Raw genomic sequence first — 72089 nt, forward strand, 5'->3', positions numbered from 1 at the left:
TTGGAATAAGACACTCTGGCAGCAACACTAAGTTATGATCCCTACTTCATGTGAATATGCTGTTGTAGCGTTTGGCAGAGCAAAAATCTCAAACCTGCAACCTTTGGCTCCACAGCCAGACACGGTGGAGGACCACCCTTAATGTGCATCCAGACACGGTGGAGGACCACCCTTAATGTGCATCCAGACACGGTGGAGGACCTCCCTTAATGTGCATCCAGACACGGTGGAGGACCACCCTTAATGTGCATCCAGACAAGGTGCAGGACCTCCCTTAATGTGCATCCAGACACGGTGGAGGACCTCCCTTAATGTGCATCCAGACACGGTGGAGGACCTCCCTTAATGTGCATCCAGACACGGTGGAGGACCACCCTTAATGTGCATCCAGACACGGTGGAGGACCTCCCTTAATGTGCATCCAGAAACGGTGGAGGACCTCCCTTAATGTGCATCCAGACACGGTGCAGGACCTCCCTTAATGTGCATCCAGACACGGTGCAGGACCTCCCTTAATGTGCATCCAGACACGGTGCAGGGCCTCCCTTAATGTGCATCCAGACACGGTGCAGGACCTCCCTTAATGTGCATCCAGACACGGTGCAGGACCTCCCTTAATGTGCATCCAGACAAGGTGCAGGGCCTCCCTTAATGTGCATCCAGACACGGTGGAGGACCTCCCTTAATGTGCATCCAGACACGGTGCAGGACCTCCCTTAATGTGCATCCAGACACGGTGGAGGACCTCCCTTAATGTGCATCCAGACAAGGTGCAGGACCTCCCTTAATGTGCATCCAGACACGGTGGAGGACCTCCCTTAATGTGCATCCAGACAAGGTGCAGGACCTCCCTTAATGTGCATCCAGACACGGTGGAGGACCTCCCTTAATGTGCATCCAGACAAGGTGCAGGGCCTCCCTTAATGTGCATCCAGACAAGGTGCAGGACCTCCCTTAATGTGCATCCAGACACGGTGCAGGACCTCCCTTAATGTGCATCCAGACACGGTGCAGGACCTCAGTTAATGTGCATCCAGACACGGTGCAGGACCTCCCTTAATGTGCATCCAGACACGGTGGAGGACCTCCCTTAATGTGCATCCAGACACGGTGCAGGACCTCAGTTAATGTGCATCCAGACACGGTGCAGGACCTCCCTTAATGTGCATCCAGACACGGTGGAGGACCTCCCTTAATGTGCATCCAGACACGGTGCATGACCTCCCTTAATGTGCATCCAGACAAGGTGCAGGACCTCCCTTAATGTGCATCCAGACACGGTGCAGGGCCTCCCTTAATGTGCATCCAGACACGGTGCAGGGCCTCCCTTAATGTGCATCCAGACACGGTGCAGGACCTCCCTTAATGTGCATCCAGACAAGGTGCAGGACCTCCCTTAATGTGCATCCAGACACAGTGCAGGACCTCCCTTAATGTGCATCCAGACACGGTGCAGGGCCTCCCTTAATGTGCATCCAGACACGGTGCAGGGCCTCCCTTAATGTGCATCCAGACACGGTGCAGGACCTCCCTTAATGTGCATCCAGACAAGGTGCAGGGCCTCCCTTAATGTGCATCCAGACACGGTGGAGGACCTCCCTTAATGTGCATCCAGACACGGTGCAGGACCTCCCTTAATGTGCATCCAGACACGGTGGAGGACCTCCCTTAATGTGCATCCAGACAAGGTGCAGGACCTCCCTTAATGTGCATCCAGACACGGTGGAGGACCTCCCTTAATGTGCATCCAGACAAGGTGCAGGACCTCCCTTAATGTGCATCCAGACACGGTGCAGGACCTCCCTTAATGTGCATCCAGACAAGGTGCAGGACCTCCCTTAATGTGCATCCAGACAAGGTGCAGGACCTCCCTTAATGTGCATCCAGACACGGTGCAGGACCTCCCTTAATGTGCATCCAGACACGGTGCAGGACCTCAGTTAATGTGCATCCAGACACGGTGCAGGACCTCCCTTAATGTGCATCCAGACACGGTGGAGGACCTCCCTTAATGTGCATCCAGACACGGTGCAGGACCTCAGTTAATGTGCATCCAGACACGGTGCAGGACCTCCCTTAATGTGCATCCAGACACGGTGGAGGACCTCCCTTAATGTGCATCCAGACACGGTGCATGACCTCCCTTAATGTGCATCCAGACAAGGTGCAGGACCTCCCTTAATGTGCATCCAGACACGGTGCAGGGCCTCCCTTAATGTGCATCCAGACACGGTGCAGGGCCTCCCTTAATGTGCATCCAGACACGGTGCAGGACCTCCCTTAATGTGCATCCAGACAAGGTGCAGGACCTCCCTTAATGTGCATCCAGACACAGTGCAGGACCTCCCTTAATGTGCATCCAGACACGGTGCAGGGCCTCCCTTAATGTGCATCCAGACAAGGTGCAGGGCCTCCCTTAATGTGCATCCAGACACGGTGGTTTGTTTTTTCAAAATGCTTGCTATAGTTTTATTTCGGGACATGAAACACCAGAGGTGGGGGAATCTAGTCACCATTTTCAGGACTTGTGACTTGCTTGATTAAAGTATGAAAATGACTTGACTTGACTTTGACTTGAGAACAAGTTACTTGAGACTTGACTTGAAGTGGAAGACTCGACAATGACTTGAACTTATAATAAACAAACTTTATTTTATATGTTGTGACATCAGCACCACTAATCAGCGTATGTGCCTTTAACGCTGCACAATTCAAACCGCGCCAAACATGGCAGACAGTAACGTTAGTCGAGCTCCACAAATAGTATCGTTTGGATACAAGGACTTAGACCTGGACCGTGTGAATAAAAAAGATTTGCCAGATGCAAAATATGCAACAACGTCAAATTTAATTCGTTATTTTAAGAACCACAAGGAAAGGTAAGAAAGTAATCTCTTTATATTCAGTTTCACTAAGATCTATAACGATTAAGTTACTAATGTTTTTTTTTCTTGTTAGAAATGTGACCATTATCATTACCGAATACGTCTGGTAAATAGATGTAAGGGAATTTGACTATAACAGTGGCATAGCCTGAACTGTAATGTTAATGGGCATCTTAAAATTAGCGGGCATGTATATTATTACACGTAGGCTGTAATGTCTGTATTAAATGTGGGCATTTTCAAGTGTTTGTGGACTGCGTGTGGAAACTAAAAAGCATTGTGCTTACACCATAACAGTTAACTTTACTGCATGAAAGGCTAACATGGAGGCGCCGATGTGATTACTAGCACCTAAACATTTCGAAGAGGTTTATTTTTTTACTCATACAGACAAGAATAATTACAGCGTAATTACATATTAGGCAGTTTTTCAGTCAGAATAATTAGTTTATAAGGTTGTTATTATTAGCCCTTATTACATGGATTGGCTGAATTCCAGTGCAGAATGCGTGTTATTTCTTGATAACAGACCGTTGCCATTAAAAACAGCGCGTTGCAATGGACGCAGCAGGATTCTAACCAGAGACGGAACGGACTATTTTCTTTAGAGGAAGCAATACAATCGTTTTGAAATCAATAAATTCCTTTTGAAATCAATATTTTGTGTCAAATTATAGATTTATTTTGTAGGTAGCCATGTAATAAGCGGGATAAGGTATAGCGAGGCGGTTGTTATAGCGAATACAACCCCTTTAGGCTGATTCAAGATCCCTCCGCTTCGTTCCCCCCAAAAAATTGTACCGCGGAGGAGAAAAATATTTGATTTTGAAATCGAGCTTCGCACCGAGCGCACGTCAGAAACCGAGGACAGTGTGTGTGTGTTCATCTCTTTAGTACTGTGACTTGACTTGACTTGAAACTTATAAGGACTTGACTTGACTTGCTTAGGGTGAACCCTTGACTTGACTTGACTTGCTTGATTTATCTGAACTGTGACTTAAGACTTGACTCGAGACTTGATGGTTTAGAATTGAGACTTGCTTGGACTTGACCATGTGTGACTTGTCCCCATCTCTGTGAAACACTGACCTCAGGTTCGGATAGGCACATATCATGGTGGCAGAAAATCCAATTAAAAAAAGACTTAAGTTAATATTATTTGTAACTAAGCACTTATTGGGTTCATACTGTTTACGTGTACAGTGTTGTTTGAAGCGTAAATTGCAGTGCCCTCCGTGGGACCCCAGGGCAAATCCTAACACTACTCTCACAATGATGCAGCGAACTGCAAGGCAGTTAAGGTATTAAGGTATTAAGGTTAGGGTTAGGTAAGGTTAAGGTATTAATGTTAGGGTTAGGTAAGGTTAAGGTATTAAGGTTAGGGTTAAGTAAGGTTAAGGTATTAAGGTTAGGGTTAAGTAAGGTTAAGGTTAGGGTTAGGTAAGGTTAAGGTATTAAGGTTAGGGTTAGGTAATGTTAAGGTATTAAGGTTAGGGTTAGGTAAGGTTAAGGTATTAAGGTTAGGGTTTGGTAAGGTTAAGGTATTTAAGGTTAGGGTTAGGTAAGGTTAAGGTATTAAGGTTAGGGTTAGGTAAGGTTAAGGTATTAAGGTTAGGGTTAGGTAATGTTAAGGTATTAAGGTTAGGGTTAGGTAAGGTTAAGGTATTAAGGTTAGGGTTTGGTAAGGTTAAGGTATTTAAGGTTAGGGTTAGGTAAGGTTAAGGTATTAAGGTTAGGGTTTGGTAAGGTATTAAGGTTAGGGTTAAGTAAGGTTAAGGTATTAAGGATAGGGTTAGGGATTCATTGTGAACGCTTAAGTTGGTTCTATGCCAGCATAGCTCTTGCAACTAAATTTTCTGAGTACTTCTGTTCTTAAAGCTGAAGGACGTAACTTTCAAAACAGCAAGTATTTCCGCCTCATTTTCACAGAAATCTCGGCTGTCTGGTGTGACATCAGTTCACTCTTAAAGCCTGACATGTTATCTGTGCACTTTATTCAGCTAATCAAAAAAGAATTATCCATTGACCTTGTGAGTTGACATACAATTATTTTAATTATACACTAACATTCATTAAACTAAATGTATCTGATGTAACATACATAGGAAACGTGAAAATAGCCATCTACTAGTCTAAACAAATAGCATGTACAGACGACAGCTCGCCTCTTTATCCACAGAAAGTTAGCAAGTTAATCAAATTTGCCAATCGTTTTTGCCTGGTAATTACTTGTAGCAAGGTTACCAACAACAGTATGAGGTTATTCTAGGCAGCTAACATTGTCCTTGCTGCAAGCTGACGTTAGTAGAAGCTGGTAGTAGTAGCAAAATGTGCGAACAATGTCTGCTGGATAGATGTAGTCTGTTACTATAGGCATGTCTGCTCTGTCTGTATAGCTAGCCACATTAACAACAATATATAGGGCAATTACTAACAACAGTGTGAGGAGATGGCTAGCATTTTAGTTAACTTCACTTACTTATTTAACAGAAAAATGCCACTTCAGCGTCAAAACGTAATGCATTTTGCTCCATGTGTTCCATTCATGTGGACAGGCAGCTGCACCAATGTTCACCCCAAACACCGTCTAGCTGACTCTCTTTTACCAGATTTGCTTTCTTTTGATCCAACCCGTATTTTCTTAGGTACCGTTACATTCTGAGCTTCTTCCATTTTTTAAATAAAATTGTCTAGTGTCTCTTGCCGCTACATACACAAAATAAGGGTAGCCACTTCCCTATTTTGTCCAGCTTCAGCTCTTTGTTTGATACGTCAAACACATCACTTCCTGTGCGCAGGATAATGTTTCCTGCCACTGGGAGAGCCGACCACTTTCTTCCATAGGAGCAGTACACTGTATACAGAGGTTTTTCAGATGTGGGACTTGGACCATCTGATATGGTAGGAATTCATCCACGATCCAGATTAATAGAAAAGCGATGTGCTAATGCAAAAAACTGTCACGGTCGTGGGATGAAGAGGACACAGGCGCAGAGTAGAGGTAGGTAAGGTAATCCATTTAATACAAAATAAAGAATGCAGGACTCCAACAAAACAAAAAGCAGCAACCAGTGACGTGGGTATTCCTTACACAGGATAAACAAAACCAAAATGAACCACGCCTTGGGGCCTACAAACTAAACTTAAATAGGGTCCCCAATTGGAGGCAATGACTAACACCTGCCTCCAATTGGGGAAACCAAAAAAAGGAGTAGAGGTGGCTAAAGGCCACCTCCTGTCCTGTCCTGGCTATGCCCCGAGCCCAGCGCAGAGATGGCTAGGGGCACAGCCAGGACGTGACAGTACCCCCCCCCAAAGGCGCGGGACGACCACACCCGGACCGGCGGAGGCTCAGCGCCCAGAGCCGCCGGCACAGGCCGGGGAGGCGGAGCCGCAGGGACAGGCCAGGGAGGCAGAGGGTCAGGAGACGGGAGAGCCGGCGGAGGGACAGGAACCGGCAGGAGAGCCGGCGGCGGGTCGACAGCCGGCGGAGGAGCAGGAGCCGGGGGAACCGGCGGAGGGTCGACAGCCGGCGGAGGAGCAGGAGCCGGGGGAGCCGGTGGAGGAATAGGAGACGGGGAAACCGGCGGAGGGTCAGGAGCCGGCGGAAGAGCCGGCGGAGGAGCAGGAGACGGGGGAGCCGGCGGGGGAATAGGAGCCGGCGGAGGAGCAGGAGCCGGGGGAGGCGGCGGAGCTCCCAAGCAGCGGGGGGCGCTGGCTGCGGCTCCCAGGCAGCGGGGGACGCTGGCTGCAGCTCCCAAGCAGCGGGGGGCGCTGGCTGCGGCTCCCAAGCAGCAGGGGTTGCTGGCGGCGCTGGCTGCGGCTCCCAGGGAGCGGGGAGCGCTGGCTGCGGCTCCCGGGCAGCAGGGGGCGCTGGCTGCTGCTCCCAGGCAGCGGGGGGCGCTGGCTGCGGCTCCCAGGCAGCGGGGGGCGCAGGCTGCGGCTTCCGGGCAGCGGGGGGCGCAGGCTGCGGCTTCCGGGCAGCGGGGGGCGCAGGCTGCGGCTTCCGGGCAGCGGGGGGGCGCAGGCTGCGGCTTCCGGGCAGCGGGGGGCGCAGGCTGCGGCTTCCGGGCAGCGGAAGCCGCTGCCATTTAATACATTTAATACAAAATAAAGAATGCAGGACTCCAACAAAACAAAAAGCAGCAACCAGTGACGTGGGTATTCCTTACACAGGATAAACAAAACCAAAATGAACCACGCCTTGGGGCCTACAAACTAAACTTAAATAGGGTCCCCAATTGGAGGCAATGACTAACACCTGCCTCCAATTGGGGAAACCAAAAAAAGGAGTAGAGGTGGCTAAAGGCCACCTCCTGTCCTGTCCTGGCTATGCCCCGAGCCCATCGCAGAGATGGCTAGGGGCACAGCCAGGACGTGACAAAAACATACGTACTTCAGCTTTAAGAGTAGAAACATTTAGTGAATATATCACTTTGGGGTTTACTTTCGACACCACATCTCAGTTTAGGTAAATTACTGTTATGGTCTAATGACAAGATCATAGTGTTTTGAGACTTTCCATTTTTACAGTGTTTATAAATTGTAAGCTAATGTGAGTGGTTGTGTGGTCTCACTGAGGAGTCGGGCAGTAAGCAGATCAAGCAAACAAGGTGGATTAGCAAGGCGTTGACAAAGCAAAACCACATGACACAGAAACAAGGATTGACAAGGATCACCCCAAGCAGGCAGAAGTGGGGAGAGAACGGTGAATAGAGAGAGAACTGGGCTGGTGGGGAACACAAAAAATGTGATGTTATTCTCATGCCCTTCTCTTACTGTCAAATTCAGTATGAAAGTATTTGACCAAAACAATGTGAGAGAGACTATTTGTGGGCCAGAGGATTGAGATCAGGGTGTTAAGGGAAAAAGAGATTGAGAACATCTGAAGAGCACAGCTAACGAGGGGAAGAGGAAGTAGAGAGATAAGTGAGTGGGAAGGAGAGCCGGGAGAGGGCAAGAAGTTGAGATGAGGTCAAACTCCAGGCTAGTGTTGGACTGTATTGCTCTGTATTCAGATGATGTTACAAATCTTGCCAGCAACGCTGTAATAGTGTCTAACTTAAAAAAAACGTTTCAAAATGTCAGTATTTTCACGTATGTACTGACAATGATTACATTTTAGAATCTTTGTAGTAGTGGACTGGGAGTTTAATAATTTAGTCTGATTGATTAAGGGTTCTTATCCAATTGTGTAGGTTTTCAGAAGATTAAACATGCGTCAAAACTAGTAATCCAGCTCAGTGATCCAGAAACTGCAGCAAAACCCACTCTGAATACAAAAAAAGGTCAGGGTGGGTGTGACTCCCAGATGCTTGAAAAATTCTTTGTACAATAAAGAAACTCCAACGTGTTCCAAAAATAGTGAATGAAAGGTGGTAAAAAAAATTGCATTAAAAAATTATAAATGTGACTCTGCCTACTGGTATCCTGTTAACAAAATTAGCTAAATGTTTTACACATCAGGGTTTTGTTCCACAGCAGTACAGTACATTACAATAATTGTTTTGATCATGGCTTATCAAATAGATAGTCATTAATGAATCTGCATGTCATTTTCATTCCCATACACATCCATGCCACTGTTGTCTTTAGGCTCCTCAGCTTTGCATACATTTTTTTTATTCATTTTGACCGAGTATTCTTGGCAGATTTACTCCAGGTCAGGTTGGTTGGACTATGGTTGTGGACCACAACTTTAAAATAGTGCCATAAATTCTCAGTAGGATTGAAATAAGGACTTTGACTTGGCCCCTGTAGGACACTGACGTTCGTGTTCTTGAGCTGCTGCCAAGTTGCTTAGGCCTTGTGCTTTTGATCATTGTCCTGCTAAAAGGAGAATTTCCTCCCAATTTTCAGGTTACAATTTTTTTTATCTTGCAGTATTTCCTTATTATTTCAACACAACTTTTTGCTCCATTCATTCTTCTGTTTTAACAAGAAACCCATTCCCTGCTAATGAGAAGCATGCCCACAACATGATGCTTTTGAGCAACAGCTTCTTTACTGCCACCCTTCCATACAGGCCAGTGTCATGCAGAGCTCTTGATAGGGTTAACGGGTGCACCGTGACTCCACTCCCAGCCATTGAACTCCACTCTCAGCCATTGAACTCCACTCTCAGCCATTGAACTCCACTCTCAGCCATTGAACTCCACTCTCAGCCATTGAACTCCACTCCCAGCCATTGAACTCCACTCCCAGCCATTGAACTCCACTCCCAGCCATTGAACTCCACTCCCAGCCCACTAGTACTTACTAGTGATTGTGGACCTATGTGGCTTCCCACATAGGTGTCTTGGCGGCGCCTGGGTGGAGTTGTGCTGCTTCTGCTCCCATACCAAACTGATCATTGATCCAACTGTGCTCATTGGGATATCCAAACACACAGGGATTATCCCCGGGGATAATCCAGCATAAGGCTCAAAGAGCCAGCGACACCACCACGTCCAACAATACCACACAAAGACATTAGATAAGCAGAGGGAATATACAGGTGCTGGTCATGAAATTAGAATATCATCAAAAAGTTGATTTATTTCAGTAATTCCATTCAAAAGGTGAAACTTGTATGATGTATACATTCATCCCACACAGACGGATATATTTCAAGTGTTTATTTCTTTTAATTTTGATGATTATAACTGACAACTAATGAAAATTCAGTATCTCAGTAAATTTGAATATTGTGAAAAGGTTCAATATTGAAGACACCTGGTGCCAAACTCTAATCAGCTAATTAACTCAAAACACCTGCAAAGGCCTTTAAATGGTCTCTGAGTCTAGTTCTGTAGGCAACACCATCATGGGGAAGACTGCTGATTTGACAGCTGTCCAAAAGACGACCATTGACACCTTGCACAAGGAGGGCAAGACACAGAAGGTCATAGCTAAAGAGGCTGGCTATTCACAGAGCTTTGTGTCCAAGCACATTAATAGAGAGGCGAAGGAAAGGAAACTATATGGTAGAAAAAAGTGTACAAGCAATAGGGATAACTGCACCCTGGAGAGGATTGTGAAACAAAACCCATTAAAAAATGTGGGGGAGATTCACAAAGAGTGAACTGCAGCTGGAGTCAGTGCTTCAAGAACCACCACGCACAGAAGTATGCAAGACATGGGTTTCAGCTGTCGCATTCCTTGTGTCAAGCCACTCTTGAACAAGTCACAGCGTCAGAAGCGTCTCGCCTGGGCTAAAGACAAAAAGGACTGCTGCTGAGTGGTCCAAAGTTATGTTCTCTGATGAAAGTACATTTTGCATTTCCTTTGGAAATCAAGGTCCCAAAGTCTGGTGTACGCGAGGAGAGGCACAGAATCCACGTTGCTTGTAAAGTTTCCACAGTCATCTGCTGGTGTTGGTCCACTGTGTTTTCTGAGGTCCAAGGTCAACGCAGCCGTCTACCAGGAAGTTTTAGAGCACTTCATGCTTCCTGCTGCTGACCAACTTTATGGAGATGCAGATTTTCCAACAGGACTTGGCACCTGCACACAGTGCCAAAGCTACCAGTACCTGGTTTAAGGACCAGCCAGCAAACTTGCCTGACCTTAACCCTATAGAAAATCTATGGGGTATTGTGAAGAGGAAGATGAGATACGCCAGACCCAACAATGCAGAAGAGCTGAAGGCCACTATCAGAGCAACCTGGGCTCTCATAACACCTGAGCAGTGCCATAGACTGATCGACTCCATGCCACGCCGCATTGCTGCAGTAATTCAGGCAAAAGGAGCCCCAACTAAGTATTGAGTGCTGTACATGCTCAAACTTTTCATGTTAATACTTTTCAGTTGGCCAACATTTCTAAAAAAAATAATTTTGTATTGGTCTTAAGTAATAGCACCTGTATACACAGAGACTAATGAGGGGATAAGAACCAGGTGTGTGTGATAACAAGACAAGACGAATGGAATGATGAGCGAAGAGACGATTGCAGCTAGGCCAGTGACGACAAACACCGAAGCCCATCCGAACAAGCAGAGGAGGCAGCTTCGGAGGGCTCTACACTGGTCAGAAAATGAGCTGAAATCTTATTCATGCACCTATACGATCTGCTCAATAAAAATATATTAAACCAAAAAATAGACTTGTTCTGAAATGCGCCAATCTAGGAACATCTGGCAGTAAGAATATCAGCCACTGCCTTGCAACTCTCAGCTGACCATTACATTTCTCTGCCCAGGTTTGCCTAATAACATTTTTTTTGACAGGAAATTCTTGCTCCCAGATAAAAGAATAGATAAGTTAAATATACCTCCCTGAAAACAATTTTCAGCAACATGGACTTTCAAAGATAGTGCCACGCATTTACATTATTTCCAGAAGTCATTATTTCTGACAGTCTGTATTTACTTTCATAAATACCAATTTTTTTTTAAAGAACCCAGTTAATTTAGTTTTCATAAACAAAATAAATAATCAAGAAATGTAAGCTGATTTCACTTGCAAAATGCAATATAATTTTTTAAATCACAAGGAAAACATGCACTTTTGTAATACTTTTAGCACAAAGAAAACAGGTATGAATTAATCTCTCATATAACAGGAGTTCTGAAATATTTTCTTCAATGCAGGGGGGTCTTGGAGGAGAAACGGCTGAGAACAGTATGCTGCAGTAAAATGTTTAACAGTATTTTATTGTTGGTGATCTCTAAATTCCACATGTAAATTGGCTTCATAAAACCCCTTAGGGCTGATTTCACAGAAAATCTCAATTTAGATAGATTTTACAGACCAGGTTTTAATCTCGGTACATGAAAATTCAAGTTACAGTACAAAACAAAATATAAATATTGTTAAACAAAAATCCTAACTTTTAATCCAATATATTTGAGTGGTGAGGACTATCACTCTTTCATCTAAACAAAATTATCTAATAACGCCACACAAACACACGCACAAACTGTAAAATAGTCTATGGCAGGGAATTATACAAACCTTATTAGCTACTTAAACAATCAGTCAACTGTTAGAGAAGTTATAAAGAGCACTGGGAGCCTACTGGCCGACAGGACACAGAATTTAGTGTTATTTTCTTTATCCATTACAGCTAATTCACCATGGAGACATTGTCAACGATGTCCATTCTAAAGGATTGACTTCACTTATCTCGAGGTTTAGGTACTTCATGGTATATGTATAATGAACTTTTTTTGTAAACAGAATTTCAATGAATGACTCATCTTTTTATTAATAGATATTTTAAGCTTACATATTCTACTTGATAGCAACTGATAAAATATAAGTATACTTTCACAGAGTTTCTAATCACATGCCAAGTTAAACATCCTTGTTGAGCAAGCTGTGTACTAAAAAGCAGAATGTCTTTGTGAGATGTGCATCATATGACATAAATTCCTGCCACTCCTGAGAAGGTACGAAATCATAACATTTGGAGGGGAGAATAAATAACAGGTTAAAAAATTACTAATAATTACATTTTATATAGGTTAAAACACTGAGGTCATTATGTTATCTAGGAGACATTGGATTCAGCTTTGAAAATAGGTTGTACGGAGCCATTTTAGATGCAAACCAAAAACATTGACAGGGAGCTTAATATAAAAAGGACAACAGTACTGGAAGATAATATTTTTAGAAGTGTATTTCTTACTATTCTAATGCTGTAACATGTTGGTAGACCATTACTCCGCAGATGAGGCTTGGTGCTCGTAGACCTTTCATCTACTCACATCTCATATCTCATATCTGATGGATAGGCCTTCTTCTCCTCCATTTTTAAGGAACCTCAAGACAGATTAAAATGAGGAAGTCAGTCATTTTGTTCTCTTAAGCATCCTTGAAGAAAATCGACATAGTGTCTGTATAAGCCATTTCTTCAACCATAACTCGAAGCAGCTTGTGACTTCCATGACAAATGTTTCTAGTAGAGTGCAGTGCAGACAAAAGCAAATCTAACATATTCCTAACTCACTCGTCTCTGTCTGCCTGCTCACGGGCGCTGCGTTTCCTCTGCCACTGTAGATGCAGCTGTAATAGTTTAGCTTTGGGGACATGTTATTCATATCCTCATCATCATCTTTCATCGTGGATTTATAGGCCAGGAGGACCTCTCTGCCCTCTCTAAAGTGGGCTTTTCTTAGTGCCTCAAAGCTGGGCATCACTGTGGGAATGAGTGAATTAATGTATTTAATAACTGCAACGGGAGTGCTTGCTAGCCTTGAGTCAAATCAGAATGTATTGGTTGCATGCATGTACAGATGAAAAATGGAAAGTTGGTTTGGTGTCTCTAACTTGGTTAAATAGTTATTGTTGTGTATTTTTTAGAAGGCAACAGGTAAGTATGGAAATAAACAGTGATCAAAGCATTCAAAATGTGTTACGTAACAAGAGATTGTTTTGCTGTGAGAGTATTTATTTGCTATGACAAGACAATTTATTGCAATTCTGGATTTCAGATCTTTCAAGCCAAAGCAGAGATGAGTAGAACTCTTCCCCTGTATTTTGCTCTTGACATATGTATAGACAGCTGTTTTTAATTAATATGCGCTGTGGAGAAAGTGTACTTCCTGTGCTTTTTTATTCACTCACCAAAGTAATCTACGTCGGCACTCTTTTCTGCAGCAATAGCGTTGGTCCCTATTGCCTGCTCTGGTATGCCCATCAACCCGTGTTGGGAATTATCCATAGACGGATCCAGTTTGTACTCATTAGCAATCTGATATGAGGCTGATAAGCTAAAGACAAATATTTATTCAATTGAAGCGTACCTAATCAGTGTGAAAGACAATGGTAAAGGTTTCCCCTATTAACATCAGGTCTTGCTATTCATTAACTACAATTTATCTACGTGTCTGAGGTCAGTTGCTCTCACTTATTCCCTAATTTCAGCTGGGAGCAGGGAGGCTGGCTGTAAGAGGTGCTTGTACTGCTGTGGCCTGGTCCAGTATCATCCCTGAGGGACAGGTACTGCCTAGACGAGTGGGTGGAGACAAGCAGGACAGGTAGGGTGAGGGACACATGCTAATGATAACCAGTGTCTTGTATTAGCAACCTAGTAAGCAGGACAATTACCAAGCTATAGAGGCTGTGAATCCATCATCTGTCTTCGTCCAAGGGTCAACTGGGTATGGAGGCTGAGTGGCTATTATACTGTTCTCATCCCAACTCTGGGTCTTCTTCCTGAGCAAGAATATAAGTTCACGTAAGGAATTATAACCCATTAAACCATGTGGACATGATGTGTTACTTAATTTGTGGACAACATTTTATTTACAATCCTTCTAGAATTATCTCTAGTCATCGTACTATCCCAGTGAATCTAACAAATTGACTCCAAAATGACATAGTACCTTCATTTACAATTAATCTCTTTCTGTTCAATAAAATATATTTTAAAAAGTGATGAAATTCCTGTTCTGTAGATTCCAAAATATCTTTGAAACAAATACAGTACTTGTGGACCATTACTTGAAATCCGGAGGGAAACACCATCTCCGATGATGCATTCTGTGCAATGCTCTTTAAGTCATCTTACCTCTTAGTCATGCAGAAACATGTTGCATGTTCTCCTGATGTACTGGTGCTTGCACCCTCATCCTGCATGGTGATACTGCACCTGGTGATGAGAAGGAGAAAGCAGACAGGAAGTAGTGGGAAGATACTTCGTTACCTGTTGTCGGCAGGGAAGGATGCTCACCAGTGACGATGCGTTCAGATTCAAGGACATCATTTAGAATGAACCACATCACATCAGACCTTCTAAGTTCTGCTGGAAGTGTCCAAATATGACCTCATCCACATTGAAGCACTGGGATGTAGGCTTATATGTTTGTGATTCTGTGTGAATGTGTCTTTTCATTGGATTCCCTGAATAGGTCTGATCATAGGTGCAATGGTGGTGTGTCCACTACAGATGTCAATGTCCCCCTATACCGCCTCTATTTTTTACTCTACTCACAAGTGAGCCCAGGGTTTGACCTTCATACTCCCTGACACAGGCAACAGCCAGGAGTGACAGCTAGTAGCAAGGATGTTGTCCTCATCCCATCTTGGTCTCTTCCTGAAACAAAGGCAAGGACCACAGAGTAATTATCTAATTATAAGGACCACAGAGTAATTATCGGATTGAACTCAACACCCGCAGGTGGCAGGATGTTGAGCAGGAAATGGTTGAAACAACCCAACGCACATGGTTCAAACAATCCACCTGAGAAGGAAACTGAAGCATAGCAAAAAGGCAAATAGATACTGAATTCTGTCATTGTAATAAAAAAAATACAAAAGTGAAATGATAAACAAGCTATGGTTTACCCTCACCGAAACTTAGAATGGTTCCGATCTCCCTGTGTGTCTGTCGCCCTCGAGCTGGTGCTTATCCTGAGGATCCCTGTGACGGGCATGTTTGGGCTGGGTGGGGGTGCAGGGCTGGATCCAAGGCCTAGCTGGCTGTCCAGCTGATTTAGAGGCATTGGGGAGGACTGGAATGAAATAGATTTGGGAAACAGAGTCAGCCAACAAGCATCGCCCCTGGAAGGGGAGTAGCTTTGGGGGTTAAGTGCATTGGTCAAGGACACAGCTGCAGGAGATGGTACCTGGCAGCGTAACGGACAGTCAGGCCTGTGGGTTGAAGACTCCGGTTCATCAGAGGAACCTCCTTTCTTCAGTATGCCTTTTAGGGGTGCTGATAAAGAACCGGAACCCGATTCTGTCATTTCGCTTGACAACTAAAGAGATGTGAATCTGAGGATAAACTTGGACTGGAAATGTTTTGTGTAGAAAAACAACATTTAACAGGGTGCATTGATGATAAGGTTTGGCAGACTCCTTTATCTGTCAAAAGTAATCTGCATTTGTGTCCCTTTGCCATGATATCCCCAGTCTAAACATGACTTTTTCAAGTTTATATATATAAATAATATATATTTTTAAACAATACGACTAAAGGCATCATGTTTACAATAAATTAAATGTTGTGCCCAGTAGAATTGTCTAATTATTACTACTGGTATGTATCACATTTGCCTACCTCATTCAGTTGATCACCACAATCCCACTTTGAAATTGATAACAGATTGATTTGCTTTGACAGTCCCTAAGCAACTTAATTCTGTTGACGTAATAGAGAGGTTGTTAAGTTATATTTTGTAATACATTTATTTTAGCTTTTTATTTAAATGTTCTCAAGTTTATTTGGTATTGGATCGCCGAGATCACGTGTTCATTTGTTTTAATAATTTTTTACTGACATACAGTTGGTGCCCAGCAGAGGTCATTATCTTCCGAGTTTTTGAGTCGAGGAGATTTTTTTCTCTGGTCGCATGCGTCTGTTTTCTTCCGTAAATAAAAATGGCTACTTTGTAGACAATCGTGTTGTTTTTGTCTACATTTTAGAACAACTCAGGTAGGTTATTCCCTGTACACTTATATACTATTGCATTACCAGTGTTGTGAATGAATAGCTAGCTAATTCCTAGATGAACGACGTGTTATCTCAAGACGCCTATATCAGTTGTGATTAAGTACCAGGCCAAGTTTGTATTATTATACAAGTATATCATTTCTATCCGTATCCTGTATGTTTTGCCTGTTTCAGAATGCAGGACGTCAGACTGGGTCGTCCACTATTTGGAGGAGCCCTGTCAGCCACCATTCCTTACAGTGCAAAGGATATCAGGTGAGCTAGCTAGCTAAACACCTTATTCCATCTAGGCTCTTGTGACAGTTGCAAGTTATTTTTTACCCGCAAGTTAATCTTTAACGTCATTCATTTTATTATCAGAAGTATTCATTTACGTTTTAGTTGCGGGAAACGTTTGGTTAAACAGTTAATTTTTGCCACATCAGGTTTCGGTCTAGCTCCTCGCTTCGTAGTAGTCAGTCACGCGAGACGCATCAGGTTGGCTGTAAAAGCACAGCGGCATCCAGCTGCCTTCCAGCCTGGGGCATTAATGATGGGAAGTTCGACTCACCTTACCGATCCGGATCTTTTTCGTTCTGTAGAAATAACGAATCTTTCTGTCCCGACTGTTACAGTATTACCAATTAACATGCACATATCTGTCATGATGTCGGATGGAGACAGGACACAAGCTCAGGGAGAAAGGAGGACAATTAATAAATGAAACAAAACGGACACGAACAAACAGAATACTTGTTAAAAGGACTAGCACAGAAACAAACTAAAACACGCAACCAAAACGGACCTACGTGACATCCGGAGATCCGAAAGAGCCATGAAATACTATTAATTTAGTCCATAGTTCTTCAACCCCTGTCCTGGGGACCCCCAATCCATTCCATCTATTAGATGCATCCCAGAGCTAGCACACCTGAATCAACTTTTTAACTAATTAACAAGCCCTTACCTGTTGAATCAGGTGAGCAATCTCAGGGCAAAAACTAAATTGTGAGATGGCTGAGGGGTTCCCACGAGAGGGTCGAAGGCATATGATTTAGTTCATTGTTCCTTCTGGTGAAAGATATTCAAACATCCTACTGAGATGAATCATAATTCACCAAAAAGATTAGTTCAAAAAGAATGAATCATTAACGAATGACCCCATCACTACTAGGAATACTACTTGTCAAAGTTATATGCTTCTCTCACTGAGGATTCAGACTTTTCACCTGATAAAGAATGGAATGAACCTCTGTTGTACTAAGTAAGCCTGTTTAGCTGGAAACCACATCTAGCTTGTTAAAAAGACGGGGAGTAAGTGATATAAAAATTGACATGCAAAATTGGGTAACGTTAATGACCCTAGCGCAATGTTGGTTTAAATGACCAGAGCGCCATTAATTTAATGTAACTAATATCAGGATAACTGCTAAAGCACTTTACATTACATTCCACTGACTACGACATTAGACTACACGTTATAATGTAATGATTCTGAACATTCTCTACGCTCGCAAGGTATGTAATGTATACAACTCCGGAAAAATTAATAGACCACTGCACCTTTCTTTCCTTTGCAAAAAGATTGAAAAGGAAAGTTTTGAGTGAGGAACAGAAGCGTTCAATTTGCAGTGGTATCTTAATTTTATCCTGAGCTGTATACACTTTGTATTTGTAAGCATTTGTTTGTGTTATTATTGTTGTTGTTATTTGGGTGTGTTCATGAAGGTTTGTGTTTCATGTCAAAAGTTTAGACGCTTACCCATTCACTTGAATACACCCTACCGTAAACATGTTTTGGGTCACTTAGAAATGTCCTTGTTTTTGAAAGTAAAGCACATTTGTCAATTAAAATAACATCAAATTGAAGAAGAATTACAGTGTAGACATTGTTAATTTAATTTTATGGAATATCTACGTAGGCGTACAGAGGCCCATTATCAGCAACCATCACCACTGTGTTCCAAGGGCACGTTGTGAAGAGGTGAGGCCGGGATGCTGGCTTTCTTTTCAAATAAAGATTCTGTCCTGTGTCTGTGCTCTTTCGCCTTTTTCCTATCTTAATCTTTTCTTTTTATTGTCCAGTCTGACATATGTCTTTTTCTTTGCAACTCTGCTTAGAAGGCAAGCCTCCCGGAGTTGCCTGGTAATTGTTGATGCTGAGACTGGTGTTTTGCGTGTACTATTTAATGAAGCTGCCAGTTGAGGACTTGAGGCATTTGTTTGTCAAACTAGACACTAGGGATGCAACAATACAGTTTGCCCACGGTTCAATACATACCTCGGTTTTTTAACCGCGGTTTTCGGTTCGGATGGCTTGACAAGTGTTTTTTTGTTAGTCTATGCTTAGGCAATAGGAACATTAACAGGTTTTAAGGAGAAATTTTTTTATTGCAATACTCCTTTATTTTACTTGAAAGCAAAGAAAAGTCCACTAGTTCCTACATAGTGTATCGTATAATATAAAATAAATTTTCACAGCTGCTTGTAGCCCATGGCATGTACAAACTGGGGAACACACAAATTCCCAAAAAAATTAAAATAAACATACATGTCAAGTTAGTAAACATAAATTGGCCATTTCAAATAAACATACTTGTACTTCAGTAAACAAACATAAATAATCTTATTTAAATTAACATTACTCCAGTACAGTATCTTTTATTCAGAATGTAAAGTGCAATTTCACTTAGGTCAACTATCTATTCCTGTATTTGGAGGTTCTTCTGTAAAAAGACAAGCCTGTCAACATTCTCTGCAGCAAGTCGAGAGCGTTTTGCACTTACAATGTCCCCGGCAGTAGAGAAAATTCTGTCACTCGCAAAACCGAAATGTCTCCACACCACGGATTTGAAAGATGCTGGCGCTTCCTCGTACTGTAGCCTCACTTCACCGCCGCTCGCCATGTTAAAGTGTGTAATGATGGTTCAACCGCAGCGCCAGCTTGCGGGGAGGAGTTTCCTTATTTCAGCTCCTAGACTTAAAGGCACACACAAACAGTCAATTTGGAGAGAAATAAAACACACAAATTATTTTAACTTAAAACCGCAATTCACAAGCGCGTATTGAACCGTGGATGTCGTACCGAACAGTTCAATATTTTATTGAGAATTGTGGCATCCCTACTAGACACTAATGTATTTGTCCTCTTGCTCAGTTGTGCACCGGGGCCTCCCACTCCCCTTTCTGTTCTGATTAGAGACAGTTTGTGCTGTTCTGTGAAGGGAGTAGTCCTCTTGCTCAATACAATGTTGTACGAGATCTTCAGTTTCATGGCAATTTCTCGCATTGGAATAGCCTTAATTTCTCAGAACTAGAATAGACAGATTCATTTCAGTTTTCAATGGTGCCAACATAATTTCAGAAGGGTTTTCTAATGATCAAATAGCCTTTTAAAATGGTAAACTTGGATTAGCAAACACAGAGTGCCTTTGGAACACAGGAGTGATGGTTGCTGATAATGGGCACATATATGTAGATATTCCCCTGGAAATCAATTGATTCCAACTACAATAGTCATTTAAAACATTAACAATGTCTACACTGTATTTCTGATCAATTTCATATTATTTTAATGCACCAAAAATGTTTTTTTCGTTTGAAAACCAGGAAATCTCTAAGTGATCCCAAACTTTTGAATTGTAGAATATATTTGTGTTTTGGGCACTAAATGTCAATATGGTGCCCCCCCCCCCCTCACCATTTGCCTTTCCCCTCAATCTTTCTCCATCCATCCATCCATCCACCCATCCATCTATGGCATATGAGCAGTGAGTTAAGGGAGATTCCAGACAACCAAGAGGTTTTTGCCCACTGCCACACAGATCAGAGCATTATCGTGGAGCTCCTGGAGTTTCAGAACCATGTCCAAAATGAAGACGCTGCCAGGTATTCACTCTTAAGCCTTCTACTGCTCCGTTTCATCCACCTCTTACATAATAAAGTATTGCGAAGTTCCTGCACTTAAATAAACTGTGACGTCACTCTGTTCAAGTCCAGGTCAAGTACTGTCCTGTTCACTTAGTGCACAATACATTTCAATAGTTTATAGGGCTTTGGTCAAAAGTAGTGTGCTACCTATATAACACTAGAATCGCCAATTGGAGTTTGTGTTTGTAATAAAAATAAAACTGCCATTTTGAAAGCTACAACCACCTCCTTCAATGACTTTTCCTATATAGGCGTATATTACATTGTTCCGTTGTTGGAATTCTAAACTGACCAACAGAAATCTATTTAGATAGTATTGACTTTTTTTTTTTTACCGTTTTCAGACTTGCATCGCCAATTGCCCATGACACCCAAATGGTACCCAGGCGCTAATCACCCCTCACTTAATGCATGACATCAGTGGATGAATGCACAACACTCCCAGATGATCAGAGGCTTGGTTGAATTTAAATGAACTTAGAAATGAAATAATTGAATGAGGCTATAATTGAAACATAATACAAACGATATAGCCTACTTATCACACAACTGTTTTTTCAGTAGGAGATTCAGCTTATTGTGTAGGCTAATTCATCAAATGTAAATCTACATTATTTTAGGAGGGAAAGAGTAACTAAATCGTGCACACATCCAATCGCCTCCTTTTGAATTTTCTGCTTATTTTACTGAAGATGAATATTCTACAAATGTATTTGCCTGAATAATTATTCATAAAATGAAATTCCAACAATGTTATTTTTGAAATAACACCTCTCTGTTTTTCGTTTACTGACTCATGTCACATACAGTATCTCACAAAAGGGAGTACACCCCTCACATTTTTGTAAATATTTGAGTATATCTTTTCATATGACAACACTGAAGAAATGACACTTTGCTACAATGTAAAGTAGTGAGTGTACAGCTTGTATAATAGTGTAAATTTGCTGTCCCCTCAAAATAACACAGCCATTAATATCTAAACCGCTGGCAATAAAAGTGAGTACACCCCTAAGTGAAAATGTCCAAATTGGGGCCAATTAGCCATTTTCCCTCCCTGGTGTCATGTGACTTGTTAGTGTTACAAGGTCTCAGGTGTGAATGGGGAGCAGGTGTGTTAAATTTGGTGTCATCGCTCTCACACTCCCTCTTACTGGTCACTGGAAGTTCAACATGACACCTCATGGCAAAGAACACTCTGAGAATCTGAAAAAAATTATTGTTGCTCTACATAAAGATGGCCTAGGCTATATGAAGATTGTCAAGACTCTGAAACTGAGCTGCACCACGTTGGCCAAGACCATACAGCGGTTTAACAGGACAGGTTCCACTCAGAACAGGCCTCGCCCTTGGTCGACCAAAGAAGTTGAGTGCCTGTGCTCTGTGTCATATCCAGAGGTTGTCTTTGGGAAAGAGACGTATGAGTGCTGCCAGCATTGCTGCAGAGGTTGAAGGGGTTGGGGTTCAGCCTGTCAGTGCTCAGACCATACGCCGCACACTGCATCAAATTGGTCTGCATGGGTGTTGACCCAGAAGTAAAGATTATGGACAAGAAAGCCTGCAAACTGTTTGCTGAAGACAAGCAGACTAAGGACATGGATTACTGGAACCTTGTCCTGTGGTCTGATGAGCCAAGATAAACTTATTTGGTTCAGATGGTGTCAAGCGTGTGTGGCGGCAACCAGGTGAGGAGTACAAAGACGTGTGTCTTGCCTACAGTCAAGCATGTTGGTGGGAGTGTCGTGGTCTGGGGCTGCATGAGTGCTGCCGGCACTGAGGAGTTACAGTTCATTGAAGGAACCATGAATGCCAACATGTACTGTGACATACTGAAGCAGAGCATGATCCCCTCCCTTCAGAGACTGGGACGCAGGGCAGTATTCCAACATGATAATAACCCCAAACACACCTCCAAGACGACCACTGCCTTGCTAAAGAAGCTGACAGTAAAGGTGATGGACTGGCCAAGTTTGTCTCCAGACCTAAACCCTATTGAGCATCTGTGGGGCATCCTCAAAGGAGCACAAGGTCTCTAACATCCCATCCACTAGTGAGTGTACACTGTTATACAAGCTGTACACTCACTACTTGACGTTGTAGCAAAGTGGCATTTCTTCAGTGTTGTCACATGATAGTGTTGTCTTTTTCTGTGTATTCTTTTTTTAAGTATTTTATTTGTACATTAATTAACAATTTAAAATAAATTCTGTAATTCATTATTTTTTTAGACTTCTATATAGTTTGATGAGGACCCAGTGGATGAACTGAGGCTCTGGTTGGATGGTGATGCTGGGGAGGAGAATGTGAATGCCAGTAAGGGCAATTCGTATGCTAATGATGCCAAATAGCGTTCGGCTCTGGCGGATACTGTGGGTCAAAAAGGCCTGGGGGTTCTAGTATTAAGGGTAAAGATTAGGGTTACACTCCAGTGTTGGGGCTAGCACTACCTTGTTTCCTCTTACAGCATGCAGCTCATGTTGTAATAGATTTTTGTCAACATTAGTCAACCCTCTCACCCTTTGACTGTTAGATACCACTTTGAGGATGTAGCAGGGAGCAACAAGGCATTGGCCCCAGGGACATCAGAGGTCAGGACTGTGGTGGCTCTACCCAAGTCCCAACTCTCCCTGGAGGAATGCAGCTCGGCCTGGCTACTCACTGGAACCCAGCTGGTGGCCAAGTTCAACGAAGAAGTATGTCTGTCAGTTTAAAAGTTGTTTATACTTTGTTCTGGTAATTTAGGTGTTTCATGTTTCTTCATTCAAAAAATGCACAGCTCCGGAAAAAATTGTGGTCTTTAAATTCTTTCCAGAGTTGTATACATGGAATAGTTTCATCAAAGTAAAATCAGTTCCATTCAGGTAACCAGGATCACTGTAGAATGAGGGCCAGGTGTATATTCAGCACTTATCACATTATAAGAGAATCTTAGAAATTACTTCTTTAGAACTAGAAAAATACAGCTTTGATTCATAATGTTAAGGAAAACAGCTTTAAAATAATGATGAAACATTAAGAAATGTTTTCATGAAGTTGGAATCCATCGCCAGTGACAATGTTGACGTGGGCAGTAAAACTGCTCCCAAAGGTTTTCTTCAGGCTCAGATGAACTGTGCTCCAACTGATGATTGACAGGTGTTTACTGTGTTCCTTTCTAACAGCAAACACTGTGAAAAACTGAAATAAAATACAGATTGCTTTTTATAAACCCAAAAGCAGTTTAAGAGAAAGGAGTCTCTTGTCTAATCTCTTTGTGAAATCCCTGTAGTATTCATGTGGATTCAATTAGCCATACAAGCTTTGTCCTAAAGCTAACATCAATATTCTCTTGAAACGTTAATTCCCATTAACGTATGAAACACTGAGTGAATTATACAAACATTGAATTAATAGCAACAATCACATACTGTGTGCACCTTCTGACCACACATTTAGGAGTCGTTACAATCTTTTAGCTTTGCATTTATTCTCTTGAAAGCCATCTTACTTCATGTATATCATCAGAAAGTTCGAGAAAGGTTATTCTGATTTAGTTAATCTGATGACATGACTACCCTACAGTGAGGGAAAACATTCTGATCCCCTGCTGATTTTGTACATTTGCCCAATGACAAAGAAATGATCAGTCTATAATTTTAATGGTAGGTTTATTTGAACAGTGAGAGACAGAATAACAACAAAAAAAAATGTATTAATTGATTTGCATTTTAGTGAGTGAAATAAGTATTTGACCCCTCTGCAAAACATGACTTAGTACTTGGTGGCAAAACACTTGTTGGCAGTCACAGAGGTCAGACGTTTCTTGTAGTTGGCCACCAGGTTTGCACAAATCTTAGGAGGGATTTTGTCGGACTCCTCTTTGCAGATCTTTTCCAAGTCACTAAGGTTTCAAGGTTGACGTTTGGCAACTCGAATCTTCAGCTCCCTCCACAGATTTTCTATGGGATTAAGGTCTGGAGACTGGCTAGGCCAATCCAGGACCTTAATATGCTTCTTCTTGAGCCACTCCTTTGTTGCCTTGGCCGTGTGTTTTGGGTCAATGCCCTGGCTGAGGGAAGGAGGTTCTCACCCAAGATTTGACGGTACATGGCCCCGTCCATTGTCCCTTTGATGCGGTGAAGTTGTCAAGTCCCCTTAGCAGAAAAACACCCCCACAGCATAATGTTTCCACCTCCATGTTTGATGGTGGGGATGGTGTTCTTGGGGTCATAGGCAGCATTCCTCCTCCTCCAAACACAACGAGTTGAGTTGATCTCAAAGAGCTCGATTTTGGTCTCATCTGACCACAACAGTTTCACCCAGTTCTCCTCTCAGATGTTCATTGGCAAACTTCAGACGGGCCTGTACATGTGCTTTCTTGAGCAGGGGGACCTTGTGGGCGATGCAGGATTTCAGTCTTTCACAGCATATTTTGTTACCAGTTGTTTTCTTGGTGATTATGATCCCAGCTGCCTTGTGATCTTTGATAAGATCCTCCTGTGTAGTTCTGGGCTGATTCCTCACTGTTCTCATGATCATGGCAACTCCACGATGTGAGATATTGCATGAAGCCCCAGACCGAGAGAGATTGACAGTTCTTTTGTGTTTCTTCCATTTGCTAATAATCACACCAACTGCTGCTTGGCGGTGGTCTTGTAGCTCATTCCAGCCTTGTGTAGGTCTACAATCTTGTCCCTGACATCCTTGGACAGCTCTTTGGTCTTGGCCATGGTGGAGAGTTTGGAATCTGATTGATTGCTTCTGTGGACAGGTGTCTTTTATACAGGTAACAAGCTGAGATTAGGAGCAGTGTGCTCCTAATCTCAGCTCATTACCTGTATAAAAGACACCTGGGAGCCAGAAATCTTTCTGATTGAGAGGGCATCAAATACTTATTTCACTCATTAAAATAAATAAATGTATATCATTTTTGACATGCGTTTTTATGGATTTTTGTTGTTGTTATTCTGTCTCTCACTGTTCAAATAAACCTACCATTAAAATGATAGACTGATCATTTTTTTGTCAGTGGGCAAACCTACAAAACCAGCAGGGGATCAAAAACAAATTTCCCTCACTGTATGTTATTTAGTCAACAGGATTCACTACTTTAAACAGCCAGTATTGTTATTGCCCAAGACATCAAGAAGTCCACAATAACATTTGCTAAATGTTATTTAAAAATATGATTACACCACCTGTTACAGCGGATTTTCTGCGATAGCTGCAGGCATACAGTGGCTTTCGAAAGTATTCTCCCCTTGGTAATTTCCACATTTCCTTTTACAACATGAAAATGTTTATTATTAGCAGACTAACTGGAATTGTTTTACTCCTTCCTCTAGGCTAAAAATACAGTGACCTTTTACCTGGGCCTGTTTCGACTGCCACAGTTCTCTACGGATATCCTAGTGACCTTCAACGACCCCCTCAGTATAAGGTGAAGTAATACAGGGAGTACATCTTCCCTTATAGTGCTGTACTTTCATAACGGTGCCCCTTGCACACTCCTGTCTGTCTTATACTGAATGCTGGAGCCAAATGAAATAAGACATGAAATAGAATTCTATATATTCAATATTTGGGTTTTTATAGTTATAGGTTGTGCATCATTGGCCATGTGCATTACGATGCAATATGCTGTAGTGTAATTACACAGAAAATGGGGTATCAATATAAACATTAACTACATTAAGTTGTTTTCTTACTATACTGTAAAACAATATAAACCAAACATTTTTATATTTTAACTTACGTAAGTTACTAACAGAGTTACAGCTCTGGGCCCGGTTTCCCAATTCTGTGGCACTTATGACAGTTTAACAATGCACGTAGCCTTAAGACTTACGCCTGTTTCCCAAGCCACCATGTACGTAGCTCTTTATAAAGTGCATCATAAGGGCTATGTATGGCTGTTTGGAATGGAATTAGGCCAACTTTGAAATATAGCTTACTGCATTTCGATAGAGCTTGATTACTTATCAGAAGCATATAATATTGCTGGCAATGTATTCTACTACTATTTAGGCATCAATAGAAAAATGCATAACTCAAAGTAGTAGTGAAATGTTGGATGGATGAAACTGTTGTATTCAACCTAATCAAAAAGCATATCTATGGAAATCAATCAAATGACATCCAATTATCAGTTCCTCTGGTAGCTATATAGAATATGTTACTTAAGTCATAGCAATCACAACATTATTGGTTAACTGGGAATAGAAACCACAGTGGGAAAAATCTGTTCTAAATGTTTGAAATAAAAATAGAACACTAGAGAAAACAAGCATTCAGAGTTGAAGAAATCGATGTACTTCTTGATTTAGTAGAGGCACCAGCACTTCTCCATCAAAGACAGTACCAGTACAATGCAGGGTTTCAGATTCGTGAACTGTTAGTTTTGAAAACGTTTTCTTAATTATTTCTTGTTATGTACGTTTTTCTTTTTCCACAGTTGATCAATTGCAATTATATTTATATTTCCACTCACGCATTTGCTACATTCTAAATAAAATGGTCTAAATCAAAACTGTTCTGATCATTTGTATTTGTTCTATTGCCTTTATATTAAATGTTCACGATCACTCCTCCCATGTTGAGGGGGCGTTATTTCACAAAAACAGTATGATGACTAAACAGTGGTCTGGAGAACTCGTTAATTAACGAGCAACGTTACGTTCCACTTTAACGATTCTTTCGGGAAACGCACTGATAAAATAACGAGGTACTTACGTGCATCTTACGATCATATCAGTGCTTTGGGAAACCGGGCCCTGTACTGTTGAAACTGGGGTTTATCTGTGAAGAGCACACTTTTCCAGCAATACAGTACAGTAGCTAGCAGGTGAGTGTTTACCCACTGTCGGTGAAAGTGCCAAAATTAAGGCCTTTGTGAGGATAACAAGAATGTAGTTCAGTTTCCCTGAGACAGTTATGACATTTTGTGCTAAAAATGACAAGGAGGCAGCTTTTGGTAGAGATTTGTTTTTTCCTGGCTCAAAATCAGAACCCCTCTGCGATGTACTTTATATAATATCTGGATACACACTATTACAGTGTTAAATCTGTCCTGTGGTACATGTCCACTTGAGCAGCTAAAGCACGCGACAATGTCCTCGCTAATAGAAACCAAAATATAGAAGCAATATATCTATTCAGAACATATTGACATGTTTGGACCTTTATTATTTTAACATATTTACCCTACGTATGTTTTTTGTACTCCTCTGCCTGTTGGTTACTTGTACTGCTTGGCTATTTTCCTAAGCCCCCAAACACATTGGCTCCACAATGTTTCTAGCATACTGCTCCAGAAATAATTGAGACCACTGCACCTTTTTCTTTCCCTTCCAAAAAAGGTTTTGAGTGAGGAACAGAAGGGTTAAAATTAAGAGACCACTCCAGTTTCTCACTTTCACCTGTCATGACCCCCTTGTCTGCTTTCACAGCCTGGACAGCAGCAGTGCAGTGGCAGTGGGAGCCGACCAGCAGGTGGGCACAGAGCCATGGACGCTTAACAACTTCCAGTGTTTACTGCAGTCTCTCAGACTACATGACCCAGGAGTTTTCGGGTAGGACCTCCAGGTCCGGCCCATCCGCAAACCTTAGGTTCACTGCATTAGTTTTGTTCTCTCAAAGACCAAAATAATGGAATCAGAGTCAATGTATTTGGCTTCACAGAATTGTACTGGCCATTCAAACATTTGTTAGGAAATTGTCTCATTGAAACCTCAAAAGATCACTTTGCTTATACACTGTGATGTAATTTGTTTACCTGCATTTTATAAACTTTGTATATTAGCTGTTTTATACACTTTATTTTGGCATAAAACTGTTTATGCTAATGTCCAGTGTCAGAGCAATTACCTTAGTTTATGAGCAGAGGTGTAAAAAGTACATAGTAAAAATACTTTGCTGTGTTCGGCAGTTTAGGGAAGTTCCTAATTAAGACCAAATTGACTAGGTAGAGTTCATATCTAACCAGTGACCTTATCAGTCTTATTTAGGAACTTCACTCTACTAGTGAACATTGACTTAGTAATCAGTTTCAACATTTTCACTTTTCCTCCACTTGTCCTCCCTTTGTGTAATTTAATACAATGGAAAATTACTCATAATGTTAATCTGGTACCCTTGAAATAAGAACTAGAATGAAAAGCATATAGAAGTTAATTATTTTCCATTTGATAACAACTGACAAACAAAACAGACATCAGAAATGCTTTCAGGGTTTATTCTGTTGCCTCCGGTAACATTTCATAACATGGCACGTCATATGGTAAATTCAGTAGAGAAATTAAAATGTATCAAAAGGTCTAATGTAGTAAAACAAAGCAGACCCAATCTTAGCAGTAAGTTATACATTCACATAGTAAGTTCACAGTAAGGCAGGTGGTATGAACCAAACCTTTCATTATGAAAATCTGTTCAGTTGTCTGTGTTGATAGATTTTGTTTTTTGTTGCAATGTAAATCTGTAGATTTACTCGAAGTCCCTGCTTCTATTTAATGACATTGAGGTTTGCAAATGTGTTTACGAACGAAATTGTATCAATAATACAATGCAACAATAATGAAACTAGGCTGAGATTGATCATGTATTCTAGAGTCTTGTTCTAAACTGTGTTACTCACCGAACAGTTCTAGAATCATAGGAACATTTTTAAAGTCAGCCAAAAAAATTTGACTACAGCTCATCAAATGTACTACCTATTTAATGCAATTAACTGAGTAGAACTCATATCTCTTAGATCAGTGCCATGGGATACCTGTCACCTTGAAAGCTCTTGAAGTAGGCTTTTGCCAAAACATTTTGTTTCTGGAATGTCAAATAAAACATAACATCACATGATTCAACTTCAGTAACAGTGGTGGGAGTTATAAACTGCTGTAAAATTATTTCATTCTCACTAGATCTGTACATTTCCATAATTTTCTTTAGATTAAATTGAAAAACTGTCAAGTACTCAATATATATGTTAATTCAGTAACTTGAGATGAATGCATTATCAGTAAAGGGGGGGGCTTCTGGTTGATATTCTGCAGAAGATTATTAGCTACTGGGACTCATCTGACATAGTTTTTTTAATTATTGGATGGATCCAATAAAATCCTACTGAAACTTTAACAGCAGCCTATAGCGGTTTTATTTTAGACTGTAGAGACAAATAACCAGTTAGTATTACTCCTACAGCCAGCTGCTTTCGACAAAGGCTTCTGTCTGTTTGTGGGTCTTTCTGCCTTAAGTTTTGACTCAAGCAAGTGAAACGCATGCTCAAATGTAATTGTCTCAGCCACTGCAGAATAATCCACTTCTTTAGCTTAAAAAAAGTCCTGGGTTGCTTTTGCAGTATGTTTTGGGTCATTGTCCACTGGTAAAGTGAAGCACCCTCCAATCAACTTTGCTGATTTTGACAGAATGAGCAGACCACATCCCTATACACTAAAGAATTAATCTGGCTCCTTCTGTCACATCATCAATAAACACTAGTGACCCAGTGCCATTGGAAGCCATGCATGGCCATGCCCTCACTCTGCCTCCACAGTGTTTTACAGATGATGTGGTATGCTTCAGATCATGAGCCGTTCCAAGCCTTCTCCATACTTGTCTCTTCCCATCATTCTGGTACATGTTGATCTTAGTCTCATCTGGCCAAAGTAATCTGTTCCAGAACTGGGCTGGCATTTTTAGAAAAGCCAGCCCAGTCAAATCTGACCTTTCTAAACTTGAGGCCTATGAATGATTTGCACCTTGTGGTGTTGTCACATTGTTGATGGCAACACCAAGTGACCGATGCAGTGTAGTACATCTTATTCTTATTGGAGTGTAAAACAAATACTGTGGCTCCTGTTCAAACATTTTGGATAGGCAAACACTAACTCCTTATTTGAAATGTATGGCAGTGGCCACATTAAATGCTTTTTTTTTTTTTCAGTGTTCAGTAAAGGATTTACATCACAGATTGTTCTCTTTAAAAAAAAAAAACAAAGGTCACATTATCATCTGAAAAGTGCTACATTACAAGTCATTGGTGTAAAAACTATACTAAAATGACAACCGCTTGTAGCCCTATTCATTTTCTCATTAAATAGCTCTGCAGGTTTTATGTTAATACATATTTTTATGTTTTTATGTAAATACATCTGTCCGTCCAATAAATTCAGAAGTTTCTAAGAATCTCAGGGTAACATCAAGGGATCTCCATAATAAAACTTGGCTTACATGGGAGGTCAGAAGCTTCTGCTCTAAAAAATAATATATATACAGTTGTGCTCATAAGTTTGCATACCCTGGCAGAAATTGTGAACTTTTGGCATTGATTTTAAAAATATGACTGAAAATGTATTTTATTTAAGGATCGTGATCATATGAAGCCATTTATTATGACATAGTTGTTTGGCTCCTTTTTATATTATAAGGATATAAAAATCACCCTTACCCTGGAATGTGTGGCCTTGTTACAGACACACAAGGTGACACATGCAGGTGAAAATGGCAATTCAAGGTGAATTTTCCACACCTGTGGCTTTTTAAATTGCAATTAGTGTCTGTGTATAAATAGTCAATGAGTTTGTTAGCTCTCACGTGGATGCACTGAGCAGGCTAGATACTGAGCCGTGGGGAGCAGAAAAGAACTGTCAAAAGAGCTGCATAACAAGGTAATGGAACGTTATAAAGATGGAAAAGGATATAAAGATATATCCAAAGCCTTGCAAATGCCAGTCAGTACTGTTCAATCACTTATTTAGCAGTGGACAATTCTGGGATCTCTTGATACCAAGCCAAGGTCGGGTAGACCAAGAAAGATTTCAGCCAAAACCGTCAGAAGAATTATTCGGGAAGCAAAGAAAAAGATTCTGAAGTGGCCATCACAGTCTCCTAACCTTAATATCATCAAGCCACTCTGGGGATATCGCAAACTTGAGGTTCAAAGACTTTGCATGACCTGGAGGCATTTTGCCTCGACGAATGGGCAGCTATACCACCTGCAAGAATTAGGAGCCTCATAGACAACTATTACAAAAGACTACATGCTGTCATTGATGATAAAGGGGGCAATACACAGTATTAAGAACTGAGGGTATGCAGACTTTTTAACAGGGGATAGTAAAAAAAAATCTTTATTGCCATGTTTTGTTTTATGATTGTGCCATTCTGTATGATCTACAGTTGAATGTGAATCCCATAAGAAATAAAGTACGTGTTTTGCCTGCTCACACATGTTTTCTTTACACATGGTACATATATTACCAATTATCCAAGGGTATGCAAACGTTTGAGCTGTTTATCAAGTTTGATGATCAATGACTGATGATTGTAAGACAACTGCTGGGTAAAGACCAAAAGTATTGGAACAATATGCTCTGGAGAGATGAGTCAAAGGTGGAGATGTTAGGCAAAAAGTAAAAAAACTTTACCTTTCAACAAAAGAACCTCATACCAACTGTAAAACATGAAGGCAGTGGCATTATGGTTTCAGGCTGCTTCAGGGCCTGGCCAACTTGCCCTCACTGAGTCAACCATTAATTCCAGGCAATCTTTCAAAATGCTGAAGCTGAAACTAATGTGGATTTCGCAACAGGACTATAGTCCAAATATAAAACAGAATGCTTCAAAAAGAAGAAATGGAGGATAATCCAATGGTAGAGTCAAAGTCCAGATCTCAATCCTATCAAAATTCTGTGGGTGCAATTTTTTGCAGGCATTGCATGCAAGAATGCTCTCGAACATGATACAGTTGAAGCAATACCATATAGCAAGAGTGGGCAGAAATCCCTCAGTCAATTTAAGAGACTGACAGACAAGAAATGGCTAGATGAAGCTATTTAAGCAAAATAGGGGCAACACCAGCTATTGAAGATGGTGTTCCGCAATAGGAATTGCAGAAATGGTTTCAAATGTAAAACATGCTATGTTTGATATGTTAAATTGGTTTACCTTTATCATTGAATGTGGTTGGAATTATACTTTTTCACTTGACTGTATGTATTGGTTTTGACTGCGTGCATGGTCTAAATCCACCTCTTCCACACTTGCAACACATAGGTCAGATACACTGTATACAAGAAATTTGGTCACTTGTACATTTCTATTCAGACTTTTTTGGAAATATTTGTAAGCAGTAATGGCAGTAAAAAGTTGCCCAGCTAAACTGCATGATTGGTGAGTGGTGTATTTTGAGATAACACTTGCAGAGCTGTGTAATGGGGAAACAAAAGTTAGCAATCCAGGTTCTGTAAGTCACTATTATTGACTCTTTCACCCAGATACTGGTTGAGTCTTGCTAAAATTTGCCACCTAGCTAAAGTTACCCAAAAACATAAAAATGTCTACAATGTACATGCATACGTTATGAAGGAAATTGCATAATGAACACAAGGGGGACTATTTTCCCCATGTGCTTTTCACAAATATGTAATCTGCATCTATTTCAAAGGGACCCATGGTAGTGTTGGTCTTCTTCCAAATTCATGACAGTAACAAACAACAAAATGTTCTAGGTGACGTGACTAGCTTTACAAATGCTCTGGAGCAAAGGCCTGAGAGTGAGTGTCACCTGATCTTGTTCTGGCTGATAGCCGCTATCTGTGTTTTTGCCAGAGCTTTCTTAATTCGTCCCAGAACAGTAGAGACAGAATAGTATGTGGCCCCAGGCGGAAGTAGGAAGCACCCAGGCCTTTGTACAGCCCTGTCATGCCCTCCTTTCTGAGTGTCTTCGAGAAGCAATCTCCAAATCCGTTATACAGCACTCCCTGAAAATGAGACAATATCCAGTTGGTTTTTAGCCTGTTGTTATATAGTGGTGTCATTAAGTCTGATTTCGGTTCACTTTTACCAGTCCTCTAGTAACGCAGGAATGTTCCTTGGATTTGAAAATGTAAAGAAAATGAATCCTCCAGATAACCACATCTGTCTGACTGGCCACAACAGTGAGTGCATTCATTTTTAGCATGCCTCTGATCACTGAGCCCACGTGAGCGCCATTTTCTTATTAGCCGAACCACAAAAGAGGGAACATGTGAAGTGAACCACTTACCTTTCCTGCATGATCAACAGGTTGGTTGTAGAGGCGTGTGCTGATCACATCGAAGGGCGTCATCGCCGCCACCACCGCAATACTGCTGATCATACCTGCACTCAGGGCCACCAGCCAACTGCCTTCTGAGAACACCTGGTGGAGAGAGCGAAAGAACAGTCAGTACGCTTGGGACTGGTTTCCCAGCAAGTATTCATAGGACGTGGTTTTCAAATACTTATGCTTCAAGAAATAGATGTACGCCATCCACACATAAATGGTGACCATGCACCCACTGTAAAGTGGAAGTATAAATTCACCTTAAACTTTCAGATTGCACACGAGACCGTAGAAATGTAATGAACTGAACAGAGTTGGAAACTCTACTTCATGGGAGAGAGTCATATTTCTATGGTTGATAGGCGCATTCTGATCTTGCAAGGGTTGTCAAGCACCCAAGCTAAACGGTTAATGTTGGCCTGCTTGCAAGCTTTCCTTTGCAAAACTGGTTATGCTGGTTTCATGACTACAACTGTGTTACTGGCAAGAGTATAATTCCATTTGTATCCAGTGTTTACAGACACCAGGTGCTGTGTCATTTGTAAATTAATAAATTATTCTGTCCTCAGTCTGTAAAGGGTGGCTTACCCACTTCAGGTTGGTGGAGAGTGCCTGCCTCAAGTGGAGGAGTTTAAGTATCTAGGGGTCTTGTTCACGAGTGAGGGAAGGATGGAACGGGAGATTGACAGACGGATCGGTGCAGCTTCTGCAGTAATGCAGTTGATGTATCGGTCTGTCGTGGTGAAGAAAGAGCTGAGCCGCAAGGCGAAGCTCTCGATTTACCAGTCAATCTACGTTCCTACTCTCACCTATGGTCATGAGCTTTGGGTCATGACCGAAAGGACAAGATCCCGGATACAGGCGGCCGAAATGAGCTTTCTCCGCAGGGTGGCTGGGCGATCCCTTAGAGATGGGGTGAGAAGCTCGGTCACCCGGGAGGAGCTCAGAGTAGAGCCGCTGCTCCTCCACATCGAGAGGGGTCAGCTGAGGTGGCTTGGGCATCTTTTTCGGATGCCTCCGGAACGCCTTCCGGGGAAGGTGTTCCGGTCCCGTCCCACCGGGAGGAGACCCTGGGGAAGACCTAGGACACGCTGGAGGGACTATGTCTCCCGGCTGGCCTGGGAACGCCTCGGTGTCCCCCCGGAAGAGCTAGAGGAAGTGTCTGGGGAGAGGGAAGTCTGGGCATCCCTGCTTAGACTGCTGCCCCCGCGACCCAGCCCCGGATAAGCGGAAGAAGATGGATGGATTCTGTGCTCTAGCACTCTCAAACCAGAATGCTCTGAAATCAAAGTACAGTGCCCTCAACTAATATTGGCACTCTTGGTAAATATGAGCAAAACAGGCTGTGAAAAAAATAAAAAATCATTTTTATTCTCTTAATCTTTGATTTAATATATCCACAAAAATCAAACCTTTCATTGAAGTTAAATTATTTGGAAAAAAAGAATATGAAGTAAAAATTTTCTCCAGAAAATGTGCCACAATTATTGGCACCCCTAGATATTCTTGAGTAAAATCTCATTCCCATTCATATTTTACATTTGGAAGTTCACCCAAGTGATTAGGTGGTAAGCCATGACTTCCTGTTTCATTGAGGTATGAATATCTTCATAGAGGCCAAATTCCCATAGTCATCCATCATTATGAGAAAGACCTGAGAATACAGTAAGGATGAGCAGCAAAGGGTTGTTGAGCTGCCCAAATCAGGAAATAGATAAGAAAACTGTTGAAAAGGCCCATTTACACTATCAATAATTAAGAGGTTTAAAGCAACAGGAGATCTTAAACGGATAGTTATTCCAAAAATCATATTTCGTTGACAGTCCCCTTACCCCGAGCTGGTCCTTCGGGTACATGGAGTCATTTTTCTCAGTCCGTAATTCGCATCATATTAATTCATGAATGGAAACCGTAGGTACCGTTGTTCCAAAGCTGCATTGAAAACAGAAAACGACTCTAAACACTCCAAACTAAGTGGTGCGGTTATATATACAACCTTTATCATGTTATATAGTTAGGTGTTCTTTCTATAGTTGGCTCCATGATTCAAAGTTAACATATCCAAACTGCAAGAATACATGAACACAATATTAATTACTGTTCCAATTACTCATCGTTTGTTAACAGCTTACTGACGTCGAAGTATCAATCCCAAAGAGTAGTTCATAAACAATTCTTGGTTCATAATCTAACCAGATCTCATTTGATTTATAATTTAATCTGATTGTTTTATTGTTTTTCTATTAATTGACTAACAAATAATCCACCTTGTGCGCCTACCCACCTTCCACCCAACTTCAGGGGCACCCCACATTAACACTGGTACAAAACACAGTTGACATACACACACAGAGACATACAGTTGGCCTACAGGTTCAAATGTCCAGTAAGCAGACACTCAATTTCACCCCATATTCTGGATCATCTTGCCAACAATGGATAGCCTCAGCACTCTACTGGCAACAAGACATTCTCAAATAGGGATTTTAGAAAAAGGTCCCTTTACCTTGTTTTCCGTTTTGGTAAGTTTGAGTTGTCTGAATCCCAGCAGTGTACAGATGATTCCATCCAAAAGGCAAATGATCCGGAAAATGATCTGATTGTCATGGAAATTACCACAAATTATGGAGATAAGTCTGAATACTTAAATTTAAACTTTTTTCATACAGCAATTGCAGGAATCAGTGTTTAGGCTTGATTCATCACACTGCTTGTTGAATGATGTCCGGGACCTGTCTAAACAGGAGTCACCCCAGTGGGTCACCCCCCTTCCCAGAGGAGTCACCCAGTGGGTCAATCATCATGACAGTTATATAAAGCAGCATGTGACTAAGATTATGGCAAGAGTTTAATGTCTGTTCTAAAAGACACATCCTCAAACCTAAGATAGTAATAAGGAAATGTTTTGTGCATACTTTACAAAAGGCCTCTGCTCAGTCCATATAGCCAGATATAATGTGGACTGAATCAGTATTCAAACCCACTTGGACATTTTCACCTTGTGTTTCATTAAAACTGATTGCAATGTTATTATTATTAATGTAATTTAGTTGAACAATCTCATCAATCCGGGCTGAAGTCACAGAGGTGGTCAAGAAACTCCTCGTTGGCAAGGCACTGGGGGTGGATGAGATCCGCCCTGAGTACCACAAGTCTCTGGATGTTGTGGGGCTGTCTTGGTTGACACGCCTGTGCAACATCGCGTGGCGGTCGGGGACAGTGCCTCTGGGATGGCAGACCGGGGTGGTGGTCCCTCTTTTTAAGAAGGGGGACCGGAGGGTGTGTTCCAACTATAGGGGGATCACACTTCTCAGCCTCCCCGGGAAAGTCTATGCCAGGGTTCTGGAGAGGAGAATACGGCCGATAGTAGAACCTCTGATTCAGGAGGAACAGTGTGGTTTTCGTCCGGGCTGTGGAACACTGGACCAGCTCTATACCCTCTACGGGGTGTTGGAGGGTTCATGGGAGTTTGCCCAACCAATCCACATGTGTTTTGTGGATTTGGAGAAGGCATTCGACTGTGTCCCTCGCGGCATCTTGTGGAGGGTGCTTGGGGAATATGGGGTCCTGGGTCCTTCGCTAAGGGCTGTCAGGTCCCTGTACAACCGAAGCAGGAGCTTGGTCCGCATTGCCGGCAGTAAGTCAGACTTGTTCCCAGTGCATGTTGGACTCCGGCAGGGCTGCCCTTTGTCGCTGGTTCTGTTCGTAATTTTTATGGACAGAATTTCTAGGCGCAGCCAGGGGCCGGAGGGTGTCAGGTTTGGGGACCACACAATTTCATCTCTGCTCTTTGCAGATGATGTTGTTGTGTTGGCCCCTTCAAACCAGGACCTTCAGCATGCACTGGGACGGTTTGCAGCCGAGTGTGAAGCGGTGGGGATGAAAATCAGTACCTCCAAATCCGAGGCCATGGTCCTCAGTCGGAAAAGGGTGGCTTGCCCACTTCAGGTTGGTGGAGAGTGCCTGCCTCAAGTGGAGGAGTTTAAGTATCTAGGGGTCTTGTCCCCGCGACCCGGCCCCGGATAAGCGGAAGATGGATGGATGGAATCTCATCAATAATTAAATAAATATACAGCTCCGGAAAAAATTGAGATCACTGCACCTTTTTATTTCCTTTCCAAAAAGTTGAAAAGGAAAGTTTTGAGTGAGGAACAGAAGTGTTCAATTTGCAGTGGTCTCTTAATTTTAACCCTTCTGTTCCTCAGCTGTATACACACACACACACACACACACACACACACACACACACACCTAAAGGATTATTAGGAACACCATACTAATACTGTATTTGTACCCCCTTTCGCCTTCAGAACTGCCTTAATTATACGTGGCATTGATTCAACAAGGTGCTGAAAGCATTCTTTAGAAATGTTGGCAAATATTGATAGGATAGCATCTTGCAGTTGATGGAGATTTGTGGGATGCACATCCAGGGCACGAAGCTCCCGTTCCACCACATCCCAAAGATGCTCTATTGGGTTGAGATCTGGTGACTGTGGGGCCATTTCAGTACAGTGAACTCATTGTCATGTTCAAGAAACCAATTTGAAATGATTCGAGCTTTGTGACATGGTGCATTATCCTGCTGGAAGTAGCCATCAGAGGATGGGTACATGGTGGTCATAAAGGGATGGACATGGTCAGAAACAATGCTCAGGTAGGCCGTGGCATTTAAACGATGCCCAATTGGCACTAAGGGGCCTAAAGTGTGCCAAGAAAACATCCCCCACACCATTACACCACCAGCCTGCACAGTGGTAACAAGGCATGATGGGTCCATGTTCTCATTCTGTTTACGCCAAATTCTGACTCTACCATCTGAATGTCGCAACAGAAATCGAGACTCATCAGACCAGGCAACATTCTTCCAGTCTTCAACTGTCCAATTTTGGTGAGCTCGTGCAAATTGTAGCCTCTTTTTCCTATTTGTAGTGGAGATGAGTGGTACCCGGTGGGGTCTTCTGCTGTTGTAGCCCATCCGCCTCAAGGTTGTGTGTGTTGTGGCTTCACAAATGCTGTGCTGCATACCTTGGTTGTAACGAGTGGTTATTTCAGTCAAAGTTGCTCTTCTATCAGCTTGAATCAGTTGGGCCCTTCTCCTCTGACCTCTAGCATCAACAAGGCATTTTCGCCCACAGGACTGCCGCATACTGGATGTTTTTCCCTTTTCACACCATTCTTTGTAAACCCTAGAAATGGTTGTGCGTGAAAATCCCAGTAACTGAGCAGATTATGAAATACTCAGACCGGCCCGTCTGGCACCAACAACCATGCCATGCTCAAAATTGCTTAAATCAGCTTTCTTTCCCATTTTGACATTCAGTTTGGAGTTCAGGAGATTGTCTTGACCAGGACCACACCCCTAAAGGCATTGAAGCAACTGCCATGTGATTGGTTGATTAGATAATTTCATTAATGAGAAATTGAACAGGTGTTCCTAATAATCTTTTAGGTGAGTGTATTATACACAATACACTACTAATACTTACAGTGGTTATAGATAGTCACGATGTTCACCTTTTTTTTTTGCCTTATTGCCTGAAATGAAAACACTTAAAATCAGTCAGTAAATAAAGGCACCAAATGTGAACCTTATGAAAGGGGGTGGTGACTTTCTACACCCACTGTTTTTATGAAACCCTAATATACGTATTTAAGCATTTTCACTTGAAGACATTTTAGTGAAAAAGCTTTCTTGTAAGATCTTTACATAAGTAAGAGCTTTACAACATTTCTGCCTTCCTAGAAGCCGTGCTAGCACCTGAACATTTTATTACTGTTTTCCATTACAGATAGGCATGCTCCATGTACAAGAGGTCAGGTAAAGAACAGGTCTATCACCTGGTTCACTCATGACAGTTTTTATGTTATTCATAAAATAAATGTGTCATGGGCAATGGCAAAAAAACAGCTTAGTTCTGACTTGAAAACTTTGAAACAACTGAGAAACTTGAAGGTTGTATGAAGGTTGTTAAAATGGCTAAATCCGAACACACTAACTGTAATGGGAATGCGGCCTTAAAACGGTGTGCTCTGAAATGAAACTATATTGTCAGAGTGAATTCACAAACACATCCTAAAATAAACAACAAATTTGATCAATCCAGTGTTATATAGTAACATGAAACTACTGCTGTTCACTACATAGTTTATATGAAGCTAAACAATTACCTTGCTAAGATTTTATTACATTATACAAATGTATGTAAAGCATCATGTGACTAGTCAGATTATAGGAAGTGTCAAATGTGTCTGTTCTGAAGGACAGTGCACAGCTCCTGTAACCCTAGGATAGTAACAGGGAAATGTTACATACATACTTTACAAATGGCCTCTGATCATTCCATTTACTATGAAATACAGTGAATTGAATAGGTATTCCACTGTCCTTGGACTTCAAGGAGGATGGAATTTAAAACTGATTGAAACACTACATAGTTAATTTAAAACTGAAAGAAATTTAAATTAAAACTGATTTTAATTTAAAACTGATGTCCTTGTTTTCCATGATAATTATACATGGAATGAATTTGAATCGGAAATATAGCAAAATGAATAGGAAATATAGTAATTGACAAGGTTACAAATAATAATTATGTTGATCGAACCTCGCTATTGTCAAAGAATCCTCAATTTGTAGCAAATACAGCCTTGCAGACCTTTGGCATTGCAGGGGTCGATTTGTTGAGGTAATCTGAAGAGATTTCACCCCATGCTTCTTGAAGCACCACCCACAAGTTTGATTGGCTTGATGGGCACTTCTTACGTACCATACGGTCAAGCTGCTCCCACACCTCAGTAAGGTTGAGATCCAGTGACTGTGCTGGCCACTCCATTATAGACCGAATACAAGTTGACTGATTCTTCCCTAATGTCTGAACATCCCAAACTTATATTTGTCTATTCAACACTTTTCTCCAATCTTCCCCGGCCCAGTGTCTATGTTCTTTTGCATATTCTAATCTTTTCTTTTTATTGGCCAGTCTGAGATATGGCTTTTTCTTTGCAACACTGCCTAGAAGGCTGGCATCTCTGAGTCGTATCTTCACTGTTGATGTTGGACAGGTGTTTTGTGGGTACTATTTAATGAAGCTGCCAGTTGATGACCTGTGAGGCACCTGTTTCTCAAACTAGACACTCTAATGTATTTGTCCTCTTGCTCAGTTGTGCAAACAGGGCCTCCTACTCCTCTTTCTATTCTGGTTAGAGACAGTTTGCGCTGTTCTGTGAAGGGAGTAGTACACTGCGTTGTACAAGGTCTTCAGTTTCAGAAGAAAGTTATTTGTTTCTGGACATGTTGAGCCTATAATCAAACTCACAATTGCAGATGCTCCAGATACTAGTCTAAAGAAGGAGGTCAGTTTTATTTCCAATAATATTTTTTTTCTAATTTGTATATTTTTATTTGCTGTAACACAGGACTCAACAGTAAAAGAGATTCCGTTCCTAGAATGACTTCCCTGTCTAAATAAAGGTAAAAAATTATACATGTACAAGGTACGTTTTGGAATATATTTTCCTTTTGTTGTTTAAAAAATGTTTTAATCTATTGTTGTTGTCACTACAATGTTTTATCCACACTCAGTTTTCTCCCATCATACAGTAACAATCAAACTCTTGGTTTCTGGAATTGGAAATGTAAATTATCTTGCAATCTTTAAATTCATTGCAGGTACTCAGGTCACGGCAAACTAACGTTTTTGTGTGTGGTGTAGCACTGGGCAGAAACAATGACATTGGGTCACCAGGAGACCGTGTTGCCAGGTTAATTAAAATATTTCCAGGACGACTGCACAAAACCAGCCCAAAATGCCTGAAAACTAGCCCAACTGAAAATTAAGATGCGGTATATACGCATGTGAAGCCGCGGATCTTACCATAGCTGATGTCTGACTGCAGCATAGAACAGCATAGAAACACACGATATAGCATATAAAGACAGAAATGGTGCGGCCACGGTCAAGTTCAAAAGTTGCACAAAAACCCGCCACCCGCGACCAATGAATTCACCTGTGACATTGAAAAGTAACCTAATTTAGCATGAAAACCACGGACATGGCAACCATGCCAGGAGACTAATGGAACAGGTCAAAAGACACAACAGTAGTGATTGGTACATGCGCATTAAAATGTTGTTTGAATTAAAACTCAATTTTGACCTTTTAAACGATCCTGTTTCATGACCGACTCCCTCTTCATAACTTACGGTCATTTGAAAAAGTAAGGTACAGCCCCGGAAAAGTTGTTTTTTATTTAACATATTTGAACATATGGACATTTAATCTTTACTTTGACTCTACTGACAGCTATATTTAACCTAATTTTACAAATTATACTGAAAGATTACACAAATGTATTTATCAAAAATTAACAGATATGCAAACTTATACTCTATGACATTGATTGTGGCAAGAGAGTCCTGCAGATTCCTTGATGATACCCTGGGGTTCTTGGAGACCTCTGTGAGCATTATTCGGTCAGCTCTTGGGATGAATATGGTGGAACAACCTGTCCTATGTAGACTGCCAGTGGTCTTAACTTTTCTTAATTCGTAGATTTGTAGACCTGTCAGTGGAATTATGTACTTTTGTTTTGTTATATTGAGTTACCTTCATCAATGACTGTGTCTGGAATTTAGCTCTAATGTCCACGTGACCAAATATATATACCGGTATATAAATGACATCTTTCCAGGAAGTGTACTTACTTTTTCACATGATTAGTTATCTTGGCTCCACTTTCGGTCCGGCAGACTTTGTGTCATTATGTCCTACCACCTACAAAATGTGCACGCGGGGCAAACCAACTACTCTGGTCATGTGATCATTCGGCCACAGAGAGACCAACCTGTAAATCGGCGACAAGCTCCTTGGACGCGGTGAAGGAGTAGAGTTGAGAGGCTGACCCAACACTGACCCTGGGAACAGCTGCACTGGAACCCCTCCACAGGCCCAGGATTCCATGCTGTTTGTGGATTGCTACCAGAGCCTGGAACATACCCTTGGGAGAGGTGGGTTGGGGATGAACGGAATAAAGTTGGGATGGAGTGGGTAGAAGGAAGGAAGAGGGGAAGATTAATCAAATGCATCTCATAAATCCTTTTTTACATCAGCTGTTATCCCAAACCTGCTTTTACAGATATAGATCAACTGGTAGAGAGATGGAGAAGTAGAAGTCGAGGGATTGGGTGAGTATAGCATTTACAATGGCACATTTGTCTTTGAGTGATTTGTGACCTTACTTGATGTTGATACTGATGTCCAACAGCTATCGATGAAGCAGCTTGACTTTGAAGGTGAGTCTTCACCTATGTAATGTAAACAACAAGCATGCTAAGCCGTCGTTAATCTTCCCACTGGACTGACGGGTGGATTCTGACATTGTGGATGTTTTAAACATTCAAATGCACAGGCACAGACTGCAGCCGCAACTGCCACTCACTACCCATGTTTGAAAACACACGATAATCCATCGCGTTGGCCATGCGCAGTAGCCTACTCACCAAGTAGATAGGACTTCCCATCACTGCCCCCACTACTCCAGCGACAGCACCTGCTACTGCAGTCTTGACTGCGCTTACCCTCCCGTCAGTATGACTGTATCCAGATGACTCGATGACTGAAAAGGACCCAAGCCTCACTCCATTCATGAAAAACTGATAGACAAGTCCAGGTACTAAACCTTTCTGTAAACCAGCGAGTCCATCTACTTTGCCGATAGTATAAAATGCATGAAAAACGTTGCGGTAGTGAATCTGGTATGTCCCTCGGCTTTTAAGCTCTCCCTGCAATTGCATCCGAGTTTTGACAACTTCCAGTGGGTTAGTGAACAGGCAAGCGCCACATGCAGCAACCCCGCTCAGAATGAAATCCATTGCGAAGTGGAATCGACCTTATTCAAGTGAATAAAGAACATGTAGGTTTCAGAACCTTCCGGTCTACCAAAAAATCCAAGGTCACTGTTACTGCAGGACGACAGTAAACAATCGATCTTGGTCTAAATACATTACATAGTTATTTATTCCCAATGGTTGTTCCTTTCGTTCATGCTTTGTCGCTGCTATGTTCATCTGCTATTCATTACCAGCGCTCACATATTACGTGGCAGTGTTCTAATTTCAAGCAAAGCTTTGGCAGTTCTGCTTGTCTCGACCAATGAAAAGGCTGAGTTAGCTCCATCCTTCATCCGGTTTCTACGATTGGACGTTTCGGACACCACGTACTGGAGACCACCCACAGCGCTCGAGAGAAGTATCTTATGTTTGTGGCACTGTGACACATCTCAAAATGAAATTACATAAACAAAAACCTTTATTAAAGTTTAAAAAATGTGGAGAAGTTTCAATTTATTAAAGGCTAGCATATCCGCAATTCAAAGTCTAAATAAAAGGACAGTTGGGGCCTCTTTTTTCATCATATTTTACACAATGCTATTAAATTGACCTAGGTATGACCTGTTCGGCCTCTATGCTTACGATGAACGGGAGAAATGCTTCGTCATGGAAAATTAGATTCCATTGTGGCAGGAGCCAGCAGCTTCTTTGTGACAAATGGGACCCTATTTTCTTCTCTATTTTTTATGCACTATTGAGGGAATAGGGGACTATTTGGAATGCATCGGGTTGGGCCAGGACTGCACATTGCTCTGTTATGCTCTTTGACTGAGTGAGATTGTTCTAGTTATTTTTAGAATGGGCAAAATGACACTGTATATCCTAAACAGTGGGTCAGTTATTTTGTGTGTTCTTGTGTTGGTTTGTCAATTACTTTTCAATTTAGTTCAAGAAATTCACAAAAATGCAATTATGATTTTAAAAAGTTCAATTTATCTTCAGAATTGTCTCAATTCAAATGTAGTTAATCCCAACTCTGTTGCACAACCAATGTTTATATCCATTTGAAGAGGATCAGTCTTTCATTAGTGACTATCATGTATTAAAGGTGGGTGAGACTGGATATCATTGAAGGGTCTGTTAGAGAAGGGTCCTCATGTTATGGTGCTGTCATCATTGCCAGGGATTTGTGAGAATCAAGCTGGATTCAGGTATTGTCATTGATGACCCATAGCTTCCATCCACCAGATCCGTCAACTCAGAAACTTGCAAATGAATAATCAACAACAACAGCGACTACACAGAACTTCTATGCCAACCACATACCAAGAATTAAATTGTATTTATGTTCTTAACATTCTAGACTGAATTTGTTTGTTTACACAACCATGATAAATTGTGTTTTATTCCTTGTTTTTCTATGATGCTCTACAGACAATGTTTATGTGTCTGTATAGCTGACAGCATACTAAATACCAAATCACAGTATTCTCTAACAATTCCTTAGTATATATTCAGTTGGGATCATTTAAGATATACAGTATTTGAAAATGTATCAAAATACATGCCTTTCACATGCTCAAAACAAGGCTGAAGGCAAAATGCCCCAATCAATGCAGGAACGGAAGATTGCTGCTGTGCAGGCCTGGCAGAGCATCACCAGAGAATACACCCAACATCTAGTGATGTCTTAGTGCAATAGCGATACAAGGACCGGGAAAAGTAGCCATGATAATGGATCAGGAAACACGTTTATCATCATATAGGAAAGACAGAACCCTACAAAGGGCAATGTCTTTGTCATTGTCTTTGTAAATTGGGATTTGATCTTTAGACACCTTGCATACATTTACTTGAAAAACTGTTAGGTCTGCCCACAGAGTAACTTTTCAGTTGCACTCATTGCTTTCTTCATGTATAAAGACTAATACTGCCACCTAGTGGCCATAAATGCACATTGTAGTTTAAATCCTGTTCTATTGCCTGGTCAGTCAAGACCAACTGTTACGCTCGTGTTAAATAGCGTAGTGGTTAGAGAAACAGACCTGTGAACTGTAGGTCCTGTGTGCATATCTTCTCACCGGCAAAGTCAAGTATGCATTATTAATTATTCCGTATAGACGAAAACTTCACTGGCTAAAAACTTCAGTTTCTACATTATAGTAAGCCAGAAATAAAACAGTTTACGGTTATATTGCGACGGTTTCTGGTGGATTTTCAAAGTACACATCCGTGCATGCATTTTGGGTCAGGATAGACAAACTCATTTGCTGATTACAATAAACAGTAGTTACGTTATAGTTAGCCTTAACTGAAACAGTATACGGTTATATTACGACTGTTTCTGAAATAGGTAGTAAGCCTATTACTGGCAAATAACCTGTTAAAACAACCATTGCCAAAAGACATACAGTTCATAGACGCTATGGTGGAGGTAAACTTAATAAGAACCGTCAGTCAGTTTAACACAATGCTCAATGGTGTCTAGCGATTGACGAAACTAATTTCCGTGGCATAGTGGTTAAAGACAGTGCCTCATGTGGACGACCTATGTTCGAATCTATTGAGAGCAACGGCATTTATACATTTTATTTGTGGGCCGTAATAAAACGTTTTACGGTTATACAGTATTGCAATTATTTCTGATAGTGTAGATGTATTGATTGTATTAGTTAGTGAACTGTTGTAAGCTGTTGTAACCAATGAAGCAAAATATTAATTGTTTGTAACTGTGTTGAAACTGAAGGTGCAAATAGGAGAATAGGAAATCCTGTTCAAGCGGTTGCCAGGGAGAGAAAAATTTAGTATGTCTGTCTTTTGAGAAACAGGGCACAGGTTAGAGACAAACACACATAGTCGGACAGACAACACAGACACCACAAGGGGGGCAAGGGGATACTTGCAGTTATCCTATAAGGAATAGAACTGGGATTGGGCCAATGGCACACTTGCTTTGTAACTTAACGCCTCTATCTTTTGGGCGTAGTAGAAGTATAAAATTATGTTTTGACTGTTGATCCTTAGACACTGTGCGGCGACACCTTGTCTCCAAAAGCTTTTGTAATAAACGGAATATACGATAATTGACCTGACTCCTGTTGTTTTATTCTCCTTTCCAACAAACCAACTTGGGGAAGTGTTAGACTTCAACAATGTATTCAACGATTCTCTCGTCTTTTCACTCGAAGAAAAAGTTAGTTATCGTCACCTTTATTGATAGTTATTGTATCAATGTCATTCACGACTGAAAGAAAAAGACTATTGTTATGCCATGAAAGAATAAAATACGTTCTTAAGCCATGAAATGAAATAGCTTTGGCAGACTCGCTAGCAATTGCTAAATTCTTATGACTATTCCAGTAAATTAGTAGATACCGGTAGAGCTTATTACTGGCTAATAACCTGTTCAAACGGCCAGTAGTGTTGAGATAAATGTAGTTTAAATAATGCTGATTTAATAACCATGTATTCTTATGTTTTTGTTTTATTAAATTGTATGCTGCAGCCAGGTTAGGGAAATATGATTGAATACAATAACCATAAAAAGTTTACATTACACTCAGCCACACTCACTCAGACTTTACACCTGGCTCAGATAGACAGGATTAAAACCCCACAATTAACATACAAATGAAACTGCCTCCTATACAGCACAAAGAGACCTTCTGTCTCCAGCCCCCTGATGTTCTAGTCTAGGTTAGGACAATAGAATGTAAATTACTGTAACCTGGTTAAGATTTCACACCTGTATGCAAATAACCTGTTGATCTATGACCAAGAGTAAGAGCATGGCCTTCCTCATTGGATGGCGAAAACCAAGAGATTCGTCCAACATGTCACCATGCCAACAAAGAGCCAATAAGGATGGGTTTTACTCACGAGAGTGAAAAGTAACCGCCCCTGTGGCGGGAGTATTAAAACCAATGTTCGATCTTTATTCGGGGCGAATATTTTGTGGAAGCTCGAGGGTTGAGCAAATATTTGACCGCTGCAGTGTATTTCATGTATTTTGACTTATCAATTCATATTAATAAATCTTTGTGCTAAAATTCCATTTGGACCGGAGCCTCGTCCTTCTTCAGAAATTCTGGTACACGTAAAATTCTTAACAGTAGCAAACACTATACAGTTCATAGATGCTATTCGTGGTGGAGGTAAACTTAATAAGAAATGTTAGTCAGTTTAACTGTATCAATATAAATCATGAATGGCCTGTTAAAACGACCAGTGGCAAAAAAGGATTTGTTCAGGGTAGACAAGAGTCTATACTGACACCCATCAAATGTACAGCTGTGTGGTGTAGTGGTTAATTACACAGCCTTTCACATAAGCGACCTGGATTCAAATCTCGAGAGGGCGAAGCTTTCTATTGCAGGCCGGCTGAACTAGGCTTGCCTGGTTTCTTGTTCAAACTGGCACTTTTCTAGCACATTTAATATCACGCAGTGTTTAGCTCTGTAGCTTTACGATCCCAGTGTACATTGTATCCTATCCTCAGATTAACCTATATTGACTATTGGACTTGACTGAGATCTCATGTGGTTCAACTCGATCAACCACCAGTACATTTTGGTTTGTTTACTGATGTCAATGTGGTATAATTGCAGAAGGGTTTAAGGTATGTGGAACATCCTGAATATACTGTAATGCCCATTAGTGTCTACCATTGGTAAATTCTTATGCTGGAATTCTTAGTTTCATGCTAGTTTTAACTAGAAATGTTATAGAAAGGATGGTAAAAGTATATCTGGTTCAACAAACATATTTTACGATGTGGAACAATTGCTAAGACAAGTCTATATATGGATGTACAAAAGATGAAAATACATTTTTTTTGTGTTAATGAAAGATATGATAATAATAAACTTCACATTATTTTGTTAAGCTCTCCTGAGTCTGAAATATTATTTAATTGTATTTGGTCAGAATGAAAATTGATGACACCTCAATTTCAAAATGTTGAGGTGTCTCTTCAAATGTTTTAAATGTTTTGGTTAAATTGACCCAGTGGTGAAGAATGGTGGTTGAGAATGTAACTGAGGGCAGTTTTACAACTTAAAAAAAATCACACATTCTTACACACTTGGGGTACACTATGCCCGTGATGGACTTTTCTTTTTAGCCTTTTCTGTGAACAGGTCTTGTTTGTACATTGTTTGTACATTTTCTTCACAGAAAATGTATAGGTCTACCTGTAATATGTAGCCGATATACATTATTTTTCAGTATTGTTGATATCTCGTAAATGTACACTGTAAATATGGAAATAAATGCTTTAATGACAACATCCATGTTGAGTATTTTAAAACAGTATTGTTGTTAAATGTACTATACTACATACCTCAATTTCTGAAAGCATATTCAAATATTTCAGTTTTGTCATGTCTTTGGAGTTTTCATGGAATCCAACATGTGCATTGCAGTTTTACATTGTGATTACACAGTGCAGATCGGGAGTGTCATATTACCAAGCTATTAGCTATGTTTTAGCACATTCCTAAACAAATGTCAAGAGTCACAACGTTGTTAATTGTGTTCATGGCTATCCCAAATAGACTAACAGTACAATAGGATACTCAGTCAAACATTACACAGAATTGCTTAGGTCTCAGTTTCAAAATCTAACTTAACTTTGTGCTAGAATAATCACGGCTCCACAAATAGTAATTCCATAACCATTTGGCTATTATTTTACATTCCATTCAATTCTAACTTTTAAATATGCATTGACTATGGTATGGGAAAACATTTTTTGAAGTCAGTGTATATATTCCCTACTCCTTAGCACATTCCCTAGCACAATAAATGAAATAAAAAATACAGCTCCGGAAAAAATTAAGAGACCACTTAACCTTTTTCTTTCCTAGCCCAAAATGTTGAAAATGAAAGTTTTGAGTGAGGAATAGAAGCGTTCAATTTGCAGTGGTCTCTTAATTTTAACCCTTCTGTTCCTCACTCAAAACCTTCCTTTTTGACTTTTTTGGAAAGGAAAGAAGGTGCAGTGGTCTCATAAAGAAAATTCCAGAAAATCACATTGTATGATTTTTAAGAAATTAATTAGCATTTTATTGCATGACATAAGTATTTGATACATCAGAAAAGCAGAACTTAATGTTTGGTACAGAAACCTTTGTTTGCAATCACAGAGATCATACGTTTCCTGTTTTTCTTGACCAGGTTTGAACGCTGCAGCAGGAATTTTGGCCCACTCCTCCATACAGACCTTCTCCAGATCCTTCAGGTTTTGGGGCTGTCGCTGGGCAATACAGACTTTCAGCTCCCTCCAAATATGTTCTTTTGGGTTCAGGTCTGGAGACTGGCTAGGCCACTCCAGGACTTTGAGATGCTTCTTACGGAGCCACTCCTTAGTTGCCCTGGCTGTGTGTTTCGGGTTGTTGTCATGCTGGAAGACCCAGCCACGACCCATCTTCAATGCTCTTTGCATCTTCAATGCTCTTTGCATCTCGCGATACATGGCCCCATCCATCCTCCCCTCAATACGGTGCATTCGTCCTGTCCCCTTTGCAGAAAAGCATCCCCAAAGAATGACGTTTCCAGCTCCATGCTTCACGGTTGGGATGGTGTTCTTGGGGTTGTACTCATCCTTCTTCCTCCAAACATGGCATGTGGAGTTTAGACCAAAAAGCTCTATTTTTTTCTCATCAGACCACATGACCTTCTCCTATTCCTCCTCTGGATCATCCAGATGGTCTTTGACAAACTTCAGACGGGCCTGGACATGCGCTGGCTTGAGCAGGGGGACCTTGCGTCCGCTGCAGGATTTTAATCCATGACGGCGTAGTGTGTTACTAATGGTTTTCTTTGAGACTGTGGTCCAAGCTCTCTTCAGGTCATTGACCAGGTCCTGCCTTATAGTTCTGGGCTAATCCCTCACCTTCCTCATGATCATTTGTCACGTCCTGGCTGTGCCCCTAGCCATCTCTGCGCTGGGCTCGGGGCATAGCCAGGACAGGACAGGAGGTGGCCTTTAGCCACCTCTAATCTTTTTTTTTGGTTTCCGCAATTGGAGGCAGGTGATAGTTATTGCCTCCAATTGGGGACCCTATTTAAGTTCAGTTTGTAGGCCCAGAGGTGTGGTTCATTTTGGTTTGCATGTGTTCAGTTAAACCCACGTCACTGGTTGCTGCCTTTTGTTTTGTTGGAGTCCTTTTTTATCTCATTAAACATAGATTATCTTCAACACCTCTACTCTATGCCTGTGTCCTTCTCATCCCATGACCGTGACATCATTGATGCCCCACGAGGTGAGATCTTGCATGGAGCCCCAAACCGAGGGAGATTGACCGTCATCTTGAACTTCTACCCTTTAATAATAATTGCGCCAACAGTTGTTGCCTTCTCACCAAGCTGCTTGCCTATTGTCCTGTAGCCCATCCCAGCCTTGTGCAGGTCTACAATTATATCCCTGATGTCTTTACACAGCTCTCTGGTCTTGGCCATTGTGGAGAGTTTGGAGTCTGTTTCATTGAGTGTGTGGACAGATGTCTTTTTATACAGGTAACGAGTTCAAACAGGTGCAGTTAAAACAGTTAATGAGTGGAGAACAGGAGGGCTTCTTAAAGAAAAACTAATAGGTCTGTGAGAGCCAGAATTCTTACTGGTTGGTAGGTGATCAAATACTTATGTCATGCAATAAAATGCAAATTAATTATAAAAAAATCATACAATGTGATTTTCTGGATTTTTGATTTTAGATTCCATCTCTCACAGTTGAAGTGTACATATGATAAAAATTACAGACTTCTACATGCTTTGTAAGTAGGAAAACCTGCTAAATCGTCAATGTTTCAAAAACTTGATCTCCCCACTATATAATTCTCTGCCCTAGTCAACACAGGGTTGTTCCCTTGAACTACATTAAAACAGACAAAGCCCAAAAACTGATTTGAATTCAATTATTCAAAACACAGATTTTCCTTAACTGTAGGCTACACTGAATAAAATACTGTATAAAAATGCATTCAATTTGCAAAAAGCACCTTCCGGTCTATTGTTCTGCCTTCTTTAGAATAAAAATCAATGAAAGACCAGCACCCTCTACCGGATAAGTGAATAAATACATACATTATACACATTCGTCCATTCGTCTGAACGCGTATACTGACGTTACGTATGAGGTATGAGAGGTTTTTTATGAGGGGTGATTCGTGCATTTAATCAACCTCAGGTGTGTGTATGGGGGGTGGATTCTGCCATAGAGATCTAGATAAGCGACCTACTGTCAACTTGCTCCCATTAAACGTCGCCGTGAGTGAATCTCTTTGGCTTTAGTAGATTACTTTTGGTTGTTCATTGCATACTGCACTTGTTATTTACAATTTGAAGGTTGGGCTACATCAACATTCAAATTCTGCAATTCCTCTAAGAATAACATACCCCTTTCTATAGGTCCTATATTGAGCACTGTAAATTTGAACTTTTGAACGTTCAATATATATTGGAAGAATATCAAGACAGTAAATCCAGGTATTGAAACTCCACCACAACATCTACCACAGCCCAGACATCCCTGTGGACCATGAACAGCCATTATTGTGCAGGTGTAATTTACATGTCCTTTTTATGCATTGTATACAGGTGCATCTAATAAAAAATATTCCTATCACCATTCTACTAGAATAACTACCAGTTGTGTTCCTGAGATAACACTTTCTGTCCCACATATCTCTTGGAGCCAAGACACTTTTCATAGTCAGTAAGGGGAGAGTTTGCATGGCCATGAAGGCCTGGGGTCATCAGTCGAGCCATGTTTGAAAGTATATCACTGGATAATCCCCCCTCCCCATATGTGGAAACAACCTCTACAGTTCCTGCTTGTTCTTGATGCCTTTTGCCCTCAGGTTTGTCTCCAGCAAAAACATCCATGCAGGTCAGATGATTGACAGGTGCTTTTTTCTACAGTCACATCATTGGCAGCCATACATGCACATGCCACAACACTTCCTCCACCACACTTCACAGAACAGGTGCCACAACACTTCCTCCACCATGCTTCACAGAATAGTATATTTGTATTTTTTATGTAACCTTTATTTAACCAGGTAGGCCAATTGAGACAGTTCCTCATTTGCAATGGCGACCTGGCCAAGACAAAGTGCAAACGTGCAGGACAACATACAGTTACACAGAGTACACAGAGTATAAAAATACAAAATGAAGTAGAGTCTGTAAGAGGTGCCATAACACTTCCTCCACCATGCTTCACAGAAGTGGTATGCTTTGAATCATAAGCAATTATTATTCTGTCATCCACCACAGATATCTTTTGTAGTCTATAAGATTGTGCTCAACTCGAAAATCTGTTTAGGAGATTCAATGAATCCTTGTACATTTTCAATACGGCATTCCAAAATGCACCATTGCTTAAATATTAACAAAATGCGTTCTGAACATTGCACTCAAATTAGTTTGTAAATTATAATACATTCAAGGAATCATTGCACTCCAATCCAATTTTCAAATGAGAAATTACATTGAAAAACACAGAAATACATATACAAAACAGCTAATTTAAAAACATGCAAAATGGTAAAAAACACTAAATCAACTCCCAAGGGCCAGAACAACTGTAGCAATATCAGCCAAATCTGGAGCAGTTATGATGCAGAGGTTTATTAAGCTGACCAGTTCTACAAACATATACTGCCAAAATCAGCCAGACATGCACAAAGCCATCCAGGTCTAACTAGATTAATGACTGATTTATAAGAGTGAAAAGGAATCTCTGGGGTTTTTAGAATTGCTTATATCCACACCGAAGTCTTGTGTCAAGGCACTGCACAATGCATCACGCTTACATTCTTAGCTGTGGTACAATGAGCATATACCAAACCCGCTTGTGCCTTATTCCTTACGTACACTTACCTAAAGGATTATTAGGAACACCATACTAATACTGTGTTTGACCCCCTTTCGCCTTCAGAACTGCCTTAATTCTATGTGGCATTGATTCAACAAGGTGCTGAAAGCATTCTTTAGAAATGTTGGCCCATATTGATAGGATAGCATCTTGCAGTTGATGGAGATTTGTGGGATGCACATCCAGGGCACGAAGCTCCCGTTCCACCACATCCCAAAGATGCTCTATTGGGTTGAGATCTGGTGACTGTGGGGGCCATTTCAGTACAGTGAACTCATTGTCATGTTCAAGAAACCAATTTGAAATGATTCGAGCTTTGTGACATGGTGCATTATCCTGCTGGAAGTAGCCATCAGAGAATGGGTACATGGTGGTCATAAAGGGATGGACACGGTCAGAAACAATGCTCAGGTAGGCCGTGGCATTTAAACAATGCCCAATTGACACTAAGGGGCCTAAAGTGTGCCAAGAAAACATCCCCCACACCATTACACCACCACCACCAGCCTGCACAGTGGTAACAAGGCATGATGGATCCATGTTCTCATTCTGTTTACGCCAAATTCTGACTCTACCATCTGAATGTCTCAACAGAAATCGAGACTCATCAGACCAGGCAACATTCTTCCAGTCTTCAACTGTCCAATTTTGGTGAGCTCGTGCAAATTGTAGCCTCTTTTTCCTCTTTACCTCGGTTGTAACGAGTGGTTATTTCAGTCAAAGTTGCTCTTCTATCAGCTTGAATCAGTTGGGCCATTCTCCTCTGACCTCTAGCATCAACAAGGCATTTTCGCCCACAGGACTGCCGCATACTGGATGTTTTTCCCTTTTTACACCATTCTTTGTAAACCCTAGAAATGGTTGTGCGTGAAAATCCCAGTAACTGAGCATATTGTATAATACTCAGACCGGCCCGTCTGGCACCAACAACCATGCCACGCTCAAAATTGCTTAAATCACCAAAATTGCTTAAATGACATTCAGTTTGGAGTTCAGAAGATTGTCTTGACCAGGACCACACCCCTAAATGCATTGAAGCAACTGCCATGTGATTGGTTGATTAGTTAATTGCATTAATGAGAAATTGAACAGGTGTTCCTAATAATCCTTTAGGTGAGTGTATGTGTGAGTTTTGTTTATATTAATTTTGTTCATTTAATGACCAAAATGTCATGATCTGTTCATTTGACTTGCCTATGTATCCCCTATTCACCCAAGTATAGGAGAATAATATTAATATAATATTAATATAGTGCAATGTGAAAACACTTAGGCCAATGTATTTGTTTTGTATTTGTGTTATAAAGTGAATGCCTTTTGTATTCATGCATTGTTGCTCAAATGCAGAGGCCCTATGCGGTCATATGGTAGAGTAAAACGTTTGCTGGAATAAGGGGAATGAGTATTATTGCTTACTTTGCCTATAAACGGTGTGGTTTGATGCTGATTGGCTAATAGCCATGGATTAAGCGCCACATCACATCACTTTTTACTGCTCTAAATGCGATGCGTTGTGCTGAATAGCAGTTGTTTGTCATTATATAAATTATAAATACACATGTTCTGCTTAAGGCTTCAGGTCATTACAGCATTTCAAGGGAATCTGGCAGCCAAATTGTTTATCTAGAGTAAGTCAAATCTGCAAGAGAGCACTATCTCCAAGTAGCCTACTGTTTAGCAAAATTTTGCATATCCTTGGAAATGTTTTAATATATTTACCATTTGTAGAGAAAACATGAGTGAGCAGGCAAAACACATCTTTTATTTCTTATGGGATTGTGACCAAAAACTCTATTTTGTTCTTATCATTCCAAATCACAGTGTGCCAGAGGCCGTGAGGCATGTCAAGGTGTTGTTGGGTATATTATAACCAGACTTTGTTTTGGCATTGGTGCATTAAAGGCTTATTTCTGGCAACTCGACCATGCAACTCATTTTTGTTATAGTATCGTCGTATTGTGCTCCTTGAAACAACCACACTGTATATGTCTTGAGGTTACCTCTGGGTTTTTCCTCTGTAACTCGAATAATTCTTATAGCTGTTTTGCTTGAAATCTTGAGATCCCTGAATTTTCCACATCTTTATACATTACTGAACAGTACTGACTTGCATTTGCAAGGCTTTGGAGTTTCTTTTTATATCCTTTTCCATCTTTATAAAGTTCCATTACCTTGTTACACAGATATTTTCTGCTCCCTATGGCTTAAAATCTAGCCTGCTCAGTGCATCCAAGTGAGAGCTAACAAACTCATTGACTATTTGTACACAGACACTAATTGCAATTTAAAAAGCCACAGGCATGGGAAATACAAAAATCTGATTTCACAACATGCTTCAATACCCGGACATCACACACACACCATCTTTACATACCTATCGGCTTTAACACTTTTAACACTTGACTGGGAATGTAGAAAATAACAACTGGTCAAAATAACCAAAAAATATGCATTGTTCTGAATTTCCCAGCAGAACATTGCCCAGAGCATCACAACCCCTCCACCGGCTTGTCATCTTCCCACAGTGCATCACTACCCCAGGTAAACGACGCACAAGTACACAGCCGTCCATATGATATAAAAGAAAACGGGACTCATCCGACCAGACCACCTTCTTCCAATGCTCCAAAGTCCAGTTCTGACGCTCACATGCCCACTGTAGACTCTTTCGATAGGGACAGGGGTCATCATGGGCAATCTGACCGGTCTGTGGCTACGCGGCCCCATACGCAGCAGGGTGTGATGCACTGTGTTGCGACACATTCCTCCCGTTACCATCATTAACATTTTCTGTGCCGCAGTAGACTTTCTGATGGGATATCCTTCTTTACCCTTGCGCAATTATCAGACTTGGGTGCCCAACACCCTTTTGCCGGTTTGTAGTTTGTCCCTCCTCGGACCACTGTCAGTAGGTACTCAACAATTCTGGCCAGGATCACCCCACAAGTCTTGCCGTTTAGGGGATGCTGTGACCCCATCGTTTGGCCATAACAATTTGTCCCTTGTGAATGTCGCTCAGGTCTTTACTGTCCATTTCACCTGCATCCAACACGTTGACTCCAAGAACTGATTGTTTGCTCACCATCCAATCTGCCCAGACCTTGACATGTGCCCTTGTTAGGAGATGATCAACGTTATTTGCTTCATATGTGAGTGGTCAGAATGTTTTGGCTCATCAGAGTAAAGACAAATATAAATTAGAGGAAAATCTAGTGTGGTGAATGAAGAGGTTGATTGAAGCAGTTTGGATTGAGGATAGACAGACAGACAGGGCAATAGGAAGCTGTACCACGTCTGAGCATCAGAACCATAATACCCAACTCTTCTGCTTTGTCATGTTACTATATAGAACAAAAGTATATCTATTCTTTTTTTACATATGCAATTTGTCCCAGAAAAAAGGAGAAATGGTCAAAAAACTAATCTTTGGAGACCAGTGTAGCTCTGCTAAAATACCCAGTGCATTCAACAAGGGAATTGATTGCTAACTATAGTTAACATACATAGTCCAGTTTTAACATGTCAGTAAACTAAGTGTCATTATGTGGTAAATTAGTTCATATAAACTTTAGATACGATTATATTAAAATATAGTGTTTAACTGTAAAAAGCATGAAAAAACATGATATATTACTCTGTTGCAATTATCTTTCACAAGGGATGGGGTGCATGTTCGGATCAAAATAATTATGAAATGGGCAAAGCCCAGCTAAAAACCAAAGGGTACTGAAACTCTAGCCCAAAGATGGCTTTTATATTTCTATTGGACAATTACACATTATAAGATTCAATAGAATGGCTTTCCATGCAGGGTTAATTATTCCTGAATGGTCCTGTCTTAGGCTCAAATAATATAAGACATTTGAAATATTGCTGTCCAACAATGATTCCCAACCAAATTTACTGAGCTTGAGAACTGTTTACAAAAACCATTGATTGATTTTGCCCTAGAAGGTGCCTCCAATAAGTATTAACATGGGATGTGAATACATGATTGTTTAATAATTTGGAAAATGTTCCATAACTTCCTTTCACTGTAAGGGAGCATTTAACTGAATGCCTTTTTAGATCAGAATTTAATCCCATATGGCAACGATTGTGAATAACGAGACTCCAACCTGACTTTCTCAGTCTGTGAAGCTTTTATGCTTGTAAGAAATACAAAGTGAAGCATGGAATATTTTTTCTTGATAACGCGATTACGTTAAAACGATTAGGTCTTTGGCTGAAGTTTTTATGTCTTTGGTTACGTTACCCTGGGTTTTGTCCCGATTTATTTTTTTGCGGTTGCGAGTTTTTGACACAAATTTCACAGCTGGCGGGTTTAGGAGAGGAAATGCATCTCGATTGGTCAACCAGGCAGGGCGACATCAACAGTTCCAGTTCGTTTATTGTAAGCTTGCTACATTAATAGGTAGACAGGTTATTGCGTAAGGAACTTGGTTTGAGTGGATGCACGTGAAGTGCAATAGTATGTTATTTGACAGCCTTAATCTGGATATTTGACCAGATCCTTACAAGACTTTACATAATTGTACAGTAAATAAACATGAATTAAGCATTTTATTTTGTAAATCAATGGCTAACATATTTATTTTAGCAGTGATTAGATATCTTTTAAAACATGATAAAATTATTTTACAGGACAATTCTTTAATTTGACGGTCAATACCAGCTAAATAGATTGGAGAATTGGGTAGAAAAACTATGTCGGTAAAAGTACAGTCTTAAATAAAATAAAAATAGTTTCTTGGTTTATGTCTTAAAACATTTTCCTCTTATTTGACAGCTTTAAGTACATCATGTTAAAATAAGAACACATGAATTAAGCATTTTCCTTTCCAAATTCATGGCAAATACCTTTGTTTTAGCTATGATTTCTTATCTATTAATGAGTTTCATCCATGTTTTAACAGGGCTAGTCATTATTTTGATGGTCAATACCAGTCAATTTCTGCAAAGAATAACAATTAACTTCTGTAAAAATACAGTCATAAATTACCATATTTTTACATTTTATCTCTATAGTTTTTGTTACAAGATTTTCCTGTATTTTGACAGCTTTAAAATGTCAAGTCTGCTGCCAGACCTCTTACCGTATTTCTACAGGATATTTTTTTTTTTACAGTATACAGTCAAATGTGCGAGCAAGTGCGTCCAGCATACATTACTGTTTCATGTATGTTTTGACTTTATTTGAAATTAATATACTGGATTCATATTTGATTTTGCATTTTTAACTGAGTGTCATCATCACGTCTGGCATTGGCAATTTTAGACCCCATGTCTTTCATCTCAGCCCCCTGGAAATGTTAATTATTTTCTAAAATGCCTTCAAGCCGCTTGTATTTTTTGATCCATCCTCCAGACGTGACTGACTGAAAACAGTAGCAGGAGTTAACCTCTAGAAAACTACAATCAAATAACTTCTGTAGTAATAAGATGCTCCATAGTAACAAGATACTTCACTCTGCGATTTTTAATAATGTGAATTTCCATCAAACTTTGTCAGTACAAGACGTTTATAAGAGTGCCCAAACTTCTGCATTGTCTCATTCAATTACTGTATGAAAAATAGTGGTGGGTAGTAAAAGTACTGTTACTCGTCTCAAAATGTACTCAAGTAAAAGTACTGCTACTCATCTCAAAGTGTACTCAGGTAAAAGTACCACACAGCTTCTCATGTAGGAGACCTGGGTTTGAATCCTGGGAGGGCAACATTCATCATTTTTAACTGTGGGCCAACTGAACAAGGCTTGACTGGTTTATTTATCTTAGGTGTAGTAATGTGCAATACATCTTGGCAATCTAATATTTGTTATTAGTAAGTCAGATCTTGGGTGGAATGACTGACTGCGTAGCAATGAAGCTAACTGTTTAGCAGCAATTCCTTTTCAACTAAAATTTTACTGAAATACATTAATAAAGAACTAAAGTTCAAGACAAGCCCCATGAACCACTAATACAAAAGGGGTATTTCAGAAATCAGGGTAAACATACATTGAGTTGAAACAACAACTCTGTGTTAACTAACTCTGAGCTTTCAGAACAAGTGGTAAGAATTAGTTCAGTCAACTCTGAGTTAATTCAAGAAGCTGGATCCTTTTTGTGTGTGTTTGAATGTGTGCGCTTGGGATATAGATATAACTGGCAAAAAAACATTTTGTATTATAAATGTATTTCTCTGATAAAAAAACAGCTACATCTGTGTCATGAAACCCCATTTCCAAAAATTTTGAGACTCTGAATTAAGTGCAAATAAAAACAGCAATGTAATGATGTACAAATCATTTAACCCCTATATTTAATTGAAAATAGTACAAAGACAACATATCAAATGTTGAACCAGAGAAATGTTATTGTTTTTCAAAAAAAGATATGCCCATATTCAATATAATGCCTTTAACACATTTCAAAAAAGTTGGGACAGGGGCATGTTTACTACTGTGTAGCATCTCCTCTTCTTTCAAATGTTTTCAATGGGTGACAGGTCTAGACTGCAGGCAGGCCAGTTTAGCACCCAAAATATTTTACTATGGAGCCATGCTGTTGTAATAAGTGCAAAAAGTGGTTTGGAGTTGTCTTGCTGAAATATGCAAGGCCTTCCCTGAAAAAGATGTTGTCTGGATGGCACAGTGGGGCAAAAAAGTATTTAGTCAGCCACCAATTGTGCAAGTTCTCCCACTTAAAAAGATGAGAGTAATTTTCATCATAGGTACACTTCAACTATGAGAGACAAAATGAGAAAACAATTCCAGAAAATCACATTGTAGGATTTTTAATGAATTCAATGGTAAATTCCTCTGTAAAATAAGTATTTGGTCACCTACAAACAAGCAAGATTTCTGGCTATCACAGACCTGTAACAACTTTAAGTAATAAAGCAGTTACTACAGGTCTGTAGTAACTGCTTTATTACTTTGTTGATGTGCTCTTCACTAATCATAAATGTTATGGGAGGTGAACCATTTGGTGAATTTACTACAGTCTCATAGTATAAAACCCCTTTCTTATTGATTTTACACTTGATCGTGCCTCTAGTGCAGGGGTGGGCAATATCTTTCATTGGGGGGGCTACATTGAAAATGCCAGAGAGAATTGTGGGCCAGATTTTAAAAAATCACTTAAAAGACAGCATAGCTAAGTCTGTTTACTTGCATATTGTATTTATGCATATTTCTATTCCATGCCACAGCATTTTCATAATCTAACTAATTTACTTTAACAATGTTTTGTATTATACTATGTTAACAACTGTTATTATGGCAGGCAAAGGCCTAAGAATTCCCTTTTCAAGGTTATTACTCAACGGAAATGTTGCAACACATTTGCCTTCCAATTTAACTTTCAACTTAACAGATTAGGCTATATTACATAAGGTATATTGTTAACAACAGTTATAGGGCAGCCATAAGTCTATGAAATAACTAAGATTTTCACTCAATGCAAATTGTGACAACTGCGCCCTCTGCTGCTTCACCTCCCCCTGCAGCAGACAGGCTCCAGGCGTTCGACGTCACCGGCCTTCTGACACCACCGCCCATCTCATTATGCATTTCATCTGTGTCTTGTTTAGCGCACCTGGTTCTCATCATCATCCTCATCATTCCCCCCAGTATATATGTTCCCTCTGCTTCCCCTGTCTTTGTGTGTTATTGTCTCTCTCTTTATGAAGAGCATTGCATTGCTTCGCCATATCACAATTATTAAAAAACACAAAGATGTACCGCTTCGTTCTCCTGCTCCTCATTCACTCGAAGCCGTGACAAATGTTGTTATAGTTGCCGTTATCTAACTTCATACAGTATATTTTTGTACTACATGTTTTTAACGACAGCTATTCCGGCAGCCATGACCCCATGAAATCCACTCAATATGAACAGGAGAGCCTCGTATGGGCATTGACAATTTTTGTTCAAGCAGTGTGCGGCTCTACTGCAAGATGTTTGTCAGTGAGGCTGAATCTATGCTTGGACTTGCTGAATTTTAGTATCAGGTGATAGTTTTTTGTATTTGGCCGCAATGCTTGCTCTGGAAGTGCCTCTGCAATTTGTAAAGAAATTACAAATAGCTTTAAAAGCTGCAATGTTAGCACTACATATTAAGCAAGTGTGCTTTACCTGCGACATCTGCAAATATTTTTTTTTTCTGTCTAAACTTATTTAAATACCCTGCTTTCGTTGCCAACTTTTCTTAGACATTTTCAGATATTGCTAGCCATCAACTGCGTATAGTAGGGTTGTCAAACCAGTTCCATGGAGGGTCTGCAGGTTTTTGGTTTTTCCTTTAAATTGGTTCCCAATTCAGACCTAAACAACCAGGTGAGGGTAGAAACTAACCAATTACTGACCTAATTAATAAATCAAGTACAAGGTGAATGTGAAAACCTGCAGACAATCGGCCCTCCGTGGAACCAGTTTGACACCTCTGGCCTATAGTATAAACATGATAACTTATGTGGGTGGATTGTGGTGTTGGTCCATACTGTAGCTACGTTTCATAGCAACGCATATAGCTTGTTTAAACTTAAAAGTATTTTAAACAGACATTATGATACTACTGTACTTATTACTGGGAGTGCCACAAGACTTTTATTTGAAATGCAATAAATATGCAGCAGTAAATAAAGTAAGGTAATCTGCAAAGCTCATCAGGTATTATTATGTTTAAGTTTTGGATGTATCATGGGCCAGACAGAATAACTTGACGGGCCAGATCCGGGCCAGGGACCTTATCTTGCCCAGGTCTGCTCCAGTGGATTCCCAAGATACAGCAGAGTTTTCAGCCTAATAATGACTGAGTTGGATCCATACCTCTGTAAAACTAATTATCTTAAGTCTGGCAACTTGCAAACCCTGAATGAAACACTTCATTTTTGTGTTCAAAGTTCAAACATTTTATTTTTAATTTGCAATAACAGGTTACGGCAATGAAATGCTTTAACTTTTAACTGCACTACTCTCGACAGTGCAGTTAAAAGTTAAAAAGTAACAGTAATTATAATAAAAAAAAATAAGATACACAATCAATCAGTAATAACACTATACAAAAACACACATCAATACTAATAACTATACAACTGTACAACCGTAGAGAAATGTCAAAGTGACAGGGGTGCATGATATAAGTGGCAGATGTGCATGATATAAGTGGCAGATGTGCATGATATAAAGTGACAGGTTTGCATGTCCTATGGATGGAAGGGAAGAGGGGTTCCCGAGTTGAGCGGCCTTACAGCCTGTGGAAAGAAGCTGTCCCATAGCCTGTTTGTTTTGGACTGAATACTCCTGTACCTTATGCCTGACGGCAGCTTGGTAAACAGTCATCACTGATGTTGACCCCGATTAACCTGATGTTGTGAACTCTCTACTGCAGATCCCCACAACACCGGCCGTGCCGCCGCCACCCCTGGCTGCGCCACGCAGGGTGGGGGCGATGCACATCCCGCTCCCCCGGGATTATGACGGGACGGCGGACCGCTGCCAGGGTTTTCTGTTACAAGTCGACATCACACTCCAGGCGATCCAACATGCGCCGACCGACGCCCAGAAGATCTCCTCACTCGTCTTCTGCCTGTCCGGGAAAGCCCTGGAGTGCGCCCAGTTTGACCATCCACATGAGGGAAGAGAGGCGGGTGAACGGCTCTTTCATCTGTGCCAGGGGACGAGATCCGCACAGGAATACGCACTGGAGTTCAGGTCCCTGGCAGCAGGGTCTGGGTGGAAGGAGCGGGCTCTCATCAACTACAACCTTCGCGAGGATGTCCGGAGGGAGTTGGCATGTCGGGATGCGACCCTCTCCCTCAACCAGCTGATGGACCGGTCTATCCGTCTCGACAATCTGCTGGCTGCTCAAGGACATCCCGGAAGAGGCCCACCCGTTCCACCCTAACAACTGGGGGCGGCTGCACTCCCGGGCAGAGGTCGGGGAGGACAGGTTTGGGCTGCCTCTAGAAAGAAACAGGGCAGTTCCACTGCACCACACTACCCATCCTTCCCCGAGTCGAGAGGCGACAGGCACTTCCGCGTCATCCCAGGTAGCTCATGCCCATTCACCCCTCGCCTCTCCTCTGTCCCTATGCACCATTCCTGTTGAGTTCCCCGGTTTTCCGTTGCTTTCCCAGTGTAAGGCACTGATAGACTCGGGCGCTGCTGGGAATTTGATAAGTCCTTCCCTTTGCGCGCACACATTCCTCTTCAGGTCCTTGCCACCCCCCTACCTGTGAGAGGACTGGACAACTGGCCACTAGGGTCGGGGTTGGTCGCCGAGTGTACTATCCCTCTCCTCGTGGTCACCAGCGGTCGGCACAGTGAAACCCTCTCCTTCCACGTCATCGACTCTCCCATGTTCCCTGTGGTGTTGGGTTTCCCCTGGTTGTCTCTCCATGACCCCGTCATTTCTTGGTCTAGTCAGGGTCTTTCGGGGTGGTCGCGGAAGTGTCAAGGTAGGTGTTTGGGTATTTCCGTTGGCTCAACCTCGGTGGAGAGTCCAGACAGTGCTCCCGCCGTGCCAATTCCCCCCGAATACAGGGACTTGGCTGCGTTTTTTCCAAGGCTAAGGCCACTGTATTGCCACCACACAGACCGGGGGATTGCGCGATAAACCTCGTTGACGTATCCTCTGTCCCGCACCGAGAAACTTGAGGAGACCTGTGACTTGGAGGGCCTAATTTACCCCTGACCCAGAGCCTCCTCAACATACACCGCGTATGTTGAGGAGGCTCTGGGTCAGGGGTAAATTAGGCCCTCCAAGTCACAGGTCTCCTCAAGTTTCTTTTTTTGTGAAAAAGAAGGACTGTGGTTTGCGCCTGTGCATCGGCCACTGTGAGTATTTAGAAATGCCGTACGGTTTGATGAATGCCCCATCAGTCTTTCAATCCTTCATCAACAATTTGTTCAGGGACATGTTATGCGATGGTTTGGTGGTGTATATCGATGATATCTTGATATACACATCTCCCCACGCTGAGCATGTCTCGTTGGTGCGCAGGGAGCTTGTTAGACTGGGGCATGACAAGCATACAGGCCGGGGAGTAAGAACGTCAGGGCCAACGCGCTGTCCCGTCAGCATGACACGGAGGAGAGGCTAGCAGAGATGGGGACAAGGCACACATGGTCAAGTCCAAGCAAGTCTCAAGTCTAAACCATCAAGTCTCGAGTCAAGTCTCAAGTCACAGTTCAAATAAATCAAGCAAGTCAAGTCAAGGGTTCACCCTAAGCAAGTCAAGTCGAGTCCTTATAAGTTTCAAGTCAAGTCAAGTCACAGTCCTAAAGAGATGAACACACACACACACACTGGCCCTCATTTATCATTCTTGCGTAGAAACGGGCGTATATGTTGGCGTAAGATTTTGCTTACACTCCTCTCACCGCCTGATTTATGAAGCTGTGCGTACCTTTAAAATCCAGGTGTACGCAATACCTGCCCTTGATAAATGCCGCGGCTGAAAACGATCGTCATTAGAATAACATGTCCCTATATATTCAAGTCCCCGCTTCCCCCACGCCCTCATTTTACGCCATGGACACACGGAAAGAAGGCAAAAAAGAGAAACTTCTCTGACATGGAGATTGAGACGATCATCAGGGAGGTAGAAAGAAATACAATTGTTTCATTTGGCAGTTTAAAAAGCGGAATAAAAGATGATGTGATGTGAGTACCATTCATTCACATTAATAATTGCATGACAATTTGTAATATTCGTCTTATTATTTCATGATATTTATTATTAATGACGTTTATTGTTATTTAGAAGAAGAATGTCGTTATTATTATTATTTATATTATTATTTAAAAGAAGAAGGTCATTTTTATTATTTTGTCAGTCTGAATTATATTTTGGTCATTAAAAGCCTTTTATTACTGAACCCAGTCCGTGCGCAACTGCCGGGCCTAACCCTGAAACGTCATGTAAAGCGTCATGTATAAATCAAATGCTTTGGTAAAGTCACACAAATTAAACCTTGAAGTCCATTTTGCACAAAAATAAACACTGAAGTTTGTAATTATGTAAAACATTTTTTTTTTTTACAGTGGGTCATAATATATCATATCTTTTAGTTTGTCAGTGCGTTAGGATTTTTTTTTCTGCGCATTTCCGCACTAACTCTAAACGTGCGTACACCACCTCCTGAGCTGGCGTAGGATTGAGAGTGCCGTACGCCAACTTCCATATTGATAAATCTCAAAGTCACCGTGGTTTTGGGTGTACGCCAGGTGGAAATTTGGTGTACGCACTTTTGATAAATGAGGGCCACTGTCCTCGGTTTCTGACGTGCGCTCGGTTCGAAGCTCGATTTCAAAATCAAATATTTTACTCCTACGCGGTACAATTTTTTGGGGGGACGAAGCGGAGGGATCTTGAACCAGCCTGAAGGGGTTGTATTCGCTATAACAACCGCTTCGCTATATCTTATCCTGCTTATTACATGGCTACCTATCAAATAAATCAATAATTTGACACAAAATATTGATTTCAAAAGGAATTTGATTTAAAAACGATTGAATTGCTTCCTCTAAAGAAAATAGTCCGTTCCGTCTCTGGTTAGAATCCTGCTGCGTCCATAGCAACGCGCTGTTTTTCATGGCAACGGTCTGTTATCAAGAAATAACACGCATTTTGCACTGGAATTCAGCCAATCCATGTAATAAGGGCTAATAATAACAACCTTATAAACTAATTATTGTGACTGAAAAACTGCCTAATATGTAATTATTCTTGTCTGTAAGAGTAAAAAAAAAAACTTTATGTTAAGGTGCTAATCACATCGGCGCCTCCATGTTAGCCTTTCATGCAGTAAAGTTAACTGTTATGGTGTAAGCACAATGCTTTTTAGTTTCCACACGCAGTCCACAAACACTTGAAAATGCGCACATTTAATACAAACATTATAGCCTACGTGTAATAATATACATGGCCGCTCATTTTAAGATGCCCATCAACATTAAAATTGTTATAGTCAAATTCCCTTACATCTATTTACCAGACGTATTCAGTAATGATAATGGTCACATTTCTAACAAGAAAAAAACAAACATAATATGCAACCAAGGCCAAATTATGACAAACAAAAGATTAATTCATTACATTAGTAACTTAATCGTTATAGATCTTAGTGAAACTGAATATAAAGAGATTACTTTCTTACCTTTCCTTGTGGTTCTTAAAATGACAAATGAAATTTGACGTTGTTGCATATTTTGCATCTGGCAAATATTTTTTTATTCACATGGTCCAGTTCAAAGTCCTTGTATCCAAACGATACTATTTGTGGAGCTCGACTAACGTTACAGTCTGCCATGTTTGGCGCGGTTTGAATTGTGCAGCGTTAAAGGCACATACGCTGATTAGTGGTGCTGATGTCACAACATATAAAATAATTGTATTGCTGTTTGTTTATTATAAGTTCAAGTCATTGTCGAGTCTTCCACTTCAAGTCAAGTCAAGTCTCAAGTAACTTGTTCTCAAGTCAAAGTCAAGTCAAGTCATTTTCATACTTTAATCAAGCAAGTCACAAGTCCTGAAAATTGTGACTCGAGTCAAGTCATGTGACTCGAGTCCCCCACCTCTGGAGTCCCCCACCTCTGGAGGCCAGTATACCCATTCCACAACTACCGATCTCCCCCCTTCACAGGGCCATACCATCATCCTGGTCGTTGTGGACTGTTTCTCGAAGTCCTGCCGCCTCTTGCCTCTGCCTGGTCTTCCCACTGCCCTACAGACTGTGGAGGCCCTGTTTTCGCACGTGTTCCGGCACTATGGGGTGCCCGAGGACATTGTGTCTAATGCGTCCCCAGTTCACGTCCAGGGTTTGGAAGGCGTTCATGCAGCACCTGGGGGTCTCGGTTAGCCTGACCTCCGGCTACCATCCCCAGTCTAACGGGCAGGTGGAGTGCGTTAATCAGGAAGTGGGCAGGTTCCTTCGGTCGTACTGCCAGGACCGGCCAGGGGAGTGGGCCACCACCCATCTCATCTATTCATCTCACTTGTGTCTTGTTTAGCACACCTGGTCCTCATCCTCATCATTCCCCCCAGTATATATGTTCCCTCTGCTTCCCCTGTCTTTGTGTGTTATTGTCTCGCCATTCATGAGCGTATGTTAGTGCTTCCCTAAATCAAAGAATACAAACGTTTACCAACAACTCCGTGTCTCCTGTTCCTCGTCTATGCGAATCCCTGACAGTCACTTCTATTATTAGTTGCCATAGACCTGATTGCAGCTTTGGCTAAATTGTCTCTGTAAACTTGATGTGCTGCTATTTTTTTTAATAATAACCTGTCACTCTTATTGGTCTAGCCACAATGTCTCTGCAATGAAAGTGAGGTTAAGACCTATCTTGACAGTTGTCAAAATATTTAAGCAGTTATTAAATTTGATTTGACAAAATGTATATCAGAATGTTTTCATTGGTTTAACAAAAATAACTACAATTTCCTTCCAGCAACATCTCTGCAGTTTTCTTGATGTTAGGAAATTCCAAATTATTTTCAATGTGAGGTTCTCACGCCATTCCAGCTCCTCCCCGCCACTCTCCTCACCTACCACTGTTACGCTCCCACTCCCCGATACATATGAACACATCCCGCAATCCAGATCACAATCACCAGAATACTAAACACCTGTGTCCAGTTTCCTTCCCTATTTACCCGGTACTCTGCCTCCACTCCAGTGTGAGGTATTGTTCATAGTGGACCTGCCAAGCCGTTATCGCTCGTCGCATTGGCCTGTTTGACTCCCAGCCCGCTCTCTTCCCGTCCCTGTCCTTTCGTGTTATTTAGAAACCTGCATCCTGACCAGTCTGCCCGCTCCTTGGATTCTCCTACCGTTTACCCCTGCCTGTACGGTTACCTTCATGGACTGATCACCCGGTATCCTGACCTGCCTGCCAGCCTCTGGTTTCTCCTCTCCGTCGATTCTTGCCTGTGCCTTAGCCTTCGTGTATTGATCTCCTGGTTACTGAACCTGCCGGCCCGTCTCTACGGTTTTTGCTCCTGCCTACTCCTCTGTACAGATTTAAATCAACAGTTGCGCTTCTGCAATTGGAACCACATCCCCCTGGTCTCGGTGTTCATTACATTCAAATTGTAGTAAACAGAAGCATTGCTATTTCCTAAATGTTGGGGCAGTTATAAAATGTGCTTCTATATCAACTTAATATGAAGTAAAATAAAAAAATACATATTTTTCAGGAAGTCATTTAGCATTTGTTTTACCCAATGATAGAATGTAAAACGGTCTGTATGCAACCACTATTTACGCCATGCAGTATATTGGAGAAGTAGTCAAGTCCCAAGTCCCTGTGCTCAAGTCTGAGTCGAGTCATAAGTTCGGGCCACCAATCCTAAAGCTGATTTCACAGATCCCTAAGGCTGAAGTCTGAGTTCTGTTGCCTGGGTCCTAGTCTAAGTTACTGGATCCACAACCCAAAATGCTATTCATGTAGTCAAAAGGAATTAAGTCATTAAAATGTATGCTATCTATTTTCTTATTTTTCTGTGCCACAAAATGTTTATTTACAGGTTTCTGGCATTTATTATATTTACAAGGGTGTATTCACTTCCCCAAACAAAATGTTTTAGTTAAAGAAGGTTTCATCAAATTAAACAACACCGGATGGTACACAGCCCTACTTGAATTGCTCAGTAGATAAGGCAGAAAAGACCAGCACAAGCACCAAAGACTCACCCAATGTCACGGTCGTGGGAGGAGAAGGACACAGGCGCAGAGTAGAGGTAATGGAGATAATCCATCTTTTAATGAAAACAAAAGGCAGCAACCAGTGCCATGGGTTAACTTCAACAGGACGAAACCAAAATGAACCACGCCAGCATGGCCAACACACTGAACTTAAATAGGGTGCCCAATTGGAGGCAATGACTAACACCTGCCTCCAATTGGGGAAACCAAAAAGGATTACAGGTGGCTAGACGCCACCTCCTGTCCTGTCCTGGCTATGCCCCGAGCACAGCGCAGAGATGGCTAGGGGCAATGCCAGGACGTGACAGTACCCCCCCCCCCCCAAAGACCGGGACGACAACACCCGGACAGGCGGAGGCTCAGCACCCGGAGCTGCCGGTACAGGCCGGGGAGGCGGAGCCGCATGGACAGGTCGGGGAGGCGGAGGGCTGGGAGACGGGAAAGCCGGCGGAGGGACAGGAGCCGGCGGGAGAGCAGGCGGGAGAGCCGGCGGTGGGTCAGCAGCCGGCGGAGGAGCAGGAGCTGGCGGAGGAGCAGGAAACGGGGGAGCTGGCGGAGGGCCAGCAGCCGGCGGAGGAGCAGGAGCCGGCGGAGGAGCAGGCGACGGGGGAGCCGGCAGAGGAGCAGGAGCCAGGGGAGCCGGTGGAGGGTCAACAGCCGGTGGAGGAGCAGGAGACGGGGGAGCCGGCGGAGGGTCAGCAGCCGGCGGAGGAGCAGGAGACGGGGGAACCGGCGGAGGGTCAGGAGCCAGCGGAAGAGCCGGCGGAGGAACAGGAGCCAGCGGAGGAGCAGGAGCCGGTGGGAGAGCCGGCGGAGGAGCAGGAAACGGGGGAGCTGGCGGAAGGTCAGCAACCAGCGTAGGAGCAGGAGCCGGTGGAGGGTCAGGAGCCGGCGGAGGGTCAGGGAGATGGCCAGCAGCCGGCGAAGGAGCAGGAGCCGGCGGAGGAGCAGGAGCCGGGGGAGCCGGCGGAGGGCCAGCAGCCGGCGGAGGGACAGCAGGCGGGAGAGCCGGCCAAGGGTCAGGAGCCAGGAGAGCCGGCCCATGGTCAGGAGTGTGCGCTGCGGTACGAGGCAGAGGCTGCAGGGCAGGAGAGGCGGCGGCCAGTCATCGGCGGCTGGCGACTGCGGGGGGGACTGTATCTCCACAAGGATATACCTCATTAGCCTGGAGGAGTTGCGGCACCTCCTGGACTGCAGGGACTCTGAGGCATACAGTCGGCACATGACAACCTTGACGATGGCCCTCAGGGTCTGGGGGCTCATGGTTGTGGGGGTATTGGAGAGAGAGATCTCATCGTGCAGGAGTGAGGGAGTCTTCTCCAGGAGATCATCAGTCGGCATCAGGGACCCGTCACTGGCTACAGAGACATCATCTCTGTACTCTGGAAAGGCTGTGTCTGGAATGTGTTGAAGGGTGTTCCCGGCCTTGGAATTCTCTCCTAAGAAAACAATGTCACATTCTGAACTAGTTTGAAGCAGCATCGATGTGGTACAATGAAGCGTCTAGTACATTTACTTTTATGAATACACATGGGTTTCTACATGGTTAATACAGTTTTTAATGGAATTGACAGCATTTTAAGATTTACGGACAAGCAATTACACAGCACGGTCAATTTCACATTTCCGTATTTTCATAACATGTTGAGGAATTAGGTAGAGTAAGAATTTGAGAATTTGCTTGCAATATGGAGTTTGAAAATGTATGCAAATTTGGGGCAATCACAGACATTGCACACAGACAGCAGGTGTACACCAACAACTTGTACTAATGCTGCCTGTCTTCTTCTGCCCCAGCTGTTCTCAATCTACATTACTTTAAATGTGGAAAATGTTCATTGATATTAGTAACTAGTTAGTGAAGTGATTCACATTTATTTTAAACAAGTGAAACAAATGGCACCTGCATGCAACTGTTAAAGGGGATTTCTCAACGACCAGAGGCAACATTGCCGCCCCTATTCAGTGTACGCACAAAGGCAGATTTGCCACACCCAGGTGGCAGCAGCAAGAGGAAGCAAATTGGCGGATTGGCTGGTGGCCAATCAGAAACACGGGTCTTTCACAACAAAAGCGTCTTCTTTTCGTGAAAGAGAAAGGGAATTCACGCCATCAGTTCCATGCTGTGTTATGGACATTTTGAACCAAGGTACATTTGGGAAATGTCTGCCTTTCCATTGGCTGGTATGTAAATCTTTACTTTGATTGTGACACACATGTCTGTATAATATCAGAGGATTATTAGGTACTTTGACCATGTTCTCCTGCCTAGACCAAGAAGGAGTTTCAGTTTCTTTTGGTCCTTAGGAATGTGGCCCTTGGGGGGAAGTAGGAGCAATTGGCTTGTTTAGGTAAACACAACAGTAAACATTATGGCAGGAAAGATAAGGTGGGGGTACAGCCCTCCCTTTAGGTAAAACCTTTGTGACACAAGACAGATGGCCAGCAACTTATCACACCGCTTTCTCCTCTATAAAGACTAACTGTTCATGTATTAAGTTAGAGACTCCTCAGATTATTATATTTGTAAGCGTTTGACGCGTCTCTCCATTTGGAAATAAACGGTTAAATTGTGCCAAGAGAATTTTGTCTCTGTACTTCCTCCTTTAAGGGTTCTGATCAATGAAATTGCCATCATACTTTGGGAGCTCGTCCTTGGTTACTTATCCTGGTGTCTCGTCATCATTTCCTAGCGGGTTATCCGTGCACGGCCGGTGACTGGGTCCCGAAGCCCAAATCCTCCCCTTGTCGTGGACTGCCTGCAAAAAGGGTGAGAGTCCGGGCGTCCTGCTTAAATAATTTTTGGGATTCATCAGTACAGGTACCCGGGCTTACATTTAGAACTCAGGAGGTAAGGGCACGATGCAGTCAAATATGGTTAGGGTATATGTGTTAGGGCACATTCTGGTAATATGTGTTAAGGCACATTCTGGTAATATGTGTTAGGGCACGTTCTGGTAATATGTGTTAGGGCACATTCTGGTAATATGTGTTAGGGCACATTCTGGTAATATGTGTTAGGGCACATTCTGGTAATATGTGTTAGGGCACATTCTGGTAATATGTGTTAGGGCACATTCTGGTAATATGTGTTAGGGCACATTCTGGTAGTCACGTTGTATGGTAGGAGACGGAGGCAGGCGCAGAAGGTTGAGGTGTTTCCCCTTTTTATTTAACAAAAATAAAAGAAAACCAAACGGAGTGCCAGGCACTACAAAAATACTCAAGAGTTCAGGCGTTCAATGGTTCAGGAGCACAGGAGGGCACATTCTGGTAATATGTGTTAGGGCACATTCTGGTATGATGTGTTAGGGTACATTCTGGTAATACATGTTAGGGCACATTCTGGTAATATGTGTTAGGGCACATTCTGGTAATATGTGTTAGGGCACATTCTGGTATGATGTGTTAGGGTATATTCTGGTAATACATGTTAGGGCACATTCTGGTAATA

General features: G+C 41.7%; 3 protein-coding genes across 7 annotated transcripts; 1 reads left to right on the forward strand and 2 right to left on the reverse strand.

Annotated features, from left to right (window-relative positions):
• Positions 1-12270: 12270 nt before the first annotated feature.
• Positions 12271-17158, reverse strand: LOC105029567. 5 transcript variants are annotated; one of them, XM_020048653.2, is made up of 11 exons: positions 16813-17040; positions 15870-15950; positions 15436-15524; positions 15161-15321; positions 14802-14903; positions 14379-14459; positions 13916-14023; positions 13716-13814; positions 13433-13578; positions 12816-13004; positions 12271-12628 (listed from the first exon to the last, which is right to left on the reverse strand). In XM_020048653.2, exons 4-11 carry the CDS (start codon positions 15310-15312, stop codon positions 12570-12572), a joined length of 936 nt encoding a protein of 311 aa, XP_019904212.1. In that variant the 5' UTR covers positions 15313-15321; positions 15436-15524; positions 15870-15950; positions 16813-17040; the 3' UTR covers positions 12271-12569. The 5 variants fall into 5 exon arrangements, with proteins under 5 accessions (XP_019904212.1, XP_019904211.1, XP_019904209.2 ...); XM_020048650.2 differs by lacking the exon at positions 15870-15950 and adding an exon at positions 17047-17158 and having other exon boundaries at positions 12275-12628; positions 15436-15567; positions 16813-16900; XM_020048649.2 differs by lacking the exon at positions 15870-15950 and adding an exon at positions 17047-17157 and having other exon boundaries at positions 12275-12628; positions 15436-15567; positions 16813-16933.
• On the forward strand, positions 16099-29010 carry rangrf (RAN guanine nucleotide release factor). Its single transcript, XM_010902991.5, has 6 exons — positions 16099-16244; positions 16437-16517; positions 20013-20129; positions 22702-22864; positions 25496-25590; positions 27599-29010. The coding sequence occupies exons 1-6, from the start codon at positions 16162-16164 to the stop codon at positions 27723-27725; spliced, it is 666 nt and encodes a 221-aa protein (XP_010901293.2). The 5' UTR covers positions 16099-16161; the 3' UTR covers positions 27726-29010.
• A 2693-nt stretch (positions 29011-31703) lies between these two features.
• slc25a35 (solute carrier family 25 member 35) lies at positions 31704-43454 on the reverse strand. The gene is made up of 5 exons (XM_010902996.4): positions 42728-43454; positions 42467-42532; positions 42073-42225; positions 33187-33321; positions 31704-32902 (listed from the first exon to the last, which is right to left on the reverse strand). The coding sequence occupies exons 1-5, from the start codon at positions 43097-43099 to the stop codon at positions 32732-32734; spliced, it is 897 nt and encodes a 298-aa protein (XP_010901298.2). The 5' UTR covers positions 43100-43454; the 3' UTR covers positions 31704-32731.
• Between the last annotated feature and the right edge of the window lie 28635 nt (positions 43455-72089).

Source organism: Esox lucius, chromosome 7, assembly GCF_011004845.1.
Source record: "Esox lucius isolate fEsoLuc1 chromosome 7, fEsoLuc1.pri, whole genome shotgun sequence".
NCBI classification, from domain to species: Eukaryota; Metazoa; Chordata; class Actinopteri; order Esociformes; family Esocidae; genus Esox; species Esox lucius.

Excerpts from the sequence above, each read along its gene's own strand:
- LOC105029567 (XM_020048650.2), bottom strand. The coding sequence starts at position 15,555 with ATGACAGAATCGGGTTCCGGTTCTTTATCAGCACCCCTAAAAGGCATA. Across the intron at positions 15,322-15,435 it reads ACTGTCCGTTACGCTGCCAG|TCCTCCCCAATGCCTCTAAA; the intron begins GTACCATCTCCT and ends ATTTCATTCCAG. Across the intron at positions 12,629-12,815 it reads GAGCAGGCAGACAGAGACGA|GTTCCTTAAAAATGGAGGAG; the intron begins GTGAGTTAGGAA and ends ATCTGTCTTGAG.
- rangrf (XM_010902991.5), top strand. The coding sequence starts at position 16,162 with ATGCGTCTGTTTTCTTCCGTAAATAAAAATGGCTACTTTGTAGACAAT. Across the intron at positions 20,130-22,701 it reads CAAAATGAAGACGCTGCCAG|ATACCACTTTGAGGATGTAG; the intron begins GTATTCACTCTT and ends TTTGACTGTTAG. Across the intron at positions 25,591-27,598 it reads AACGACCCCCTCAGTATAAG|CCTGGACAGCAGCAGTGCAG; the intron begins GTGAAGTAATAC and ends CTGCTTTCACAG.
- slc25a35 (XM_010902996.4), bottom strand. The coding sequence starts at position 43,099 with ATGGATTTCATTCTGAGCGGGGTTGCTGCATGTGGCGCTTGCCTGTTC. Across the intron at positions 42,533-42,727 it reads TGGGAAGTCCTATCTACTTG|GTGAAGACTCACCTTCAAAG; the intron begins GTGAGTAGGCTA and ends TACATTACATAG. Across the intron at positions 33,322-42,072 it reads AGCTTGTCGCCGATTTACAG|GTGTTCTCAGAAGGCAGTTG; the intron begins GTTGGTCTCTCT and ends TCTCTCCACCAG.